The sequence below is a fragment of the Lineus longissimus genome, chromosome 15, assembly GCF_910592395.1.
Source record: "Lineus longissimus chromosome 15, tnLinLong1.2, whole genome shotgun sequence".
Taxonomy (NCBI): Eukaryota; Metazoa; Nemertea; class Pilidiophora; order Heteronemertea; family Lineidae; genus Lineus; species Lineus longissimus.
Window position 1 is genome coordinate 6,903,467 of NC_088322.1, and position 71,239 is coordinate 6,974,705.

Consider the following 71,239-nt stretch of genomic DNA (forward strand, 5'->3'; position numbering starts at 1 on the left):
TCAATGGACGTTAGGCGTGCGAAACTAGAGTATATAGATCCGTTGCGAGCTTTTGCTGCCTTGCTAGACATTTGTTACTAGCAATAGAAGCATGCTGGAGTATAGATAAAAATCCGTTGCGAGCTTTGCTGGTGGTGATAGACCTTGCGATACATTTGTTACTAGCAATAGTAGCATGCTGGGGTTTATACATGTGTACGAAAATCCGTTGCGAGCTTTGCTGGCGGTGATAGACCTTGCGAGACATTTGTTACTAGCAATAGTAGCATGCTGGGGTTTATACATACAAATCCGTTGCGAGCTTTGCTGGCGGTTACCTTGCGAGCATTTGCTGGGGTATAAAAATGCGACGACTCTATAGGAGAAGTCACACTCGATTATTTTTTGTTCCTAAACATCAGCTGTGTACTTGCTCGTTTCCCCAATCACGTTCTCGGGAGTTTCTTGCCGCACTGCATGTAAATACATGTAGGCCTCACGCCGTGATGTGTGTATGTGTGTTTTTCGCCTTTGGGGCATGTATCTTGCAAGTACATTTTGACCGAACCTCATTTGCACACTATAAAACCTTGTTTTTATGGGTACACATCCAATATTCCAGTCGATGGAATAGATCCCGCCCCCAAATCACACTATAAAAGGGCTACTAAGATCTATTCAAAGGCATGGCCAATGGGCCTACCACCGAGGCAGAATGACATCTGGCCGACTTCAGTATGGTCAATTTCAAGGTGTCCGCGGCCGATTACGACGATCGTTTCGACTGATCGGTTTTGTCACCAATTGCGCAAGAGTGGCAGACAGATATCGTGTCTTCTTTCCTATAATGTCCTCAAGGTCATCCTAGGCCTGTATAAGCGGGTATCTAGTTTCAGTTGCTCACTTTGCCAATTGTGAAGATGGATGGTCAAGAGCCATTGCGAAAACGCCGGAGAAGTTACACAGTTAGAGAGAAAATAGCCTACCTGCAGGACCTTGAGGCTGCGCTGTTGGACGGAACCGTCAACAACATGCGTGAATTTGCAGAACACTATGGAATCTCAGTCCGAACAATGCAGAAATGGAATTTGGAAGAACTAGAAGAAAAAGCTGGTGAAGGAAAAGGCAAAGTCCGACACGTAAAAGAGGGGAACGTTGGTCTTTGGCCTGATGTTGAAGAGAGACTAATCGTCTGATTTAGAGGGGTTAGAGAAAAAAGGCTGCCTGTCGCCGTCGAAGACGTCCAAGATAAAGCTATGTCAATTTTCGAAGACTGGTGGCACGCGTTACCCGCTGACGATAGACAAGATTTCATCCGGACACGACCAGTCATGCACGAATTCCACGCTTCGAACGGCTGGGTAGCGAACTTTATGGACCGGAAGAAAATTTCATTCCGGAAAGCTAACAAAAATACGACCACCCTCCCAGCTGATGCCGCCAATCGTGTGCAAGTGTTCAGAGACAACGTCACGGACACGATCGACCGATTTGAAATTCCGATGAGACTTCTCTTTAACATGGATCAAACGTTTGCCTTGTTTGAGCTACGACCAACGTACACATGCAGCATAAAGGGAACAAAGTTCGTGGACATCCGCACCTCAAGGTCCAACACCAAACTTGGATGTACAGTTACTCTTGCAATCACTGCAACCGGCGGAAAAGTGGCGGCTCACGTGACTTTCCCAAATAAAGGATTCGTCAGGCAGCTTGCAGCCTTGGCGGACCAAGAGCTACCAGAAAACGTGGTCATAACTTCATCAGCAACAGGTTGGATGAAGGAGGAGACAGCCGAACACTGGTTTGAACACGCCTTCCAACCGTATCTAACCGCAGAAGAGGCTGAACAGTTTTTGTTACTGGTAGATCGGTACCTGGTTCATCGAACGGAAAATCTCGGTGTGCAAACTATGAACCTTGGGGGAATCCTCGATTTCATTCCCGCCATTTGTACATCACTTGTCCAACCCCTGAACCTGACTGTCATGAGATCCCTCAAGAACCTTATGCGCAAGAGGTGGAAAGCATGGAAAAAGAACCACACGGATAGAGAGGGCCGATGCGAACCAATTCAGCTGATGGATGTTGTCACCATTGTAAGTGAGGCTTGGGCTGCTGTTGATGGGGCCGTGATTGAAAAATTTTTTGAGATGGCATTGCGATCGGTCCCTATTGAAGCTGGGCCATTCCCCAACCTTGAAGAGGATGAGGAAGAGGAGGAACCGGGTCTGGAATTCGTACAGGTTGAAAGGGACGAAATTAATATGGACTGAACTCTTATCATTTGGACGTTGAGCATTATGACATGTAAAACTTAAAGTTTCCGTTTAGGATTTGGTAACTACTGCAGGAGTCCTTAATTATTGTTTCAGAATTGTTCTCGTAATCTATGGATAAATAGTGGAAACAGCAATCTTAATTGTGATAAGTAAGTATTCAAGTAGAATAAATGACTATGAAAGGAGAATCTTGTTTACTTGATTTTTCGACAATTACCCTATCCAAAACCTGTGGAACTCTAGAGTAATTCTTATGTTTGGAACTGGCACCGTAAGCCTAGCATTCGCTAACGTTAAGACAGGTTTTCATGTGCATTTTTAGTGTAAAAGGTGGTGTTAACGCTAGGGATTGTGTTATCGGAGCCAGTTCTTAACCTCTCGTGAAAGCACTCTTACATGACAAGTCCATAATACAAGCGCTAACGGTAACGTTAGTCTTAGGATTTCCTAAAACTCGCATTTATCCCAGATCTCGCCCCAAACCTTCCAATCCCAATAAATCAATTCACCGATTAATTTTTTGAGCCACCCTGTATAAAACCGCGGGTTGCAATAGGTCTTCTCATCAAATGGGATCAATTTCAAATCCAGACTACATGTCGATTTCACGACCCTACAAGCGACTGAGCGAAGTTGCTTCAGACATTCATAGAGAACCCGACCTTAGCCAATCATGGTAAGGTCCCATTGTAAAGACACCATGCATGTGAAATGAGTTGGCCGGTCACGCAAGATTTTAATGAGGTGGACACTTGTACCCATAAAAACAAGGTTTTAGAGTATATAAATCGGCGTAAGTGGTATTTAGGAGCTGAACGAATGCCATTGTATTGGAATTGATCTCGCGATGTGATTTATTGCCTCGCTTTCGCTTTTCAGACAGAGACGATTTTACGCCTGGGACAGAATCCCCGTCTCTCTGCTTTTCTATTTTCTCCTTCGACAATTTTCAAGTAAGTTGTCCCATCACTCCCAATACTTCTTAGCGAGACGACAGATGTCCCCGACGATGTTTTTAAAGCCTTATATGTTAGAATGAAACTTAAATGAACTGTTCTCAAAAGCATAAAAATTCTAGTCGTCTGCTACAATATGCACATTTTCTCATAACATCTGTATTTTATGGTAAGAACAAAATAGTACTAAAACTAACCATTAACCATTAATTTGGTTAAAAATAACCATTTCGATATTTCACAGTCGGTGCAATAGGAACAGAAAGAACATACAATTATAAATAATTTAAAAAAAATTATGGTCCGTTCGTAAATGTTTTGTCCGCATCGTTAGGGGTTTTGGAGGGCAAACTACTGGCCGATTTCTTTTAGTTCGGATTTTATTGATCCCATCCTGTATAATCGGTGATTTTCAATATACTCCTCCTCTCTATATTTCATCCTCACATAATCATTGATTTTCAGTATACTCCGCCTCTCGATATTTCAAACATATACGAGGTATAGGAGTGTCAAAAACCTGTATCTCGTGATGTATTGATCGTTGCCTCAAAGCCAAACAGAATTTTAGGGGTTCAGAATTCTCAGTACAGCGAAGTTGAACGGTCGTTTTTAGGGTCACCTGGATAGGCCTTTTTTCTGGATATTTCTCTATCCCTTCGTGGCACCGGCACATGAGTATGCACAAAAAATAATAACCTGAACAGTTTCATCCAGATTGATCAAAAAATAAACTGTACATCGCGGAAAATGTCCGAATTCAATGCAGTACATATGTGCACAAATGCATACGAATATTGTTTTCGTTGCCATGATTACTAAAATTCAAAACTAATTCAAAGAAATCCGACCAGTATATCGCCCTCCAGAACCCCAAACAATGCACCGGACTTAACATTTACGAATTGACCATAGGTCTATATTTGATTTTGAGAGTCTGATCTTAACGTTACTCTTAACATGGAGGTATTACCTCCATGCTCTTAAGTATGATAGACAGCGAATAGGTTTCCTCCTGCTTTACATTACAAGTCGCCCAATATTCGCCGTCTTTATATTGAGCTACATGCACAGCAATCCTAGTTGACGCTCAGCTGCTATCAACTTGATATTTTAGAATTTCAGTAGCCAAGATGACAATTACGAGGAGACCCAGTTGCATAACTGACCACCACGCACGGGTCATGCGAACTAGTTACGCAATCCAGTCTGTTATCTCGGGTACATTATCCGGCCCGGGCTGTTATCATGGTTAGGCTGCAGCTGGTAACAAGATAGGGACCGATATAAATTGCGCCGCTCCCAATTATCATCAGATCCACGAAATTTTTGATAGAGACGGGTAAGTTTTTCAGTGATTTTACCGAATTTTAGGGATCGTGCCTTTACAAAAAAGCGCCGATAAATTTCAGAAAACGCCTGAAATCTATTAAACCCTCTGCCAGGGTCGGGTTTTGTGGGGTTTAGGGCGCCCAGCCTACTCCCAGGTTCGGGTTTTGTGGGGTTTAGGGCGCCCGGCCTGCGCGTGGTTATAATGTACAGCATTATACACATTTTATTTTTTAAATGTGCGATATCTCGATAAATCTTGACCGGTTTTCAAGTGCTTGTTTAACCAACTGAGAGAGCAGATTGGAGCGATGAAATCAACAAGGGCATGCGCAGATGCTTGTATGCGCGAACGTATTAGAAAATATACTCCCAGTAAAATTCGTAATCCAGAGTGACGGCTGACGCGGCTTGCGCAGGAGAGGCGAAGTCGATTTGACGAGCCTTGGTGTGAAGGGCGAAACTCGGCCCGAACAACTAGGAAAACGGGGACCCTTGCCTGACTCGTTTCGACTTTGCTATTTTATGCCCCATATAGACAACCAGAGGATATTTCCGATTTTGATGCGATTGGTTGGGTGTTGACGGGGCAGAAGCACTGCCACCATCGTACTGTGTTTGCATAACCAGCCATAAACACCTCCGAAGGGCTGGCTATATGGATACTCCAGTCCAACCAGTCGACCTTCAAGAGCACCGCAGAATAGCGTAATTTATTGCGGAGACGTACGATAACGTGGCCTTGGCTTTCTTAATAATAAGTAATTTTGAACCATGAATCAACCGGCCTAATAATATTTCTTCATCTTAATTTGCAGACGCGGCGAGTTCTGAACAAAAACGTGACCCTCGAAATGAAGATAATCCTCGGTTTAGTATTTGCAGCATGCTTCATCACAGGTAGGTAATCCTACCGACTGAGTTTTCAGCTGAGGCTTACATATCTAAATTTTTTCCCACAAATTATTACTTTTTCTTGTTTGCTTACAGCCGCTCACTCGGCGGTCTGTGTTGAAAGTGACATCACTCCGTTTGCGGGGAGCTGGTACAGCGGTGGAAAGAAGGCACTTGCGGTGTCGGATGAGGGTGTATTGACACTCTTTTCCTATACACGAAATGGTGTTCTTGAGATACATGTCACGTGCAGCGAAAAGAGCGGCGTCCGCGTCGGATCATTCGTAATGGCAGCGTAAGTTCGGAGATTATTACATATATAAGTCACTGAGTCCACTAAGGCTTTTCACTACGTTGCAATACCTTTTCATGTACCTCAGATACTCTGTTTTTCGCTGAGACGTGAAGCCTTAAATGGTTTATGAATAACCAAAAAGGGTTACTCCTTATTTGACCGTTAAAGGACTCCCTGGAAATGTGCTTTGATGAGTGTACCAGATGAGTGTGCTGTATAAGAGACTGAGAAGTTGTCACAAGGCCGACTTTTTGTTTCGCAATCACGATGACAGTTTCATTTCGGTAAAACATCTTTCAAAATCCTAGCGAGGGCATCGACTAAGGCCTATCTCCACTTTAGAGTAGACTATCAGGCAGCTTGTTTGGCCTTGATCACGCCATGTTGCCCACGGGCGAAAGACTTCGTAGAATACCCACTGCACGAAAGGGGCCCTGATGAGAAAAAGATGGCCGCCTTTAATGCAACTTCTTTGTTGTCGTTTTGTCATTCGCTTACTTTATTTCCAGGCAATTCGGTGGAAATGATGTGTCCTTGTGTATGGTAATTTCAAAAGGCAAAGGAAACGTACAATTATATGTCGAGATACCAAAAGCTCCAAGTGAGTATGGACATTCATGAAACTCGAGAAAAATGAATTGCTTGAAAGCTTTATATAAGTGACCCCGTCTATTTTGAGCCAGTCTACCCTATCAAGAGGAACTAAACCTAGTTCATCACCATAAAAGTATTTTCACTCTGCCCCATTAATGTTGTTACAATTAAAAGATAGTTTTTAATTTGGTGCGCGGCCTACAGCGTCGTCGTATTAATCAAGCGCCTTCATGATGACATCATGGTGAAGTTTTTTTCGCATCCACGCAACGCAATTCTCCCTTTAATTCTCCCTCTTCCTCCACAGAAACTCCACCTTATGTTGTTGGTGGATCGCAGACCGTCGACGACTATTGCAAAGATGTCACGATGGCAGCAATAACTCTCACATCTACTCCCTCTAGTGACTAATACCAACAGAACAAACTCAAAGACATCATGAGGACACAAATCGAACACTCTGCATGTACTCTCAGCCAATTTCTGTGTCGTTATCGAGCTCTATAAATGAATGAAAATGTAATCCTTATAGCCAGAATTCATGCGTTGTTTATTATTTTTAGCATAGACTTAATGTAATGTCTTCTTACTGTGACGATTTTTGTTGTTGTCATATGTTGTTTCCAAACAAAAGACAGCAAGCGATACATTTTTTTCATTTGATTAAGACTATATGGATTCAGGAAAATCTATACTTGTTAAGACAGATAGAAACATATCCCAAAAACTGAAGGGAAATTCGAAAACGGAAAATATCAAAAACGCTACACCAGTGCATCTTTACTGATCGGAATTGACGAGAAAGATGATAAGCCTTGTCCGATTACGTGACTTAGGCCTAACCGAATAGTGACTTAAAAGCCAGCCGGTAAAGTGACCCACCGAACAAGTGACCCAAAATAAACCGATTAGGTGACGCATGTCCCCACCGTTTACATGTAAGTGACACCCCACTACCGATCAAGTGTCCTCATGATATTTGTCGGCGTGTTTTCCGTCGTCTGGTAGCATGGTTAGCGGGGTATTTCGTCTTCCCGATATGAAATGGTTTCTGGCCACCAGGAAGCCATCTTGGAAATCCTGTTTTTTAAGTTGTGTTATTTTTCAAGCAAATAATTGCAGCCCAGAACGTGTAAACTTTTATGGCGGCCTTATCCAAATAGGCTGGTAAGAGATTGTTCAGCGAACTACGGATGTATCTCATATTTTCACCTCTGACTTAATGGTAAATAAATAAAGCAACTGAAGCCATCTGTCGGTGTTGTCACAACCACGGACAACAACGACGACATGAGTGTTCCGATAGTACTACGTGTAGTAATAACCATTGGGAGCAATAAATAACATAAAACTGTAAAGCACAATTTTGCTAACATCAATCGATTCAAAAACACACAGATAATAATCAAATCATCGACCTCATCGATCAGTGGAATCTGTAAAGCTTCATTGTGAAAAGAATTGAACAATTAATTTGAACATTACAATGACCACACTCTTCAATGAATATTAACAGCAGTCGTCTAGAGGATGCGCGGAGGCTGCCGAATATTGTGGGCGGTGACAGTTCAAATGTAAATGTTGAATGTTAAGAACTTCTTACTGTCTTTTTTATCAAATTCATCAAACTCCCCGCAGACGAGATTTTCATCGTATATAATCATTATCGCAGCGATGAGCGACAGTGCGATTAGGGAATGTGACTCGTTACGAAACTGAGCACTGAGACAACTCATGTTCCTCTGGCATGTCTGGATTCAGTACCAGACTGACAGTGTATTGTGACCCACAAGGATTACGGCCATCATGCCCTGCACGATTTAAGTAAAACCGTGTTTGGTGGAAACGTGCATTAAAACCGGTGTTACGTTTTTATGTGTTTCCGTATTTGTTGTTTTCCCTTATTGCTTGGAAACGCTAAAAGATAGATTGGCACGCTCCCTCCCCTGTGGTCCTATTTGGCAATCTCACTCCGCGAATGCAAGGACTCCGATGAGAGCTCAACGAAGGGCAATGTGACAGCCTCCATAGAGGCCATCGTAGGCGTTACTTCTTGTCTTGACAAACCCTATACGAATCCCGAGATCCGGGTCTATGAGTATGACTCATGACAAGCACGGGCTTCTATTAGTACAGACATATATTGGTATATATGTCCGCGTCCCAAATAAAATGGACGAACTCCTATTAATTTCGTTCCTCTACTCTATGATGTGGGTCAATCGTGTGTTCGGTGATCACCACCATTCCTTCTGCCGAACTGAAGCGCACGAGTGGATAAAAAAGAGTGCAAGTAAGGAGAGGACCATATTGGCCTGTGCGGTGCTCTGCCATTTCGACCGCGCGTGTGGATCGTTCACTTATATATTAAAGTCTACGAGGTATTGTGCCAGTTTCACACTGAACGCGATGACTTTGAAGTCTTTCTCAAATAATGCCATTCATTCGGAGTTGGACCAAGTTTTCTACTGCAAGGTAGTACATGTATTTGTGTTGCAGTATCAGCTTGTGGATGTTGGTTTTCTTCTGCTAATGTTTTGCACGTATGCTCGAAAAACATTAAGTCTGTGCCATCACCGGATACGATAATTATGTTGTGCCGTGGAGATGGATTTCTAAGCATTCGATTTGAAATTGTTGCGTGTGTTTGTGACAACGCCACTCTTTCATTGCCAAAGGACTTTTACCTCGCACTCCTCGAACTAAAGGAACTTTGATCTTTTGGCACTTGATCCCAGGTCCATTGAAAAACAGAAAGCAAAAAAGGGTCAAAATAACTTTTGAGCAAAACTTTTCTCCGTGTAAGTATGTCCTTGGCCAGGTTATTCAAAACAAATTTTGTCACTAACGCTGGCATTAACTTCACTTGGCTTTATCTCCTTCCGTTAAGTCCTTTAGACTTAACGCCAAGTTAAGTTAACGCCAGCGTTTGGGACAAAACTTGTTTTGAACAACTGAGGCCTAGTTGTCAAGTCGCGGCTGATCCATCAGTCAGTAGGGCCTACTGGAGCGAGAATGACCACAAGATGCACAGGGCTATTGCAAACTTCTTATTAGCCCGTGGTTCGGCTAGGCTCCCGATGCAGCCCTATTTCGTCATTATATTTATCTTTCTCTTCGGGGAGGGGCGAGGCCAATATCACTTCATCCGGAGGTCGAGGTTCCACCGGCCGCCAGACTTTTATTGGGCACGACAGCGAGAGTATGCTCAGGATCCAAGATTATTCACATTTCAGTAGTACATGTACATTAGAGAAAATATTCATCTGCCTATAGCTGCTGCTATAGCCCCAATATATTACCATTATTTTCAATTTCAGCAAAGCCCAGGATTGCAGAAATGTGTCTGTTCATCTGACTCAGGTAGTACAATGCATTCCGTTGATCACATCGATTGATTGGTGAGGCGAAATACATGTATCACAACTTCTCGTTTTTCATCAAGATAAATTTCTGTCGGATTAACCAATTTACAGAAAGACCAGTGGACATACGATGTACATACTGGGTGTATATACTGTAGAACTTGCAATAAGCGAGGAAATCAGAATAGACCTAGTTATTGTATATGCATTGTACCATATACAATGCATAGTTTTATCCTTAATAGTTTTCTGGATTGTAGCAATATCTCCAGGTTCTGAAAGTAGAGAGTCTAACGGAAAGAACAACAGACAAAATGATGGCAAACAGGTGAATAATACCACATCAACACCTACACTCCCAAATACTACAACTAGTCCTGTCCTGGAGAAGAGCACGCACACTTCAACATCAACGCCTGCTACTACAACTATACAAGACAAGGGTACGTACTAGTATGCTGCGATTGTTTGTGTCGAATACTATTGCAACTTAAAAAGTCGGGGGCACGTACTAGAATATAGCATGCTGTGACGTTTGTGCCAAATCCTATCACAACTACATGTATTACAAGACAGCGGGTACATGTACGTACTAGTATACTTTAACGTTTGTATCGGATTCTTTTGCAAATAAACAAGACGGAGGTACGCACTTGTATACTACGATGTTTTATAACATATCCTATTGCACCTATACGAGCAATGTAGATGTACTGCAATGAAAATGAGAGATGAAGTATCAGTCATGTTTTATTAAACTGGGGAAGACAACGCATCCCACACTGTCTTCTGGCCTAGTTTTTACAGTGATGTCGCGCGCTGGTCATCTGACGACGGCATTAGGCTTCTCGAACCAGCCATATTCGAATCACTTGTGTTATTTTTTGCAATCACCCAACCTCGCATCAGAATTGGCCGATTACCGAATGATATTTTATTGTAAGTCAATGATTTCCGTTACAGACAAACCACCACTGGAAAACGGCAAATATAAAATGTACTTTTTGCACAACTGCCCAAAACACCGGATTTCTTCAAAATCGAAACCTAATTGCATGATTCCAGTGGTGACGGTAAGCATTAAGGAAAAACGTAATCTATTGAACTTTCTTCGAAAGTTATATACGCACTTGATGTGTGCTGTTGAGAATGGTAAGGCGACGACTTATCAAATCAAACTTGAAAAAAGGGCTGGTCCAGATTCAACCTATTTCATGAGCGATTGTGAAACAATTCCAAGAAAATGCACGTATGTGTCATGGTGAAGTATGGAAAGTCGGATACACTGAGCTATAGGTAGACACTCACTAATCCAGTGCGCCCACTTTGGTGGGTTTCTGTGCGTTCTGGATGAATTGATTTCTCGCTTTTGCAGTTTCAAAACGCTGCAAAAATCAACTGTCAAGTGTGCGACAAGGCCTTCAGTTGTGGATTGTATCTTTTGATAGGTTTTGCTGATTCGTTTGGTGCATGTAGGCTACACTCTTTAAGTTAAATTGCCCCCTAGACAAATCGTCCTCTTCCAAGTGCCCACCGTTAAATTGCCCCCTAGCCAAATTGCCCCCAGTAATATTGCGCTTTCATGAGATCGTCATTTTCATAATGGATAATGTATATAGCCTCGTTTTCACCAAAGAGGTTTGGGTGAGACAACCAAAATCGCTTGGGCTGGTGCAAAATGTGGAAGCATTTCAAAAGCATTTAAAACTACATTATTCGATATTTAATTTGAGATGTTTTAGAATAGAAATTGATACCTCACTGTCAGTATTGATTGTCTCACCCAAACCGCTCGGGTTGAGCTAAAATATTCGGCTACGCCTCGGTTTTGGTCTACATTTTAGGTCCACCCTCACGGTTTGGGTGAGACAACCAATACCTCCAGTTCGATATCAGTTCCTTAAATATATTTCATGGTGGTGAAAGATCAGTTTCTCCACAATGATTTAAGGAATCTTTGAGTTTCACCGAATCCATCATAAGTTTCAAGATCTCTTGTGGTCAAAGCCATAAATAATTTTGAAAAATGGAGTTCACTACGACTGGTCGAAAGCTTCTCTTAGATGGGTTTGCATAGGACTTGGCTGGAGGGAGGGAGTCTTGGGAGTGTAAACGGAGGAAAAAGCACTTTTGTAAAGAATGAGTTCAACTCCAAAGGGGGCATTTTCACTGGGGGCAATTTAACGGGGGAGAAGGGGGCAATTTTACAGGGGGTTATTTTACTGTGGGCAATTTTCTGGTGGGAATTGTCGGGGGCCAATTGACCGGCGGGGGGGGGGGTTATTGTCCTAGAACCATTTCGGCCGTGAGAAAGTGATATGAATTTGGTGCAGTAGCGACTCTCTTGGAGCCTCACAAACAACTGATTCCTGCGATTTCCAGCGTTAAAACTCATTGGCAAAATGAACTATTTTATTGTAATATCTTTACTACCAACCCTGGAAGTTCCTATTGCACCGACTGAGAAATTAGTTGCTTTAACTGTCAAAATAGTAATTCCTAACCATTTAATGGTTATTTTTGCTTCCTAACGGTTAGTTTCACTGCTATTTTTATTAATTTCACTGTTGGTGCAATAGCAACTACCAGATTAGTTGTTTTTTACAATAAATTATAAGTGTATAATCATTGAAAAATAGTAAGGTAAATTCAACAGGTGCAGGACTATTTCAAAATTCAATTTATTTTTGTTTCGTTTTTGCAGCCATTTGAACGTTTTTGTGGAGAATTCACGTTTTGTAATGAAACCTGATGACAGGTATCCGCGTGCCTTGTTCAGGTTCCGACCGGACAGAACCATTACTGATATCCATGAAAATGTGTATTTCAAATTCATCTGCTATAGGTGTAAATCTGATGTCGCCATTGCAAACATTTTCAAGGCCTCTGGGAAACCTTTTGGAATCGACAGATTTAGAGCGGCATTTAGGAAGCCGCAGAAATTAAAGCTCTCAAAGTCGTTTCGTGGATCCAATTTATGGTTCACTCTCATTAGGCAAAAGACTCGATAGCCTTGTCAATTGCTTTATCGGGTGACGATTAAACATTATTTTGTTTTCCATCCTTACAAGCGAAAAAAAACCGCGGTTTTTCTCTAATTTTCGCCCAGAAAGGCAGAAAATACTTAAATTCGGTACAATTGGGATTCCACGGCCAGATTTTTGACGTTATTTTATCGATTTTTAACTACACTCTCAGCAATAAAGGTTTTTGAGACGGCTTTTTTCAGCATATACAAATATGCAGCCTGTTTAGTCTTTTTTTGTAAAATGAAAAACCGAAAAACCACAGAGTGCGAAAAACTTCTTTTAACGGTTTTTCACTTCGCTAAATGATATTGTGAGTTGTTCTTCATGAACTTCGTTTCCGAAGGCCATATTTCTGAATGCCTTCTTTCCGTGTCATTGGACATTATAAACCAGAGAGCATGTCACAAGAAGCAACATTACTGTGAAAAGGTTAGAGATCCGAACCTATAACCTAGTGGTCATGCGTTCGAATCTCCGCCTAACCACAGACGTTTACTCTGCAGAACGACCTGTGACTTTAAAAACTTTTCATTTTAAAGTGTTCTTTCCCTGTTTTGCCAATCTTCTCCAAAATCCTTTTCTGTGGGCTGGGAAATTGTAGCGGCTGCTTTCCATTTTCGGCAGCCATACACCTCGTCTTTGACAAATAACGTCACTCTGATCATTGATCAACAATCGCTGAAACAAAGTTGACAATGCGATTCAAGCAGGCACACTTTCGTTTTCGACAGGACGGATTTACCGACAAGGATCAACAGCAAGACGTTCATAATTGTCATTCGAGTAGTAACCGTGTCATCACTCGACAATGCCCAATCCCACGAGCAGTGCGTGCAAGTTCCGCCGACTAATACATGTATCTGTCCGCTCAATACCTACCATGAAAAACATGGCCTCAAGTGAAACCGGAGAGCAAAACTACCAAAAGTCTCCCCACGTTTATGGCTGGCGCGAGTGGACCAAATTCAGAATTATGCCACGGCATATATAGGAATTGTGGTGCACCATAAATCAATCAATCAAAACATTGGATATCGTGAATTGTGCCGCGGCAGAATTCAGAATTATGCCACGCCATAAATAGGAATTGTGCATGCCGCGGCATAATTCACGAGATCCGATGTTTTGATTGGTTGATTTATGGTGCACCACAATTCCGATTTACATGTACTTCTAGCCTCCATAAATGACATTTCCGTCCACAATTTCTATTCATGCCGCGGCATAATTCACGAGATCCGATGTTTTGATTGGTCGATTTATGGTGCACCACAATTCTGATTCATGCCGTGGCATAATTCTGAATTCTGTCCACTCGCGCCAGCCATACACGTTCTACTTTGGCGACGCATTGGAATGCTCTCGACAAGGGGACAATTATCTATATGATTTAGAGACCACGGAGAGAGCAGTATTTCAGAGCTATTCGTCCTACTTCATCAACAGTCCATCCAGTGAACACCCCGTCGACACCAGTATGATACATGTGCTACATTATGTATCGCTGATGTTGCCTGTTGCTTGGAAAGTTTTACACCAAGAACTATACAGGGTGTGTGCGAGTGTGAGTGCTTGGGAGAGATCTAGCTAGCTTGGGAGCTATACAGCTCAATTATGAAGGGGTTTAACCAGTGCGTGTTGTTCTGGAATATCAAACTGGCGTTGTTCTTCAAACGTCTCACTCCTTCCTGAAGGAGGGGACCTACAGTTTGGTGATGTTCTTCAAACGCCTCACTCCTTCCTGAAGGAGGGGACCCACAGTTTGGTGATGTTCTTCAAACGTCTCACTCCTTCCTGAAGAAGGGGACCTACAGTTGGTGATGTTCTTCAAACGTCTCACTCCTTCCTGAAGGAGGGGACCTACAGTTTGGTGATGTTCTTCAAACGTATCACTCCTTCCTGAAGGAGGGGACCTACAGTTTGGTGATGTTCTTCAAACGCCTCACTCCTTCCTGAAGGAGGGGACCTACAGTTTGGTGATTTCTTCAAACGCCTCACTCCTTCCTGAAGGAGGGGACCTACAGTTTGGTGATGTTCTTCAAACGTCTCACTCCTTCCTGAAGGAGGGGACCTACAGTTTGGTGATGTTCTTCAAACGTATCACTCCTTCCTGAAGGAGGGGACCTACAGTTTGGTGATGTTCTTCAAACGTCTCACTCCTTCCTGAAGGAGGGGACCTACAGTTTGGTGATGTTCTTCAAACGCCTCACTCCTTCCTGAAGGAGGGGACCTACAGTTTGGTGATGTTCTTCAAATGCCTCACTCCTTCCTCAAGGAGGGGACCTACAGTTTTGTGATGTTCTTCAAACGTCTCACTCCTTCCTGAAGGAGGGGACCTACAGTTTGGTGATGTTCTTCAAACGTCTCACTCCTTCCTGAAGGAGGGGACCTACAGTTCAAACGCCTCACTCCTTCCTGAAGGAGGGGACCTACAGTTTGGTGATGTTCTTCAAACGCCTCACTCCTTCCTGAAGGAGGGGACCTACAGTTTGGTGATGTTCTTCAAACGCCTCACTCCTTTCTGAAGGAGGGGACCTACAGTTTGGTGATGTTCTTTAAACGCCTCACTCCTTCCTGAAGGAGGGGACCTACAGTTTGGTGATGTTCTTCAAACGTCTCACTCCTTCCTGAAGGAGGGGACCTACAGTTTGGTGATGTTCTTCAAACGTCTCACTCCTTCCTGAAGGAGGGGACCTACAGTTTGGTGATGTTCTTCAAACGTCTCACTCCTTCCTGAAGGAGGGGACCTACAGTTTGGTGATGTTCTTCAAACGCCTCACTCCTTCCTGAAGGAGGGGACCTACAGTTGGTGATGTTCTTCAAACGTCTCACTCCTTCCTGAAGGAGGGGACCTACAGTTTGGTGATGTTCTTCAAACGTCTCACTCCTTCCTGGAGGAGGGGACCCACAGTTTTGGCGTTGTTCTTCAAACGTCTCACTCCTTCCCGACGGATCCGAGGGGACCCACAGTTTTGGACCCACAAAACACTATCGGCTCTGAGACCTGTTACTCATTCTCAAATATGCGATAAGAAGCTGACTAACAGAAAGGACAATTGATATTAACTACTAAATTTTGTAGTAAGTGATTAAAATACAAGAGGTTTATTTACGGTATACTGTACATGTACATGTATGAAAAAGTCCTGAAATATCCTTGCGTGCGCTAGATTGTGGCTGCCTTAGTCATGTTGGTTCTCCAATGTTTGCGATTGTAAAGCACTCGAGACAATACAGACAACACTTTTGGGATAATACAGTGAAAAGTGCTGTATAAGTACATTTACAATAACTGATATCATTGTGATACTTCTTTTAAATGCCTTCTTCGTTGGAATCGCATAAATCCTAAGTTACGACTAGTCGTGAGAATAGCCACTTTGAATATTATAATACTGTAATTGTAAAGTTACAACGAAAGTTCTTGCATAACAACTGCACTACGGCAATATTTTTTTCTATTTATCTGAGTCAAGATATGACAATGAACAGGGGCCTTTAAGCAAGGCATTGTTGAAACTTGACTTTTCCACCCACTTGTGCACGTGTGAATAAGCAGCCAAATGGCAGGTTTCCGCAGGACCGTCTCGAAACTTATGATTTTAGGGATTATCCATAAATATCATTGTCTCAAAATCCGAACCATAAGGATTAGGTTTGACCCTCTCCATCTCCCCTATATAATGCTCAACCACAAAACAATGACCACCTCTACACCAATCAACTGATTTTTATTACAACCATCGGTATCGGGTGCCATTTTCAAGAGGCCTCTTGAGGTGCAATATATTCCATGTATTATAATTGGCTATTTATACTCCATGAACAGTGTTATTTGGCTCAAGATCTGTAAGCCACACCAGTGGGTATTTCTGATGTCTTTGTTAGTCAATGTGCAAAGGTGGTATGGGAAGCGGCTCTTTGCAGATTGTGCATGACAAGTCACAATAAAGGTGGGACCAGGGCCTACTAAGTCCTACTGGTACCCTTTTGTGGACCTCCGAAATGTATGGTCCTACTATTATATTACAGAAAGGATATGCTACCGGTGTTCACGAGGACATCCCATATTATAAGCTCCGCATACAGGTTGTCAAATGCAATCATGTATCAAACATTTAAACAATACAGAACCTCTGGCCTCAGAAGATTGAAAATAGGTGGCAAGAATGTTAAATACTTTTACAAAACCAATCAGAGAACATGGTATTTACCCCTTAACCCCTCTCCCCAATGTGAGGTTGTCCAGACGTTGATATTTGATTGATCAATGGTTTACCTGAAAACTCATTCATTACACTGTACCTTTATTCGAAAAGACAGTAAAAGAATGAAAAATTAGGCCAAGGTGCAATCTGGAATTGAGTTTTAAAACAATAGACTGTGTATGGGGCTAGGCCTAAATTCTTTTCCCCACGTTTTTCTAACATTGTTTACTAATTGTGATTCAAATTATAGACAATCCGTTAATTTTCTTTGTTCGGCATAGTACAATCCCACTGACATGAGTCTTGCATTCGTTTTTAGTCACATTTTCTAATGTGTCAACGATACAGGCTTTCTGGAATAAACCGTTTTCAATCGGCATGAATAAATCGGCCTCTAAAGCAGTGAATGTTTTCTTTCTCACTCCTTACGCAATATTCAAAATTTTGAAAGATCGGAAGGCGAAATATATTGAAAACCACTGGTCACGAGTTTGCGATGATGGATTTCTTCTTTATAAACGTTACTACTCTACTTAGAAGGTTGTGGTAGTTGTGAAGATTGTGGATTTTCATGAACTTGTGTTCCGTGATGCATTTGTCTATTATTGTGCCATCCCAGAAGGATATGAGCCCAGCCTGGTTTAAAACATTTCTGTCACATGATGTTTTACAGCTGTTCCATCGCCACAGGGGAGTTGCGAACTGAAAAGAGAAAGAGTCACTTTTCTAAACGAGTGAAATATGCACTTCCTTCCACGAGACGGGGAGGGGGTCTATCTGCACCATTTCCCTTCTCCTAAAGATGAACTGACATCTTCAACGTTTTGTTATTTGATATCATAATAATGATAAAAATGTCAATCCGAAATTCGCATACAGGGTGGCCCAAAAAACGGACGACCACATTTCCAACAGCCAGAGACGCAAACAAGTACAGTACTAGCAGATGGAAAATCTTCCTCGAAACAACATGAAACCAAGACATCGCGATTCGGTCCAGTAGACCTGAGGAGATATTTTTGTGAAGCACAGTTGCAGTAGTTGTTCAATTCAGCACAAACAAAGTGCCACGAAAATGTAAAACAAGCGTCCCCCCCCCCCCCCCCCCCCCCCAAACAAAATCCCACCCCTCTCTAATGGTTACTGTTCATGACGACGCTACCACGCGACTGCACTCCGTAGGAACTAACTTGCTCCCACCTTCTCCCACTCACAGGCCAGAGCCCTCTATTAAAGATACTGTATACATTACGTGTTCATTGCCCGTGTGATGCTGTACATAGGTTTGTAAAAAGATACACCAAGGGCCATTCAATCTGCACCAAATTTTATGTTTGTTAAGAACCCTTTACCGATGCCATGATAAAAATTCACAACATTCCAATACCAATTGCCCAAGAAAGAATCATTTCTGTACATCAAATCGTCACTCGTGCATTGATATATATATGGGCCTATTGAAACGCAAGTTTAAAACTGGCCAGTAAGACCATTTGTCTTGAATAAATTATCATAAAGTATATTCCTGTGATGATCTGACTCTGCAGATTCAGAATCAACCACAGATTGAGGATTAATTCCACACTCATCCATACAAGCCATGTAAATGTATTTACCACAGCTTGACATTTTACTCTATTGGACTATGCCGCACTTTTGGTTGCGGATGATTACATATATCTCTGTAAATGAATAGGATGATGTTAATGGGATGCCCAGGGAGTCTACCATGCGGCTGGTACATGTACTTAACTGTTACTAATTTGGTTTTCTATGTGGTTTATTCTCGGTATCACCTCCCGCATATCGATTTGCTCTAGGACTTCCTTCAAAAAGTTGTACTGTCCGTGTTGAATGGCCATACTCCTGAAAAGATAGTTATGCATACCGTAAAGCAATGCTTGAAATGATTTACCAGTACATGGCCTATGAAGTCTGGCTATACGATCAAGACTTACATGATGTCCCTGCTTTTAGTGGCGGGTATGACCAGAACTCATCTGTAAATGAATTATGAGCTGTAAGACACGGATATAAAAATGACACAAGGCTGCCCGAAATCCTACAGTCCTACATAACAATGACCTCATGTAGGATTCATGTTGCCTGTGCCTTATTCAGGGTACAAAATCCGCCTATACAATACAGAACCATAGCGGACAGTTATTGCAGTGCATGAAAATAACCAACTGCGGTAACCATAGTGGACAGCGACTTGCTGACACTGTCCGAATCTCCCACACTGGTGATTACGAAAGGATTTAGGATCGGGGAACCCACCTAACGTTACGTAACAAGGTGCAGAAAAAATCATGGATTAGGAATGCGATATCTGGACATCCAACCCCCATCCTGACAGTGGTTTTCAATATATGCATTCCGCCTGTCGATATTTTGTGTGACGTAGGAATAAAAAAAGCCTAGTGATGGCCAGAGTCCTCTATTAAAACATGTGTACATTACGTGTACATTGTTGTGCATAAGTTTTGGTAAAAAAAGTACTCATTGGACCAATCAATCTGCACAAAATTTTATATGTGTCAAGAAGAACCCTTTGCCAATAGCATAATACAGTTTAAAAACATTCCAATACCGATTGCCTGAGAAAAAGAGATTTCCGTACACCATATCCATCAAAACGTCACTGGCGCATTGATATGGCCCTGTCAAAGTACAAGTTCTAAACTGACCAGTGAGACCACATTTTCTTAAATATATTATCAAAAAGCATATTTCTGTGATGGCCTGACTCTGTAGATTAAGAATCAACCACAGATTGAGAATTAATTCCACTTTGGTCCATCCCAGCCATGTATTTACCACAACTTGACATTTTGATAAGCTCTATTGTACCACACTTCCGGTCGTGGATGAATATATGTCTCTGCCCTGATCTCAGAATAAAGACTAGCATATGCTTTTACTTCAATTCTGTTCAGAAAGGCCTGGTGTAAAATGTACATGTAGTTTTAGATAAATGCATTTGCTAGTTTTTATTCATATTACCCACTAATCCCAGGATACATATAGATCGCTGGTTTTTTGCCGTAACTGCAGCGTGGCAATTATTGATGATATCGTTCTATCCCTGCTTGAATTGGTCGCCATTGGAGACCAAAGGCATTTCCATTATGATGAGATTTTCAATGAACACACTGACACCACGGATGTAGAGCATCGCACTACATCTATGCTGACACCGATATAATTGTCAATTGACACAATTGCGGCGTCGTTGCATCTGTGCACTTAACCAAATAAGGCCGAATGTCTCAGGGGCGAAGAAGCTGCTTTCCTTAGGATGAAAAATAGAGTAGATTCGTTTTGTACTTTCACCCCGAAGTAAGTAGGAACTTTTCCGGATCAGAATCCAAGACTGAATCTTAGTATACAATACAAGAACGATTTGAAGTGTGGACAATTTGGGCACTAAAAGTACTTTCGATGCTAAAATGGACTGTAAAACGAATACTGATATACACCCTGGTGATTACTAAAGACGGGTACATTCTCGTCACAAATTGACAGGGACACTGTATCGTAAATTGCCACATTTGCAGGTTTTTTGTTCGGCCAATTTCTTACCCAATAGACGAACGAGTCACAATGTAAATGTGCTGGCCTTAACCGGCCTGGGGAAATAGGGTTGGTTCAATACCTGGCACGCTGGCACTGGCACGCTGGCACTGGCACACTGGCACTGGCACGCTGGCACTGGCCAAATGATGCATCCCAAAACGGTCTACAGTTCTCTGAAATGCATATGAATTCAAACTGTTTGTAGGCTTGTAGCTTGGCCTATGCCTTGACCTACTTACTGCATACTGCATACTGTATGTGGGCAATGTTATTGACATGATAGAACAGACTAGGAGTGAGAGGTGCCTTTTGCGAAAATGATTGGTTGCCAAAACAATGGCCTGATTGGTTGGCTAGTCTTGTGACGTCAAACTGTTTTCACACCGAGGGGTTTTCCTGTTTTTCATCATGGCTTAAGCTTAAATGCGTTTGGGCTGGAATTCCTTGCTTTTTTCGAGCTCACACATAGGCTCGATGTACAGCGTAGCGGATCGAGGCTGAATAAATGCCAGCATTAGGTGTAGGCTGCAGCCCACTGGCTGTGGTGAGGCTATTATGTATTATTTTTATGCTTTGATTTTTAAACTTTGACTTGATTCAACTAAGTGCTGTCCATCAGACTTATTTTGAAACATTTATTTGAGTCCCTGAAAGTGAAACACTGTATTTGCATTTTCTAGAGCCAGTGCCAGTACCAGTGCCATGTATTGAACCAACCCGGGGAAATACGGATTTTTCTTTCTATACACATCATGTATACATGGACTTCCACGTTGGAGATTGAATAAGCGAGACTTCGGAGCTCATACCAATAGTATTGAAGCTAGCATGTACGGTTATATACTAGTATGTGGGAATTAAAATATCTTAGAGAAGTCATTGAACAGAATACTTACGACATAAGCTTCTCCCAAACTTTCTCAAATGTATCGCATTTTGATATATCGAAACGTGTAACTTTCCTTTTGTTCTTCACCACTTCTTTAAGCTCCTCTAACTTCTCCGGGTCGAGTTCTCCCTTGATATACGTCATAAGCTCTGCGTGGAGGTCCAGAATCAGCGAGGTCTCAGCCATTTTTCTCCTCGGGATCGGTACCAGACTACCTCAGCAGAAAACGAAACTGAAGAGAAAAGGCAAGACACCAATGAACGTGTAACACCAACGTTTTTCATGAATTTCATGCCATATATACACTCAAGGACCAGTCAACCTCAAGCCAGCCATTTCCCCGGTTTTCCCGAGGATTCTTCCCTTTTTTTACTGAACGATACACATTACCTGTTTGATTCTGACGCTGTTCAAAGCGTAATTCTGCTGATCAATACGAGCGGGGATTCCCACTTGGTTTTCATGTGGGGAATCCCCACTTGGTTTTTATGTGGGGAATCCCCTTGCGAAATAAAAATGAATGGTTAGTCTATACCATTAGGCCCCACGTGGTGGCGCGAAATCGGAAAATAATTCCTCACTATTTTATTTTGGTTATCAACGGCAGGATTTATTCCCTAAAGCATGATATATGATTTCTACCACTGTTGGCGTCCATTGTACATGTGCATTGCGGAATGCTACGAACTACTCAATGCCCTAAATTTAACTAAATATTCGAGTCTGCTGAGGTGTAACGGTAGGCCTACCATGCATGGATTAATGTACATGTATATATATAGTTGATATCATCATTGTGAGTATTTACAGTTGTTTTATTCAGTCGTCAATTAAAACTGTCGGAGGGCCACCTACCTTCAAATCATGATCGGCTGCACGATCGACCTGGATCACACGGCATTTTTTTCCACATGCAACAAAAATAGTGTGTTTATAAAAACACAAAAAGACAAAAACAAAATGAAGAGGAGATATTTTAACCAAGGATTGATCTAAACGTTGAAAGACTTTTTGGAATTTTCGAAATACAAAGGTACACAGCGTCTGGTAGTTAAGTGGGTCAGCACATTCAGATTATCCAATGGCGGCCAATTCAAGACAAGTGACAGTATAGGACCTCGTCATCACGCTTCTATCACTGCGCCAGAGCATGGCCAGGATTGTGTTATTGTACAATCTCCGCCTTTCAACAGTACTGAACAGGGTAATTTACCAAAACTGCAAATGCGCCTGACGCCCCCCCCCCCCCCCCCCCGCCCGCCTAATCGACCTGAGACAAGACCACTAATGAATATTCATAGGTTGGAGGGTCCAGGCCTATCTATTAGACGAGTGCATGGTTTTTACTCTCAAGTACATATTTGGAGAGGTATTGAAAAAATATTTGTTGTGGCAAGTCTACAGATATAAAGAAATTATTTGATGAAAAAATTAATTTCGAATTTTGCTAATTTGGTAATAGGGGGCGTGTTTTGAGTTTTTTCTGCCAGTTGGCTGAAAAGAGTGGAAATATCAAAGTCTGTCTAATTTGTCGATTAAAAAAAAATTTCCGTGGTCAATCACCATTTTATTTTTCACCATTTACTTGCCCGACTGTCCGGAATAACATAATCTAAATTTCAGATTCACAACACCACGCGTTCTTTGATGCGTCGCGGTCAAACATTGACAATTTAACTGCTAAAAGGCTTAAAAAATCAATTGTGGTCTTGTCTCTATTTACAATACATTTTGGGTCAATATAGTGAAAAATTTGAATGTGCTCAAATCACTCTAATTCATTTAGAATATTGTATTGCTGATGATTTAAGGTCAAAACAAGCTAAAATAATGAGAAAAAAACTTAATTTGACCCAAATAAGAGTCAACCTAACCCCGGTCTAAGTTCGGTTTCATTTTTACAAGTCTTGTTGTGTTGCCATTCATTTTGTAATTTCTTTGAAACTACTTAGGCCTTGATTCTGAAAGTTGTTCCCTAAGCAGCAAAGATATTCCTAAATCACATCCTAAAGTTTCAGCTCCATAGCTTGCTTATTCTAGCCAGGGCAGGTCTTTGAATTTGGTGCTGTTGGGTGCAAAATCATGACTTTTTGTCGATTTTGTCCTCTTTCGTCGCTTTGGCACAGTTGTACCACTCTTTGAAATGTCTCTCATTTCTCCAAAAATGTCCAGATATGACTTTCCTTTGTTGGAGAGTTGTGGGATGTCATGTACATTAGTTTGAAAAAAATCGCAAAATGTTAACCCCTGAAATGTACCTTCATTGAGACAAGACCACTAATGAATATTCATAGGTTGGAGGGTCCAGGCCTATCTATTAGACGAGTGCATGGTTTTTACTCTCAAGTACATATTTGGAGAGGTATTGAAAAAATATTTGTTGTGGCAAGTCTACAGATATAAAGAAATTATTTGATGAAAAAATTAATTTCGAATTTTGCTAATTTGGTAATAGGGGGCGTGTTTTGAGTTTTTTCTGCCAGTTGGCTGAAAAGAGTGGAAATATCAAAGTCTGTCTAATTTGTCGATTAAAAAAAAATTTCCGTGGTCAATCACCATTTTATTTTTCACCATTTACTTGCCCGACTGTCCGGAATAACATAATCTAAATTTCAGATTCACAACACCACGCGTTCTTTGATGCGTCGCGGTCAAACATTGACAATTTAACTGCTAAAAGGCTTAAAAAATCAATTGTGGTCTTGTCTCACCTAATCACACCCCATGACATCTGTAGAGCATCCTTGTACCTAAAAAGCGTGATGGGATGTCTTATCGGAGGACAGAGCGTGACCCGCGCGTGGCGAATAGACCCCCTTATCTCGCTCAAACCCACGCAATAAACACCCGGGAATACCGCAAATGCAACACGCCACACGCTAAAGGCCTTCAAGTAGAGACAAGACCACAATTGATTTTTTAAGCCTTTTAGCAGTTAAATTGTCAATGTTTGACCGCGACGCATCATATACTGCGTGGGGTTGTGAATCTGAAATTTAGATTATGTTATTCCGGACAGTCGGGCAAGTAAATGGTGAAAAATAAACTGGTAGTTGACCACGGAAATTTTTTGATAATCGACAAATTAGACAGACGTTGATATTTCCACTCTTTTCAGCCAACTGGCAGAAAAAACTCAAAACACGCCCCCTATTACCCAATTAGCAAAATTCGAAATTAATTTTTTCATCAAATAATTTCTTTATATCTGTAGACTTGCCACAGCAAATATTTTTTCAATACCTCTCCAAATATGTACTCGAGAGTTAAAAACATGCACTCGTCTAATTGATAGGCCTCGACCCTCCAACCTATGAATATTCATTAGTGGTCTTGTCTCAGTAGCGGACACGTGCCCGAACCACGCTCTGGGCGCCTCTCGTCTCATCACAACCACGCGATAGAGGCTCTTTCCTATCAATATTTCGAGCATCAAACTATTTCAATGAAATCGGGAAATGAGAGCGCGTGGCGCGAAGAACCTTTACTTAAGTTTCTCTTGTCAGATAACATATCCCAACTCCCCAACGTATATCTGGTGTATTTGAGGCCCATTCAGAGGAACAATGGCGCCCGACTCGCGAGGGGTGAATCGCTGCAGTTGTCCGGGAAATGAAAAGCTGGCCAGCAAAAGGGGGAGGGGATTTCATATGGCTTTGACCAGCATTGCTGGAGGGGGTCTATTGAAAAATCAGAGTACAAGGATGCTCTAGAGATGTAATGGAGAGTCCCCCCCCCCCCCCCCTGGGTGCATGTGTAGCCTATACCTGTGACGCAGGCAACACCAGTACACGAACGGCATATGCCTCTAATTATGGCGCCCAATCACTAATTGTACGGGGGCCTGTGCTTGTACATATATCCCTAAATGATCCCCCTCCCCAGCTCAGGGGTTGCCAACTAAATAACGACCTCCCCCTTTCATGGGGATTCTGTAGTGACTGTTGACATGTCACGCCGATGCCGACCTTGGACATGTCAACAGCAAGTATCGTGGACTCATCGGTGGGAGGAGACTTGTACGTATTGCGTATGGTTATGCATATGTCTACTCAGATAATACAAAGGATTTTATCAAATTCTGGACTGGATGATCCTGAGATCTGATTTCAGGCCAGTCCCAATGACCAAAATGTAAGCATCGGGCCGCCGGTTTGGCAAATTTTGCTCCAATATACATGTATTAGTTTTTGAATGTTCACTCTGCGCATAAAGGGCTTCGACTTCGAGACATGTTGGTTTCTCAAATATGTTATTAAGAAACTGAATAAACGAAGAGAGGAAAAGAGAAAACAATACATTCGTGATGAACAAAACTTTATTCACACTCCGCTACATGTTGGCCCGGTGTAAAAGAAATGCAAGTCCCCGCGGAATCTAAGTCTGTTCCTTTTGTTAAAAGTGAATAGAATTGCCGAGTTCCTTTGTTGAAGATTATGTAGCTAACCCTAACCCAACCAATAACCACATTCGTTGACAATACATAGCTATTATATGGGGTCCTGCATTCCTAGGACGTCCATTCCTTTTACACCTGCATTCTTATTAAAGGCCTCCGCCACTTGTTAAAAGTTTAAAATTTTTAATTGAATATAAGAAAATTTCTAATTGCGTAAATAGGCCTACGTTACGCTCTAGATATCAGCAACAGCAATAAGTACTGAGTGCTCACGATGTCTAAAGTCTTTCAATGACCCGCACGTCCATTTCTTTGGTGAGTGCAGCGGATTTAGTGCGAACCGCGAACAGTTTTGGGAGCGGGTGGTGGATGAGTGCTCTGTGCCCCTGAGCACTCACCTCTGGAACCTCGATAACGAAGTCTTGGCCGAAACCATCCTCGGCAAACAGTTAGTGAACTTCGATTTCGAAGAGAATATCGATCTCCTACGTATCTTAATATTTACAAGTACAGAAGAAATCTAACATTAACATTTGGGAACAGTGAATACTAGTGTACAGTAAATACAGCATACGATACAATGTAGGCCGATACCCTCGGCCAATCGGTGTTGTTCACTGTTACTTATTTAGATCACAAACCAGCATTCGGCGGAGATACGTAGGAGATCGATATTCTCTTCGAAATCGAAGTTCACTAACTGTTTGCCGATACTCTAGACTCACCAATCTCAGACCGGTTCATCAATTTAAAGCATGACCGCCCCCGGTATACTACATGTATGCATTGAACAGGCCAAGGTGCCTTTATACTGATTTCGTCAAAACTGGCGGTCCTTACAGTTTAGTTTGTTTTAAGGGTTGACCATACGTACCACCATTTTGGCTATAACTTGAAATCTTAAAGCAATTAGAACGCCTTCAAAATAAAGTAAACGCCAATGTCAAGGGTGTGAGTCAGTTCTTAGTTTACCAGACTCCCACCATTGAAATTGGCATTTACTTCATAAGGTTTCAAGTTATAGCCGAAATGGGGTGCCTATGGTCAATCCTTGAGTTGATTGCCAGTGGTTGGCATTGGGATTGAACTGATCACTTGTGAACTAACCACTATATTTCTGTCAGTGGTTATGGTTGTAGCCGATCAATTTTCCTGTCTATTAGTCCAGGTATTTATTTATTTCATTTTTTTTTATGTGAGTGTCATCTGTATAGTAAATCAGCCAGCCATGACAGACTTAAATATAGTCCGTGCCAGCCCAACGCCAGCTCCTCTGCATCATGGAGACATTGAACTGTATAAATAACAATGAAGCCAAAAGGCTAACACGCCGTAATTTTGACAAAAAAACTAAATCCTCCCCAAAACGAAAATAAATCGTTTCTGTTGACTTTACTCTACATTACATTGAGATGATTCCTTCATAAAGCATATTTTTCATCCTCATCAATTCCAATTGCGATTAATGGCGGCATCCAATGGCGGCATAATTCACGAGATCTGAGGTTTTCATTCGTCGATTTATGGTGCACCACAATTCCAATTCATGCCGTGGCATTATTTTGAATTCAGTCCACTCGCGCCAGCCATACACTTCAGTAACTTAATTGTTGTTGTTGTCTGATGACCATGCACCTGTTATGAGTTTGCACAAAACAAAGGCCCAGCTTTTGAAACCTGGACATACTGTGTATACTAACATACTAACTGATAGGGGTAGCCTAATCTTGTTACAACATATTCAAAGCAGTCTCGTCCGTTTGTTTCTCTTCCCCATTAAAGTTACAGTCCATGTATGTCTTTTTGTTTGATTTCTTCCTTCTTGGTGGCAGGTCCTCTGGTAGTGGCTTTCCCTTGGTTTCTGGCATGACCACATACATCAAGACAGAGGCCAGAATCGCAAGGAAACCGATGATTGCATAGGGAATAGAAGGATGGAAGACACCCTGAAACATAAAACGATATGTTGTCAGAACACCGTGTGCAAGAACACTGTGTACAAGCGCGTCAGAAGAAGAGCCTGCTATACCAACAGGAAAAACATTCCAATGGCCAGATTCTTTCTTGTATGGGGTGGACAAGAGCACATTTTAATGCCGACGGGGTATACCCGATTAAAAAAATACCCGATTTGTGTTGAAACGCCTTGCACAAAAAAGCATCATCCTCGAAGCTCCAGAGTCAATCGTATCCTCCTTTTCTCGCACACGTTACATAAGCTCGGTCGTGAGTGCCGAGTGTTGGCCTCAGCTTCAACGGCTGACGGAAAGCTCAGGTAGGATGGTCGGTACGTTAGTTAGTCATGACACTCGTCATAATAACGCTACTTGTTAAGGGGAAAGGTAAACTTTACACTACCTACCAGAAGGCCTATCTGTGGGGCCAGTATACCGCCTAATCTAGCTGCCATATTACCGGCACCAGTCGCGATGTTTCTGAAATTGATACAAACGCTCGTACACATAGTAAAACAAAATTTTAAACTTTCCAACAGTTCTTTTCGAGTAGCTTCTCTATTGATTAAAATAAAATAAAATTTACTGCATCTTATAGTTACATATCGTGCCATTATGCCCGTAATAATCGAACACGCCACTACAGTTTTCCCAAAATCCGAGTGGTATGTAGGTCAAGATAAGTGGTAAAAACTCAGCTCCATTTCCAACCCTTCCATTAGAGGGTTCATCCAGCACATACGACAGTTTCTCTCAAGGTCCTGTTGCATTCCTTTGTGCTCAAACTATCGTCCTTCAACGTTTAGCAAATGTTTGCTTGTTCTCTTGAAGTTTTTGAGCTTACCTGACGAGAGTTGGATATGCCTCCGAGCAGTAGAGCAGATCAACCTGCCACGAGGTAGCTATAACCCCATAGCTAGTGAGTGCTAGGAGAGTCCTCACCATCTCTCGGCCTACCATGTACCCTGTCAAGTCCATGACAAGGATAGTGAACATGGCCAGCACCGGGTAGACCATGGTCACTGGGTAGGAAATTCGGCGGCCGATTCTGAAATATAGGAAGCAAGAAAATGGTTCACTGACTGGTGTCTCTCTCTCTTTAAACGTGATATTATAGATATCAATTGTTCAAGCATGTCCGCAGCAGCTTTTCTAAAGGTAGGTACCACCTACACTTCTGCAGTTGTTTGATCTTACTCCCCGGCCAACCAGTTCTGGGCGCCACTGCAGCGGGTGTCATCCATTCGGAAAACATGTCGTATATGTACAATCGAGGCTCGGCGTCAGATGACTTTGAGATTCTTAAACCTGATTATACATGTACTAGAATCAAAGAAACTCAACGTCTTGGTTGGTTCACATGTACCTGTGTATGCCCAAGTGAAAGACACCTCTCTGCCATCTTAAACCTGTTGACAAAGTATTTATGACAGTTTTATGCACCTACCTTGTAAATACAAATGCTGCTACCGCCACTGTGACAGTGTTCAGCAGGCAAGCTATCAACACATTGAGGTAGATATTACCCACCAGGTCTGAGGAAATCTGCGATTGTATCGCGTACGTAGTGGTGTTGCTGACGAACCTGAAAAGGAAGAGTCTTGTTTTGAAGATGAATTGGAATGCTTCCGGCGACTACGAGGATCAAAGTCTTAGGCGCTTAGCGTCAGGAACGTGAAAGATGGACCAAGACATCAAACCCCTTTTGTTATAACAGGTACCCTGGATTGAAGGTGACCAAGACATTCCTTTTGTTATAACCGGAACCGAAGGAAGGAGAGCACACGATAATAAACGCGGGGCCTACCTACCAGCCAGTCATTACAGTTAGAGTCTGCGCTGCATACTTCTTGGTTCTGAACAGATCAAAGAACGTGTACCGGTATTCAGCCTCGGCCTTGCACCTTTCGCCCACTTTATGAAGTAGGGTCATATCTGGCTTTTCCTTCCTGTTAAGTCGGGCAATGGAGGTTAGCACCTTCATTGCGTCTTCGTACCTCTGCTTCTGTATGAGCCACCGAGAACTTTCAGGCATGAAACTGGAAGGGAACAAAAGCTCAGATTTAGTATTGGTGGGGACCGACTAAAACATGCCGAACTTGGCCTTGCACTCCTCGCCCACTCTGTGAAGTAAGGCCATGATCAGTGGTGCTTTTCTGTTCAGTCGAGCCACGAAGGCTACCATGCACCGGAAGCAACTCATTTGTGAAGAGGGAGATAGACTGATCATAGATGACAATTTTGGATGGCGTTGTATCCTTACAGGGGCGGATCAAGACTTTTTCGAATGGGGCGGGGGGCGTAAGTGAAGGAGAGGCCTGCACATTGCGAGCGCCGAGAGGTTGTTACACGACACGATTTGGCCCTGAACTTACAAAATTGCTAGCACCATAACAGGAAACATGATAAGTCCACTAGCTACCACCAGGTGTCGCCACGCAGGGATGAAGTAGGCTAAAAGCACAAGGATGAGGTTTCCTATTCGCCATCCGAAACGGCACGTGATGAATGGCCGCCATTTTGGACCAACGAATTCCATTGGAAGGATACCGGCAACGGTCGCGATGGAACCTATGTCACAGAATAAGAGGGAAAATAAATAGTATGTGACATAATAACCAAGACGAACAAAAGGATACATTATTAAGCTCTAAATTCCCAAAGACGAAAGAGAGGCAGGAAATTTCGTCGAAGGAAAAAAAAATTACTTTTTCGTGCTATGGCGTGATTCTGGACATTCTTTGTCTTCAGCGGGGTTTAAGAACCTCGTTTGAATGCAATTTTCTAATTAGCCTAATAATCAATAGGCCTACTAAAGGAATAATGATATCTTACACTATTTGAAGCATTTTCATGTAGTTTGTAACAAAAAGCTAACAACAACCAGCCAATATTAGCGATAGCCATTGAACAGAAGCCGATTTATCTTGCAAAAGTCCCCTCAGTGACAAATTATGGTAGCTTCATGTAGTGCGATTTAAATTGCTGTAGTATTGCTTCCAAATACTAAAAATGTTCAGTAATTCTTGATACCATGGGTTGAAATACGTACCGCAGAATATTCCCGCGAAAGTCCTGATCACAGCGTAGAGGGGCCAGGTGTGAGCCAAAGCGCCAAAGGAGTGGGTGGCCATCAGGAGAATCCAGGAGGCTATGAGAGTCCACTTCCTCCCGTACATGTCCGCCAGCTGACCGCCGACCAGCGCCCCTATAAGGAGCCCCACAAACATCAAACTGATGATGAGCCGCGGCACATAACGCTCTGTGCACACCAGACCCCACTGGAAAGAAGAAAGTCATCATTATATCAGAAAATAACGAGTCTCGACCAGATTTTCATAAATAAAAAGAAAACAAGATCAACAGCGATAGTCTGCAGCATCACGCTAACCATTCTCCTCGCGCTGTAATAGTAGTGTGATAAGGCGCCTTCCTGCTGTCATTGCTTGAATTGGCCGCCATTGCAATCTGAATGTGGTGAAATGCCTCATCCACGAAACCACTAGACCTTTTGTGGCTTTTTATTCCAAAAATTCAAAAAAGGTTGTCATATTGCATTTCACATCTTTGCCCGAAATAAATCCTCCTTAAACAAAGTGATTTTGAGGGGTTTTATGCACACTATTTTGGTAGCGTATGGAAAATTGCTGTGTGATCAGGTTTGTTCGTGCAGACGATGATTTGAAGCGAGATGAGTTTTGGCCCTGAAACAATTTTGATCGGCTCAAAATGGGAATAAATATTCACTTTAGTAATATCAAACAGAGTAACCTTTCAGCAGACTCAAAGATCTTTAGTTAATCGCCACATTTACGGCACTTTGTTCGGGCATTCTTGCCGCTAAGATTGTGTACATTATACATGCAATACACGGGCAATGGAAGCCAATTCTGGCAGAGATAACATGCTTGATATTATCGCTGCTTTGGAGAATGCACGCTAACCTGTTACCATTTTGTGTGTACAGCGATGCCATAGCCGATCAACCTCATTTGGAAATAGATTACATTCACATGCATGCTGTCTTCTTCGTCACGATTGGGGGGATACTACCCACGAGGCATCAACCTTTATTAATCCGCCGCGCGTGCTGTCCCATACCGACTATACTGTATCGCCATCTACAGTATAGAATATTAACTAAACCACGATTGCAACTGGCTGGCTATTCGATGTAGCCAAAGCCGCAGTGTCCGTCGTCGTCTGTCGTCGTCGTCGTCGTAGTCGTCATTAGTGAGGTTTCGCAACCACCCGGTTGGGCCCTACGACGACGTTTATGTATTGTGTGAGTTCATCCGAACAATAGATAAACGTCGTCGAAGGGCCTAACCGAGTGGTTGCGAATTGTCGTCTGTATCCTGTTTCAAAAACAGAGGCACGTTTCTTAACCGCTAGGGCTATGAACTTGAACTTTGTACACAGGACCCCCTGTGACCTCTGACACTGAATTTCGGTCCGATCTGATACTTGACTTGGCCACCAGGGGGTCAAAAGTGGAAACCGAAAAAAGGGCGATATTTCTCTTATAAGTGACTCGTTTTCGATAAAATTTTTTGGTGGGTTCTCCTAGCAAGAATACATCACAAATCATACTGGTTTTTGATTTGACCTAATTTTTCATGTCACCGAGGTCAAATGGCGTAATTTGGCCGTTTGAGTGTAACTATGACACGTTTCTTAACCGCTAAAGCTATGAACTTGAAATTTGGTATACATGACCCTCTATATGAGATAACCTCCGACACCGAATTTCTGTCCTACATGATTCACGAATTGGCCACAAGAGAGCCAAAACTGAAAAGGAAACAATTGCAATATCTCACTTATTGGTGACTTGTTTTCAATAATAACTCACACAACAGGTGTGAGTCGATCTAATTAAAAACATACATATATTCACACTTAAAACGCTTCAGAATTGCCGTATTCAAAACACTTCCTAAACCGTTTTTGAAGTCGATTCAGCTAGATCGCATTGGCTGAATCGCTTTGTATTAGTGTGTGAATACTCGAAGCGATTTATCCAGATTGCATCACCTAAACGCATGCGCATTATCTACTTCCTGTTTTAGCACTGGAGAAAACACGCGGGAGTATCTGTCATTTCATGATCTCTCATCCACACGAATTGCCCTTCTCATTCTCGTGTCCTGTCTCTCAATACGATGCCACAGCCTGTCGCACAAATACATAAACAGTTCCCGAGACATACGAAGATTTTCAAGCCAGTGTGAATCTTCTCGCCATAGAAATCCGTCCATCACACTGTCCCAATATATTCGAAGCCGAGATTCACACCACATACGCCGTTCCATGCGGAGACGAGGCCTGTTCACCTCCTGCATCCCGGCAATGAACAATAACATGAATGCGAATGCCCTTTTGTCGCATGATGAAAGTTCGCATCATTTGAGCCCTCCTAGCATGTCTCCGACGCAAAAATGCAGCATACTGGTGTTGTCTGCGGCAGACAAAAATACCATTCATCAGGACGAACATTGCCATGAACATCCGTAGCCTTGCTTGTTGCTTATTAGGCCCATTCCCATTATTATTCTCGAGACAAGACCACAATTGATTTTTTAAGCCTTTTAGCAGTTAAATTGTCAATGTTTGACCGCGACGCATCAAAGAACGCGTGGTGTTGTGAATCTGAAATTTAGATTATGTTATTCCGGACAGTCGGGCAAGTAAATGGTGAAAAATAAAATGGTGATTGACCACGGAAATTTTTTTTTAATCGACAAATTAGACAGACTTTGATATTTCCACTCTTTTCAGCCAACTGGCAGAAAAAACTCAAAACACGCCCCCTATTACCCAATTAGCAAAATTCGAAATTAATTTTTTCATCAAATAATTTCTTTATATCTGTAGACTTGCCACAACAAATATTTTTTCAATACCTCTCCAAATATGTACTTGAGAGTAAAAAACATGCCCTCGTCTAATAGATAGGCCTGGACCCTCCAACCTATGAATATTCATTAGTGGTCTTGTCTCTCTCCTCGGCATCATTTTGGGCGCATCCATCTTTGATCTGCTGACCTTGAACTTTGACGTAGTTTTGCGATTCAACAACAGGTGGCACTTGGATTTGAATCGCATTGAGCGAGAATAGCTCAAAACGCAATCAAATCGATTCAGAAGTGCTGTGTGAATGGTTACTTCTAAAACGATTCAAGGTAAATCGTTTTCCGCAGGGCGATTTGGGGAAAGCGGTCTAGAAGTGATTTATGTGAGAACGCGGCTATATATAATATTATACTATACAGGTAGAATGTTTCTTAACCAGCATGAATTCCTTACCACCAAATACGTCTTCAAAGAGCACAAAGGCCCCTGGCCTTTTCCTTACTATATTTATGGCTGACAGGGACCAGGACCATTTGCTCTTTTTGTATATAGACTCCCATAGTAATCTGTCTTTCAATAAATCTGTTGATGCATGTAGTCTGGCTTGGAACGAGTTCAGCGCAATCTCACGCACGCCGAATGGGTTACGACATGCCCGACACTCTGCGAGGATTAGCATCATTCCGACTCCCACCCCGTCTGAAACTCATCAGTGGCTAGCGTCCATCAAATAATTAATTCACGAGTCAGTATCCATAGGCGGCTACTATTCGCTCTCGGAGTTTCTGTCGGAGTGGGAGTCCGAATTGTGCTAATCTACCGTATTCTAGTTGTTTTTACATAATCATCATAGGCTACTTGGAACTTTTCTGTCCCAATTGGCGAGTATGTATACTCTAATTACGTCTATACCCCTTCGTCAAAGAGACAGAGACGTAGTCAATCCGAGGAATAACTTGGCATTAAAAGTGCGTTAAAAAAGTCACTGAGGTTTTTTTTAAATCAGACATAAAATGTTAATGTGGTTGACACCTGTAACTTTTTGTCCATGCCCACTGTGTAAGACATTAAAAATGATTTTATGGTGCTGCAGTTCTTTATATATAATAATAATCATCATCATTAGACTTATATAGCGCTTAATCTTACAGGTTTCAGTCTCTCAAAGCGCTTCACATTATTACCCCTAGTTATTGGCCTGCACATTCCGGTTTCAAGCTCTACTCTCTTGGAGTATCACAGGTCCGAGCTGCAGCTATAAAACGCTCAGGACTAACATTCATAGTTTGCCATCTCTGCCAGCCAGACGCAAGGGCCCAAAGCGCCGCGTAGCGGCAAAAAATCGAAGCTGGCGAAACATTTATAACGGGTCACCGTCACTTATTATTGGACTTATAGCGCATTTACGGGGTTGCAACTATTTTGCTTTATAGTGTCACCAGGAAAGAAAAGCATGCGACCTAACGCCGATCTATTTGTATAAAGTGATAATTGGAAGGTATATAGTAGGACATATCAATAAAATAATCATTCCATGTCGTCTTTTGAGGGCATTTTTGATTGTAGAAAATATATGTGTACGTCACCGGAGTCTCTGCAATGATAATTTTATCACAGCAGTCTCGCGCAAGTAGAAGTTCTTTTCCTATTAGTTCTTCACGTATTAGTCTGAATGTCTGGCGCAAAGCCAGACGTTTTCCATTACGATTTCACTACGATGTTTGACAAGAAGGAGCAGTGCGCGAGATATGCTAATGAGCAGACTTCTCTCGCTTGAGTTTCGGAAGAATGTTCCATATCGCGCTAAGCTGACCACTGTCGACCATGACAGGCGTGCATTGGACTGGTACAGGTTGGAACTGAACATTGTATATGCTGGTGGTGACGCTTTCTGATGAGAAGTTGGTCGTGACTGATGCAGTATCCTTGAACTTGTCCACAGCATCGTTCAATCATTGCTCTCTGAGCTGGCTTGATTCTGTACTTACCCAAATACTGAGACCAAATGCCTGTTGACTGTGCTTTAAGAGAGACTGGCGCCATGCCTAGTCTCTCTTAAAGCACAGTCAACAGACACCAACCCCCTCAGACTCAGAAACCACAAATGCCCAACCCTTCCTGCTACTTTAATACTTCCGGGTGCCAATTTACTCCTTGGTGGAGAGGAACAGAATGTATCACCATGATACACTCAGAAAATTAGGCATTATTCGATTATGCGGACTTTTGAAAGCCGACTAAGGTATATTTATTAGTTCAAATTTACCGGATAACTCCTCCGCCGAAGTAAATCTGAGAGCATCAGCTTGGCCAATTACGAAAGAAAGCTTACCCTCATACTAGGCGGAGGAAGCCACTGCTGGCCACAACACACAAGCGGCAAACAAAAGACCATGTGGTCGCATAACACATGTTCTTTTGTTCGTTGTGCCTATATTTAAGTTTGTTTTGGCCCACAATGACTTCATCCGCCTGGTGTGTAAGTGACTATAGAAAGCTTACCTCTGTTACAGCTGATGTGTATGCATCCGAGAAGGTAATATTCTCACAGACCCCCTGCTTCGGGCACTTGTTCAGTGTCTCATTGGCCAGGAGGGGCAAGGATGACGAGGGAAGGACCGCATAAGTATCATTAGGAAGCACCACCGTCGTTGCAGCATCAAATTCAACTGTCATTGGCGCCGTAGTAAAAAAGTCGGAAGATCCAATGTTGGAGCATTGGAATCCAGGGTTTCCCCCCTCGAACATGAAATAGTAGACGACCAGGCCAGCGGTAGCCTCCAACGCAATCGCGAAGAACAGAATAATGGCCTGGGCGCGGCCGAAATTGCCCACGATATCCAAGATATCTTCGAAAGTTTTGCCATGTTTAACTATCAATGTGCCATCCATCTCGCACAGCGATCAATTGTCAATAGTGAGCTTTCGTACCGGAAGGGTTATCAAAACATGTCAAGGCTGATGGCTGTGTTGTACTATACAGATGACACTCAAATTAACAATGAATGATAATGATAAACCTAAACAAAATCGCTGTGAGAACGACAACTCACTGGTTACATGCAAGACTGAAAAATACTCTTGCTGTTGCTTTACTATGCGTTTTTTGCATACGCGCACGGAGCTACTTTCAGATAGATTATCCGAAAAACGTGTGTGTACACGTCACTAGAGCGCAAATTCTGATGACCTAAATGTGGTGTCGTATTTTTATTATTTTTATTATTATACAGAATATAGCTCCCTAATCAGAAAATCCGCTCTAGGGCGCTTTACAGAGATAAAACATTCATTGCACACAAATATTGAAAAAGATAAGATATTGATAATACCTGTAAAAACTCGTAAAAATTTAGACATTGTAATAGCTTTTAAAAAATAAGGTCTTTACTGACTTCTTATATACATCGAGACTGGAAGATTGTCTTACGGCCAAGGGCAGTGCATTCCACAGGCCAGGTGCCACCTGTTTGAAAGATCGAATTCCATGTCGTACCGTCCTGGTTCTCGGTAACGACAGAAGGCACTGGTCTGCGGAACGCAACGCTTGAGTTGGCGCGTGTCTCTTTACTAAATCCTCAATGTATATTGGCGCTGTTCCATTCAGTGCCTTGTAGGCATACAGTAGAATCTTATACTGTACCCTACAATGCACCGGAAGCCAGTGAAGCTGAAAGAGAACCGGAGTTATATGGTCTCGCCGTTTTGTCCCTGTTATTATTCGAGCTGTGGTGTTCTGCACTTTTTGAAGTTTCGACATCGGTTGGTCAGTTATTCCATACAGAAGGCCATTGGCATAATCGAGTCTGGAAACTACGGTGGCTTGTACAAGCGATTTACATGCATGGTCATTTAGATAGGGTTTGATTCTGCTGATGTTTCTCAAGTGAAAGTGACAAATGCGCGATACATTATTAACATGTTTTTCCATTGTTAAAGAGGAGTCCATGAAAGCCCCAATATTTTTTACACAGTCAGCAGGCTTGATCGAACAACCACCAACTCTAAGACATAACTCCTTGCAGAAATGCTCCATGTGTTTAGGATAAAATGCAATAAACTCTGTCTTATCGTCATTTTGCTTCAGTCCATTTGTCCTCAACCAGGGTTTTAAGTCCTGGACACAGGCTTCTATTGAAGCAATAGCACATTTTATGTTATCTGGAGATGGTTTAATGGCCAAATAGTCCTGTGCATCATCGGCGTAAAGATGGTATGGCAGACAATGTTTTTTTCAGGAGGTTGCCAATTGGCTTGGTGTACATACAATACAATTTGGGGCCAAGCACTAACCCTTGTGGGATACCGTATTTCAGACACCTGTCATCCGATACATGATCCCTAACTGCGACAGACTGCACCCTTTCTGAAAGATATGACTCAATCCAAGCCAGAGCCTTTTCATTTATACCAAAGGAATGCTTAAGGCGTTTCAACAGGATTGCATGATCAATTGTGTCAAACGCTGAAAACGACATATCTAACATTAATAGCAGTACAATCTCACCATTATCAAGGGCATCTGCAATGTCTGATTGGACCTTAATCAAGGCAGTTTCAGTGGAATGACAAGCTTACAAGACACTAAAGAAATACAAGCCTATCGGCGTCACGTTCACAATGGGATTGGTTAGGCCACAGGCCACTGAAACTATAAGGTAATATCGAGGGCCACAGTGAGGTCAAAAGGGCAACGCAACAGAGCAACTCCCTTCTTAAACCCAAATGTCATGAAGTTTTCAGAAAAATGTGTTTTAAGGTGTACTTATTTCGTTTATGGGTACTTAAAGAGTAAGTAGATTAGATCCACACTGCTTTTTATTACTGTAGTCACAGCGAGCATTTAAAACGACCCAGAAACCTCTGGGCATTTCAGGTTGTATCTGACTTCTACGGGTCCATTAACGATTGGCTGGCAATTCCCGCCAAAAAACCGCTCTGGTCCATGGAGGCCACCATTTACATCGTTTTAAAAGACGTCACAAAACTTGATGTTACGTCAAATCGACCAATCTCCCGGCCTTCGGTCCGTAATGTCGAAAATTACACACACCGTTGAATTTCTTACATAGTCCCTCTGCCACAGTTTGATCGTCCACACACTGATTCAGTGTGTATAGTGCGCTGCTTGTAACATGGATTGAAAAGCCTTCTTGTTATGTTTCGATTAAGGTCGTGATAGTTTTATTTCATAACACTGTGAAGTGTATTTGTGTCAAACAGATGCTTATCAAAGATACATATACATGTACGTATAAATTTTAACGATGAATTCTTTGAAATTTTAACAATGAAGATCGAGTGAGACTTGGAAACGAAGATCACCATTGACGACGCTTGGAGAATGCAAATCGACCTCCATTGCGCCGAGGTGCGTAGATTTCGCAAGTAGGCCTACCCGACCCGTCGGCAACACGAGGACGTCCTTCTTGGATTTTACATGGTTGGCCGACGTCTGCTTCTGGCGCCAAGATATTTGCCCCTTGAACGGCCGATTTAAATCTCCGGTATAGGTTATGTGGCAATATTTCGGCACAGAGATTTGGTAAGTTATCGAGTTAGGGTCTCACGGGTATATTGCATCTCGAGCGGCTTTAAATGCTTTCTACTTACTCTTTAAAAATTTTAAACCTCATAACTGCAACCCGGCTTGAAACTTGTGTCAGGCAGTGGCCTTTACCTTGCACTACGCATACGAAAATCCACAGGAGAACCCTTTCGTAACAGGGGAGTGAACTCAAGTTCAATGTTGGTGCCAAATTCAGCTAGGCCATGAACAATGATAAAACCTGTAGTGATAGATTTCAGGGAGAAAATCGACGGAAAATACAAATTTAGTGACCGAAATAAGGATCACATTGTGAGCCAATAATTATAGTCCGTGCCAGCCCAACTCTAACATGACAGCGCGTACATGCCAGCATCATGTACATTTACACAATGCAATGGCGACACCATCTTGACCCGCAATGTTTTGAGATCGCTAAATCTCTCACCCAAACCCTTGACATTTTCCGCCTCAGAAGCTGTTGTTTGGCACAGGCAAGTAGGCTCGATATTGGACCAATCAGAACAACGATCTCTGCAACTGCAGTAGTATCCGATTCTGAGCGACAATACGATTTGAAATATTCACGACAACACGATTTAAAATTGTGATAATTCATGTTTTGCCATGGTGCAGGGGAAACAGGTAAAAGAAAATACCTTAGCATTTGTGGTGTTAAAGCTAGTTTTTGTCTTGGCTATCCCAGGAGAACGAATTTCTGCCTACAACCCTGTGCCCATGAACCGGATTCCAAAAATACACTAACAATTGCATTAGTTTGACCGTTGTCAAAACAGGCGACGAGGTCGGACAACGTGCGATCGGTGTTGACCTTTACCCTTTTTAAGTTTTCATATCAGTGCTGTGATTGGGGCACGCGCTGAGAGCGTGCCGAGCAAACAGAAAAATCGATGAAATCCGTCATGTGTTTGTGGAGCTCTATAGTGGTGATGCAAACGCATGAGAGTCAGGATGTGGCGACACAGTCCTTAACACACCGGCTTTCGAGCCGTCAACATTAATACACAGTGGACAATCGTGTGACAACTAGACTGTGACACTCATTATCCAAACGACTGTCCACTGTGTATACAAAACAAGTACTGTTAGGTCTGGCAGGACCCACCAACGCTCCAATTAGCGAGGTCGCTACCTTGGTGAAACTATCATAGGGGAGCACTGGTGGCCCCAGGCAGGCCCCACGGTGTCAGAAATCTGATGGTAGAGCGGAAAGAAGGCCGCAGCCACCACCCCAGTGCTCCGTCTATCCAGAGTCTTTCAAATAAATTTATTTGAAGGACTCCACGACCTAAATCATTATACAAGTCCAACTTATCCACACTTTTGAAAATTGTTCTAACACTTTTACACCAGGTGGGATTCCCCCTTCCGCTCAATCTGTAGTCCCATCTAAAGATGCGCTTTACAAATCGGTCTTCTGGGGTTGCCGTCAATCGGAACCAGAGTCGCAGCATTTCCACTTGATGACGATTATTTACTGGTGCCAGTGCTTTAATTATTTTTGATTCTGCTCAACTTTTTTTTCAAAATGTGGACCTTTGATTATTACGCGTGTTTGCCCAATATCTGACCGGGGGTCTTCTCTGCACTACAAGAATGTTTGAAAAAACAAACGGATTCGTTACCGCGCAAATTAGACCAACTCTTTAATTATGAACGGATCTTTTCATAAGGGAAAGTTGTGACATAAGCTGTCGAATACATGCCCCACGCGATGCCCTAATTGGCGCTGATCGATTATAAACTGCCTCGCCAGTTGATGCTCGAATTCGAAGCAGCGCTTAATAGACTATAGCCTAATTTCGTGCTTAGAACTCAGGGCAATATCACACACTATACTCCATTGGTGCCACCGTGAGGCAGGAATACTTGCATATTGCAAGTATATTGTAATTAAAACGGCTATCTAAAACAAATAACGATGCACAAAACCCCACGAATATGTTGTTTTCATGAATTAAGTTGGTTCAGTCTCATTACTTTCTATTGCTATAGCCATTTTATAATTGGTGCGCTATTTTGAGGATCTATTTGATACATCCTTACCACGGCCATTGTGATCCGGTTTAACAGTGCGAACTATGTGTAGAGGAGTTGTTTGGAAAACTATCACAGTCGGGAGGGCCAAACATCATCGACAATAAACCTCGTCCGCAGACTGCGATAATGCAATGATAATACTAATACACTACTGCTGATAACGATGTCCCCTTTAGGGCAGAGACATGTATTCATCCACAGGCGGATAGTCCGTACTGAACTGTGAAGCTGTGGTAAATACATGACTGTGATGGGTGAAAGTGGATTTATTCTTCAATCTTTGGTGGATTCTTAATCTACATAGCCAGGACATAGCGGGGATATACTTTTTGATAATTAATTTAAAGAAATATTGTCTCACTGGCCAGTTTAGAACTTGTATTCGAATAGGCCCATATCAGTCCGCGAGTGATGATTTGATGGCAATGCTGTACACAAATCAATTTTTCTCAGGCATGATTGCAATCGGTATTGGAATGTTTTGAATTTTTACCATTATTTCGATAAAAGCCTCTTCAAAACACATATAAAATTTGGTGGGAATTAATGCACCCTTGGTGTACTTTTTTCACCAACCTATATTCATTAAAATGTACACAGAATGTACACGCTGGCTAATAGAGGTCTCTGGCCTTTACAGTGCGCAAGAACTTGTTTTGTATTTTCATCATCCTCGAAACCAGGACAACTGATGAACTTAGTCATTGCGTACACGCTGCATAAATGATTAGCACTGAAGCACGAGGATACTGAAGGAATTACATGTTACCAGCACTTCACCGTTTGAATGTCAACGGTGATGCAATTTTGATAATGCTTTTATAATTGCCGAAACATTGATTAAATATTCATGTGGTTACCTGGGGGGATATTTTGTTCCTTTCAAACAAACCAAAAGTAATTGCCGCCCAACAGGACCTCAGTTTGTAAGGTGTGTTCGTCGTCACATGATGCCGATAAGGGTTCTGTGAGAGTAGCTTTTGGATATTTGGACATTTAATACGTTAACGTCCACCTCAGAAGCGATGTGGGTGTGCGCCCTGGTCCTGGGGGCCCTGCTCGGCCTCACAGGAGCCGCCTCCCCGACTACCATCAAAATCGGTAAGTTCGATGACATTTAAATTTTCGAGGATTGCGCTCATTCATCATTATACATTATACATGACTTACAGGAAAAATTTAATTTGAATTGTATTTTAGGTATGATATATAATAAATAATTTATAAAGCATAAATTTTCTGCTGCTAACCACTTTGTATCATCCTCGAAAATCTAAGTTAGGAAAGGTATCAAAAACTATTTGGGGTTTACAGCCAATTGAAGTCGTTGCTTAAATGAGGGTACATCAAATTTCACAAACTTTCGAACTAAATACATTGTACAGCGGAAATTAGAACGCTAAGCCGAACGAAATCATGAAATTCAAGGAAATTGGGAAACAGATTTACGCAAAAGGAGCTGAAATTGCTCATATATACATGTGTACATACCATGCTTTTTAGCCAATCAAGAACAATAATATCCATCCACCAGCAACGTGTCGACACCTGTCGTCAGTATAAACAGATTTGAAACGTTGGTTGTGATCGGCTGATTGATGTCCTAAAAAAATCCTGGTCAGTCTCGAACAATATTCCTGTTCTCTTCTTGTCCATGGAGTGTATAAAACTCTCCCTGGATTGGCCGAATTATGGTCGAGAACGTAAATGAATTACGACACAGAGAACACAATCGGCATTTATGTCCACTCCGGCTTACGAGCAGTCGTCAGCCTCTCGAAGATAAGGCCGCCCAAATGGTTACCGAATGAATCCCTCTCTTCTTCAAACAGGTCTGATACTGGACGACGTCTCCATGATAAATGCCACCGAAATGACTGCCGCTGTGGCCGCTGTGAATGGTGATTCCGCTCTACTGGACAATGTGACTGTGGCCATGAACGTGGCCAAACAATCATCAAGCCAGTACTTCCACAAACAACGTAAGTAATTCCACCTTTGCTATGGATGTGGCCCTACTTTCATCGAGCTCGGGCTTGTACATGTACTCCCCATAGACAGCGTATGAGATGAGAAGGGCGTCAAATTTGTCTTGAATGTGGCTATACTTTTACCAGACCAGTACTCTCATAAACAGCGTCGGTGTTAAAAGTGATAAAGCAATGCCCCAAAGGCACTTTCGGTAGGCGTGCACTCTCTAAAACAGTGTAAATAACGCACGCCTTGCCGAGAGTGCAACACTTTTGGTATGCCTGTGCTTCCCATAAACAGTGTAAGTAACACCCCCGTTGCTGTAAGAACAATACTCTATCCCGAAACGCCAAGGTGAACGCCTATCACATTGTTCACCCTCCTGATCAACGAAGTCGAACAACGGGATAGGCGTTCAAGTTCACGTTTTGGGGGTCTTTGCGAAAAACTCCATACTTTTGGTAAGCCTGTACTTCACATAAACAGTGTAGGTAACGCCACCGTTGCCGTTAGAGCAACACTTTTGGTAAGCCTGTACTTCCAATAACCAGTGTACGTAGGTAACGTCACCCTGCCGTTAGAGCAACACTTTTGGTATACCTGTGCTACCCATTAACGGTGTAGGTAACGTCGCCGTGAAAAAATCAGCGCCTCAGTATCACAAACGAGATAACCACGTGGGTACCATATCCTTGCTCGTGCCGCCTTTCGTGCAACGAGAGCTGGCGACTCAGTCTCTCTGATAACGTAGGTTTCTTCGGGTTCTCCGGTTTTCTCCTACATTCACACTCAAATTGCCCAATATTTGCTCACAGAGCTAATGATGTCCACTCGACGTCGCGTCGATCTCACCTCCATTTTTATCTCATCAGTATGTGACATTGCCTCAAGTGGCGTCACGACCGCCATCTCGGTGACACGCTGCAGGAACCTGCCAACCGTCAAATCGAGCTTCAATAATTTCAACATCCCTGTGATCAACATCGGACCGGAACCATGTGACATCGCAGACGACGCAGTGTTTGTTAATGCCGAGTCGCAGCTTTCAGACATAGCTGTCTTTGTCAAGGATCTCGCGATCAAGGCTGAGTGGACAAGGACCAATATTTTCTACGACTCAACCTTCAGTAAGTGAAATAATGGTCTTAGATACCATCCCTCTCACTACCCTTAACTTCAAAGGGTACGCCGTTTGTTAACATAAATTTACTCTCGGTCCAACTATATCTAGTTTCTACTTCTAACACCAGGCAACGCCAATAGTCAGTCATAATGCATGCTACATGCTTGCGCGTTATCAGTATATTAACAGGTGCTTGCCAATATGAAATCTCCCAAATCTAATTGCTCGACTTTGATATAAGTGCACAGTGTAAGACCATGTTAAATCTCTTTGTTTTACAATACAATTACATGTACATGTAATACTGTCATAAAACACGTGATATTTTCTTGGAAGTGACTATTTGGCAAGCCCGGCTTACCAAACAGCGAGTTTTTCTTGTCCTGAATGGAGAGCCGAACTCATTAATATTTGAGTAAAGTCTCCAGCTCGCCAAACAGGGTAGATTTTTTACCTGTTTGGCAAGCCCGGCTGGCCGAACAGGGTGGCTTTTTAGTGCTGTTTGGCAAGCGGCTCTCCAAACAGGACAAAAAAGATGCCTGTTCGGCGAGCGGCTTGCCAAATAGACCCGGCCTATTTTCTTTTTAACCCAACTGCAATTTTTCGTTCAGGCTCCACAACTCTAAACAAAGTACAGGGCTTGTTAACAACAGCTGGTGTATATGTTTCTCTCATCAACCTCGACACCACTACCAACCTCGAGGCAACCATGAGCAGTATATACAACATCTATGAGAAGTCGTACTGGAAGTACATGATCGCGGCAAGCCCTGCGAATACGCTCAATGTGCTCGACAAGGTAGGTTTCCCGCCATACGGCCAACAGCGTTTGCAGGTTTCGCGTCATACGGCCTGCAGCGTTTGCAGGTTTCCCGCCATACGGCCTGCAGCTTTTGCAGGTTTCGCGTCATACGGCCTGCAGCGTTTGCGCAAACTTCTGACTCCCTCTACAACTTCATCGCCAAGGTTGAATTACGGTATTATTAGCATTATTACCTAGAGATAAATACATTAATTTGCGAACTTTTTCATATTGATATTCTTCCTGTATCTTTACAATGATATTTAACAAATTGGGCCAGAGCATAAGATGGATATAACAAGGTCGTCGTTCAAATTGAAGGTCATTACCACGATTTAATGAAATACGACTTCGTTATGCTGCTTTGTACATATTGCGAACCAAAATTTAAGATTAACATAGTTCAGCGTCCGGTTGTTCAAAGCATCCAATTGTTAAGCCCATTAGTGTTTTAAGAAAATTAGTTCTGCGTGAGTGACTAACCGAACTCTGACATTGGCAATGCCTGTTCTAGAGGGTACATTGAGTAGGTGGCAGCACTTTCACCGCCAACAAAAATTGCCAGGGGATAACATCATTTTTTTCACCCTCCAGGCCAAGAAAAAAGCCCTGCGAGATAAGGACAAGGCTTGGATGATTATCAACCCAGACGTCTCCTACACAAACATCGAACCTCTCCTGGATGTTCTCGATAATATTGCCATAATCCGCAGAGTCAACCGCCAGGAATCATGGATGTGTGATACTGGCACTCCAGAGGTAAAGAGCTTCCTCCCCCGCTCCTTGTTTATGCCGCCAAATTGCCCGCGCTGGAAGATAGTAGAAGAAACTAAACTCACGGCTCTGGGCAGGAGCTTACCTCCTCCAACCTTTGCTCCACTTCATTAGTCAGCGTTCTACAATTCAAATCTAAAAAATGATGCCATGAACAAATTGAGGTCATTCGGAGCCAATGACGACCAAGACAAGCACGAACGGGCAATGACGGAACGACGTCGAGTTTCGGTCCAGCGTAAGGAGAATGGTATATTGGAAAATGCCTGATGGGTTATTTTGCACCTTTTTTGTGACCCCAATTTGAAAGTTGTCGGTTGTAGTTGTAGTTGCTGCGGGTGAAATTCACCATACTCACATACAGAAAAAAATTGCTAAGCGTTGATTACATTAAACTATTTGACCAATGGTTCCTCGCGAAGGACATCAGAAATTTAAAGTGTTGCCTGTGCATCACTGCCAAAATATTTTGATAGACTATGTGCTTACCAATTTCCATAAACAGATACCTGTATTAAGTAAATTTTCTTCCAGACGGCTTTGAAAGCCTTGGTAAAGACCGTGGCGGAGGGACACGAGGACCTCATCGCTTCCGGAAGCTGGACGGACCAGACGGTGTCTAACTGTGCTGGCACCTGGTCCATGGGAGATGAACTAATGGCTTTCACGAAGGTAAGGTCCTTAAGGGTATTACAAAGCTGCCGGCTGCCCGGTAATCTTCCACTATTCAGTAGTAGTAGTTGCACAATCGAATTCCACATTCAATGAAAAAAAAAATCAAAATGTTACTGAATTATCACGCTATTCCGATTTTTTAATCAAAACGGGAACCTCCGTGCTGCTATCAGCGCTTTGTGCGGGTCAATGTAAAAAATATCATCCCAGACCAAATTTTTGTGAGATTATAAATTTTCATTTTTTTTTAAACTCCCATCTAGGGCATAATCATCGAATTCTTCTTTTAAAGCAATTAGATGCGAGACCAAATTTAGGTGACCACAATGAAGGTGGTCTGTCCTTATTCAACTTATATAATCAAACCAAAACGTTTTTTTAAGTTCATGTGAAAGAAATTGTGCCTTAGATTACTGTTTGAAATAATTCCATCAATTTACAGAGGTGCTAATAGGTTGTCGCGCATGCGCGATCCGCTGCGAGAGATTGTTACCCAGTTCCTCGACGCGGACCCTATTAGTGTTTTATGACACTAGAACAAAGCATCGCCCCTTTTCTTTTTCAGGCAAAGATCGCAGCAGTGGCATCGGATTGCGCCAACTACACCCAGTACGAGGCGAGATCGACCATCATGGGCGAATCTGTCATGACGTTCAAACGATCGGCCAAATGGAATAGCGTCCAAGGGATGACAATGACAGAGAAACTAGTTTTCCCAAACAAGTACAACGGGTTTAACCGCAAATTGTTTAAAGTGTCAACTTTACCGGTATGTCATATTATTTTGGAGTTATAATCCATGCCATCATCAGATGCGAGAACAATCTTAACGGGCACCTGCTGGCTCAGCTTCTTACAACTTTACTCGTGGGAGAAATGATTGGAGGAAGATACCACAGGCCGCCACCATGTGCCGCTTCATGTACCATCACTTTGATAATCTTTCTTCGAAATAAAAAAATCGTGAGAGAGTTTGAATGGCAGTTTTGAACATGGCTTGCAAAGTCCAGGAGGCCTATGTGTATACATTTTGTTTATTGCAATTTGATGCTTGTTAATTATCCTCTTCAGAGTATTCACGACCCTGCTGGATGCCATTTTAGTACAAAAATTTGACACACATTGTATCTCGCGCCATAGAGAGGTACATTTATGTACTCTGTTTCCTCACGTATACCGTCTTTGGGCGCCATATTTAAGAGGCCCGAAGGGATGAATACCTCGCATACCTAATACAAAGGTTAGGCCCAGTGGATTGGACTGATTGGCTCGGATCGTGGCGCAGACCAATGACCAGAGACACACACTACTTGCAGTCCACTACCATTGGTCGATGGGATTTTAAATGAATTGAATGGGTTGTATTACCCGACAATCGTGTTTGGGCTTTATTCATGGCGTGACCGAGGCGGAATAAATGAAAAATGCCCATTCATCACGTGGGCAAATAAAAACCGCTCCGCATGTGGTAAACCCTATTGCGTACCCCATCCAATGTATGGACACTGTTATTTTGTATTAGGAAGACGGTATACGTGAGGAAGCAAATTATATGCCTTTTCCGGGATGTATCAACGCCGGGTTTTTAATCACTGAAATCTGTGCTTGATTTTTACAATATCTCAACCGTAAACCAAGCCCGAGTTTTAAAAGGTTTAACACTGAGCTCTGCCGGACAGAATCGTAAAAAACACCTAAGCCGTTTTCCTGAAGCAAGTTTTACATAAACATATTTAAGGGCCGAGTTTACATAGAGCTACACGGTATACGGACACGCCGGTGTAACATCTGTGGTTGTTCCCCATGTTTCAGTGTTTCCAAACAATAGGCAGCTAGAGAGACCATGACTTTTCAATAGGGGGGATACACAGAAAAACTCGTCAATCTATTTTTGAGCGTTCCCAAACAATGAGGGGAAACACTCAAAAACAGAAACACTCAAAAACATTACAGCGGTGTAGAAGTTTAAAATGTCCCAGGATAAAATGTCCGGGAACAAAGGATTCTATTATGCGCTTCAATCTCTGAGCTATTGACTGTCAGGGTCTCTATAGAACCATATTGCAGAATACAATAGGGCCGGACACTTTTTCCAGGGGGGACACTTTTTAGTTTTACACCGGCGAACAAAGGCTTCATGACAATCCTGTTGAAATCGTACAACATTCTCAATACAATCGGTTTAGAATCTTTACATACAGATTGAACTGCGGTAGTCAAGTGACATCCCGCAGCCAAAATCAGTCCCGCGCATAATTAGAATAGAATAGAATAAGGTTTTTAGCTCAACAAAATTACATTGCGTAGAGCACAAAACTACCTATATACAATAGAAATACGAATATACATGCGAAGGTTTTTAACATCAACAAAAGAATACGAATTTGCTTACAATATGATTAGAGTAGTTGGAGAGACTTATGCAAGTATCAATTCGTTTCTTGTACCCCCCCCCCCTCCTCAAGGGTAGTTAAGCTATCACCACTAATCTTTGCCGATGCTTGAGTAGTATTTATTTTTCCTTTAGTGAAAATTTGGCGAAGCTGGAAAGAATGAGGATGCTAATGTGTCGATGTCTTGTCGAACATACAGCCTTACCCAGTAAAATGAGTTCGGTTACTTTATATGACGGTGATAACCGATAGTTCGGTTACTTTATATGACGATGATGTCTTGACGAAAGAAAAAGTAGCATTGGTGAAAAAAGGGTGATGCTTGAGCCTTAAGATGTCGTTATAGGGTGATAAGGTGTCGTACCCTTGAGGAGGGGGGGGGGGGGTACAAGACACGAATTGATACTTGCATTAGTGACAGGTCTTTTTCCTTCTTTTCCAGTATTCATTCTTTATGCAGAAGACAGTTCATGAGAATGGGACGGTCGAATACTGGGGTTTGAACCACGACATCTTGGTCATCATGGCCAAAAACCTCAATTTCACGTAAGTTGTATAATCCAGAATAATTGGTCTCCTAAACTCTATGCGTAACCAGAGAGAATCAGGAAAGGAGCCCCACAGGGCAAGGACCATTGGTATTATTAAGGGCATTATCAACAAGCTGTCGGCTGCCCAGTCAACATCCATTCTACAGTCGCAGTTTCCATGATTAAGTCAAGGTAACACTGACTGAATTTTAACACACTTTCCCAATTTTGGTTCCGACTGGACCCGAGCTAGGCCTCCGTGCATACTTTCTGTGCGGGTCGATGCACGGTGAACGAAAATTTAGACCACGACGCCACGCTGATTACCCTCGATTACCCCGCTACTGCGACAATAATGAAAATGACGTTTCATCGTTAAATAGCGGGGTGACGTAAACTCCGATCTCGGCGTGCACTCATCACGTGACGGGAAATGTTTTTCGCGCCAGTATTAAAAATAAGGAAAAACGCGTTTTCTACTATCGAAGAGCTGAAACAAATTGGAAAAGCAGCAAACACGTTCAGAAAAATAGTTTACTGATGAACCAGAAAATGAACAAACATAATAAAGTAAAAAGCCGCTCCTTCCTTTTGCTACCTTAAACGATCTCGGCCCACCTAGTATTCGCCAGCCATGCCTAACGCCGCCTCGAACACTCGCCAAAATCATGATTAGAGATTTGCACCAGAGTGACACCACAGATGGCGAAGCATGATGGGGTACTATCCCTCTGACCACCTAATTCTTACGCCCAAGTTGCCCTTAAAGGCCACGCCGTTCTTGACAAATTTGTTATTTTGTGATTGAATTTGAAAATTTCCGATTGCGTAAATGTCAATTTTAGCCTGACCATTGTGGAAAGATATATAAATACTAGAAACACCGAGTTTCAGCAAATTCGTCTGCATGGTAACTTAACTGCACCATTGTGTATAACATGACTGGATTTCTATTTCCTGGATCACCAGTAATTATAAACAGCGTACCCTTTTAAAAATATCAAAAAGTGTGTTTTAAATGTGTTTTTATTTCTGATTTGATGTATTTCTTTTGTGTAACTACCATGCTGTATATATCTCGTAATTTGCTTCACTACAAGGTTCACGTACTCAGAACCCGCGGACCAGTACTGGGGTGCCCCCGACACCAATGGTGAATGGAATGGAATTATTCGAGAACTCATTGATAAGGTAAACCTGTAAAGGCTTTGTGTTCCCTAGAAGTGGTCGTGTTTTATTCAGCGATAAATAAAAAGTATTCCTGTTACAAGTGGGACTAGTTTTAATGTTCTGTGAGATTGCAGTGGCCCCTATAGGCGACTTTTTGTAACTTAATCTGGCCTCCCTGGCTCCAACCTATAGCCTCCCATTAATGTTACTTTACGATAGTTCACATAGCCGCCGCTCCTCACAGCACAGTAGTTGCCAAGGGTCGGCTGGTTGACTTTGCCCGACGACGCAAGAACCCAGGTCAACCTCTATTTCCAGGGGCAAATGCGCTCCCCACTTCCGCTGGTCCTCTTATTAACCCCTGGACAGATCCAAAAATAAAAGTTCTGTGATTAGTTACTGACAATTTACATAAATATCGACGACATCACTCGCTATCACATGTGGAAACTGTAGTGACACGTAACGGCCAACTAGACGGGTCAGAGGTCAGACATGCTACGTCACTCCCAGATTCTGGCAGTGACGCAGCATGTGACGTATGGGTGTTACCAGGGGTTACGGTGCAGCCATTTTGAAATGTTAATCAAGTAGTAGGCCTACCAGGTGAAATATCGGTGACTTCGTGTGACTTAAAATCTGACCAACCTGGCTCCTGTCTATAGTGCCCCTATTTTATGTTGTTTTTGCAGAGTGTTGACCTAGCCGCGGCAACTCACAGCATCACCGCAAGCCGGGCTCTGGTGGTCGACTTTGCTGATGCCTACTACTTTGAGCCTTCCGTCATTATGGTAAAAAACCCCGGCGCTGGCAGCAGGCTGACAGTCTACATCGAACCACTACACAAATGGGTGAGTCACTGGGCTCACAACCAGCCCACACTCCTGACGCATTGGTTTGTCCCTCTCCACAGGGAGACCGGCGATTCGGATGACGAATAGAACAAGTAGAATAAACAAATAGAATAAACAAACATTCACGAGTCATCTCATTGGCCAGTCCTGACCGTAAAGGCCAAAATGCTTTGGGAAATTGGCGAATGCCTGACTGCCAAGAGATTTCATCAGAATTCCGGACAGTGCATACTTTTAACTAAATGTGTTTCGAACTGTGGTCTTTCCGTTGCAGGTGTGGCTGTGCATGTTCGCCAGTATTCCCATCCTATCATTCATAATGTGGCTCTTGATGAAGTACTCGCCATTCTACACGAACCAGGACCAAGAGGAGTATATGGAGAGCGTCAACCTAATGCGACCCGGACCGTGCTTCTGGTACATCTTTGGCGCCCTTTGGCAGCAAGGTACGTACACTGTACATGTATACCTCTGGGTGCACTCTTAGAAAGAAAGGGGCTAGCTGATGGTTTGACACTCCAAGAGACACACTAGGTGCTCATTGGAACTCTCTGAAAAGGATCCGTAAACTATCGTAATGCAGAAATATCCCAGAAAACATACATTTGGAAACGTTTTATTTATTGGGGAAAATGCCTATCCCACAGAAAATGTCTATCAAAAGTTAAGGGGCGCAACAAAACCACTCTTCCAGAGGGGTATATAACAGCGACACCACGAAGCACCCCTGTTGGCGCTGTGGGATTAACCGTCTGGATCAACCCTTCGTTGCACCCAATAAATTTACGTATTTTCACTATTATTGAACTAGTGGATTTGCATTGAAACACACAACTGAGGGTGCAGCGATCAAAGAGCATGTCGAATCATATTGCAATCCTCAATTCTCGCGTCTTTCTTTCAGGTGGTGTTGACATGCCTAAGGCCATGAGCACCCGATTCATTCTGCTCGTTTGGTGGCTCTTTGTCGTTGTCATCCTGGCCACCTACAGCGGGAACCTAATCGCCTTCTTGACTGTCACAAAGGTATGATAATGATCTAATAAAAACTTTTAGGCCTACATTGTACTAGAGCTTTTAATATCTGAAGCCCCAGTCGTGGCTATAAAAGCAGGTTCGGTCGTCTCTATCATGAGAGATCAAGGTTGATATCTGATAGGCACGTGTATCCAGGTTGCTCAATCAGCGTTAGAGACGAAGGCCAGCGTTAGCTCACCTAAGCTGTATCAAGTTCTCCATCAAGTTTCATTTACAAGCAGCATCTTCCTCATGAAGTTTCAATTACAATTGGAGTTCCGTTAGGACTTAACGCCAACGTTACTACCAACGCCATTTTCACAATGACGAACAGCCCGTGTAGTCATGTACACACTCTCAGTCCAAACAGCGTCTCCACCTATTGTTAGACTTGGGCTAACGGAGGAGCCACTGTCAACGAAATAGGCTTTGATCCACTGCTCCTGTAGTGGGGTGTGCCAGCGCCTGTCTACTGGGCGCACAGGAGCTGGCACGGTGCCAATGTGCAGATCATCAGCCCATACATTCGAAATTAATGGAGATATAATTTAATTAACGAAGGAATGAAGGTATATAATTCCTGTCACAGAGGGTGACATTCATTACAGTTGATGAGCATAGCTATAGAATCCGATGCGGTTCTTGTCAGGTAAAATAAAGTGTCTCAAATTAACGCTGATCTCTGTTCACAGGTCACCTTGCCTTTCACTTCCCTCAGCGACGTGGCCGCATCAACAAGCATGAAGTTTGGCACAATCAAAGGCTCGGCCCTATGGAATCTCTTTGAGACGTCTAAAACAGGCGCGCCCCAGAGGTTCTGGACGGGAATGGACAAGTCGGTACAGCCGAACTCATATGGTGAAGGCAAAGACATGGTGTTGACAGGTGCGATGCAATCCTTATTCTTTTTTCTTTTTCCTTCTTCTCACGTATTATTTCGGCCTACGCGTAGTTCCACTCTAACGCCAGTGTAACATCTGTGGTTGTTCCCCATGTTTCAGTGTTTCCAAACAATAGGCAGCTAGAGAGACCATGACTTTTCAATAGGGGGGATACACAGAAATACTCGTCAATCTATTTTTGAGCGTTCCCAAACAATGAGGGGAAACACTCAAAAACAGAAACACTCAAAAACATTACACCGGGCCTAGTCAGTGAACCGGTGTAATGTTTTTGAGTGTTTCTATTTTTGATTGTTTCCCCTCATTGTTTGGGAACGCTAAAAGATAGATTGACAAGTTTTTCTGTGTTTCCCCCTATTGAAAAGTCATGGTCTCTCTAGCTGCCTATTCTTTGGAAACACTGACACATGGGAAACAACCACAGATGTTACACCGGCCTCGTTCCTCCACCCAACCAATGGGATTGGTGGTGAGCTTTCTGGAGGTTTGTACCAACGACCACAATGAAATTTGGAATCTGGCGGCAGCCATCCATAGTGCGGTACCGTTAGTTGACTAACTGGCTATAGAAGGGGTGCAGCAGCCAGCATCATTTTCAAAATTTATCAGTTAATAGGGCCGTTTAGACGACATGAAAAAAGCCACGATCCGATTGAATCCGAATGTGGTCTAAATTGTGAGCCGTCACAGAAAACCCAGGCGCATGTCGCTACGAGCTTGGCAGGTTGAAACGGACTGTGTGTTCATTTCTCTATAAAGTGGGAAGAGGTTGATTTTAAAGATATGTTGTACATAAGCTGGCATTGTGTATTGCAGGTGATTTTGCATTAGTCTGCGAACGTTCCTACTACGAGAGCGCTTCCGAAAATGATTGCGACCTGGCCATGGTGCCCAAGGAAGAGTTCTTCTACTCCAGTTATGGCTATGCCGTACAAAAGGACAACCCTTTGAAGGTTTTGTTATCTGAACAGTACGTATATCCAACCTTCGTATCGCATGATTGATTAGTGTTCCATATTCAATATACGACAATGAAAGGTGGTTTTTCACGCCAGGATTTTTGCTAAAAATAACGCACAATTAATGAGTTTTTCTACCATTTGAGAGTTGAAACAAAACTGGTAGAACTCCCAAACATTTTCAGCGAAATAGTTTGCTATTGAAACAGAAGAAGAAGAAACATACTGAAATAAAAAGCCGTTCATTCCAGTTAAGCCATTATTCTGCAACGTTTCAACGGCCTGTACGACCTAGAATAGTCCATTTAACCCGTGACTCAAGTTGCTAAATAGCCCTGCGGTTCTTGGTCTACTAGTCCATGGAACCTGACAGGCGGGAACCTCCACAGTCGTTACATGTATTTATTTACGCTGAGGAAACAATCATTTATTGCTTTTTTCAGAATCAATGCGTTGTCCGAGTCCGGTGTGCTGGAAAAACTGCGTAAGGACTGGACGCCCGCCCAGCGGTGCAACGGCCTCACATTCACCCAATCCAAGCCAGCCGGCCTCGATGACACGCAGGGAGGTTTCATCGTTCTCGGCTTTGGTGTGGGAATCAGCATCATCGCAATGATTACAGAAGTCATTTGGTTTTATTGCATCCGCAAGAAAGTCGAGGGGAAGAAATTCGGTCCGATCACATTTGGCAGTAGAATCAGCATGCGAAGCGATAATAAGGTTAGACCTATGACTGACTAGATAACACCTCTGGATCTCATCGGACCTAGATTTTATAGACTCCTGCGCAGTCGCATAACTCAATCTTTATGTAACTGCCAACACAGGCCGCCATTTTGCATCCGCCACTCCACCAATGCCCCGGGCGTCTACTCTGGGATTCGTCGAGTATTTAGAGAGACACAGGCGCTTGAGGATACCAGAATCAAAGCGATCGAACAGTCCAGAATTAACGTAATGTCGACTCTTTCCTGTCTACCATATAGATTGTTGCGTGTTTTCTGTAGGGTTTGTGGCGACTGATCGATTGCTTATTGATCTGTTGATTCTACCCTCACGTGCCTGTGTCACATCCGGGACCTCCGGACGTAATGGATTTCTTTGTTGGCAGAGAGAATAAGGCCTTGAATATCGATCTGCCGGGGAAGTAGAATGAGTTTTATTCTGTGAACCAGGAAATTTTCTCCGCCACGTTATTCGCGAAAAAAGCATTTGGAATTGCATGTCAGTTGCCACAGTTTAATGAATTGCTTGATGCCAAACCATTAGATGTGCAGTGTGACCGATAATTCAACGCGAAAATAAGAACGGTCTTCGCGAAAATTACTTGGTTTACGATTTTTACCAGTCACTTTTGATAGGCCAATTTATCATATTAAAGATACACAAAAGAAATGCATGTTGCGATATCTAATATACAACCGGTACCTTGGAAAATGACCAGCTGGAATTCACGGACTATGACTTTGGAACAGCCTCATCGAAGATGCACTCAAATATGTCAAAAGGTAGGGCGGAGAGCCAGTCTTCGGCCTGCATACGTCAGCGAATCTGAGATAAGAGGGGCTGAGTTTGTTACCGAGTGCTGCTAATTGTTTTGTTACGCATAATCACGTGTAAATTCACTACTTTCTTTAATATTATGGAGATTTATTTTTGAAGAATTGTGATTGCTTTGGAGCGCCATATAGAATTCCAGATAGCGACACTTGTCATTGAACCAACAGTGGTGTCGTCTTTACTAGCAAGTCACGACGACTCCTGGACGATTTCGTAGCAAATGATCAGGGTTCTTCCTCATTTGAACCACAAGCCGCGTGTAGAACGCTGCGTATACGGTGCCATCAATATTTAAGATATTGTTATTTTTATACAAATTAAACTGAGACTGCGACAATTTTCAGCAGTGTGACTACGTCTGGCTGTGGTTCATTTGATGACAGGGTCTCTTTACCTATCAGTAATGAACTAACTGAAAAAGAACCTAAGAATCGTAAAGTCAATACCAGTGAATACAGTTTATGCCCATGTGTGCTGATTAAAGTGTTTCTTAAATGCAACTTTATTGATTGTTCTTATCCTTTTTTATTATCATCTCATGAGCTATATACAAATCGTTGGTTGATTGATCGAATGATGAATGATGTACAACACACCCCTGAGGCCCGGTGCTGGAATATGATGCTGCTGAGCTGTATTATGAAGTCCTGACATCCAAAAGGATATGGCTCCATTCTCGAGAAGATCAGGAGAAACGCAGCCCGCTTTGCGAAAAAAACTCTCCTAAAATTCCTGAAGTTGGACTCCCTCGAGAAAAGAAGAAACCAGACATCCATCATAGCATTTTTTGGAATACAGTATAGACAACGACAAAGTTGTTATCCCCCATAAACCCTCACAGCAAACGACTCGAGAACTATAGAGGGACAACGACATATCCTTCACACCATCCAAGAGGGGCAGTAGCTTTGAGCTAAAAGCGCTATCTCCACTCGACAGTATTTACTGTTGGAAGTTAATTGCTGTCGCAGAGAAAAGCATGTTGGGTAGATTTCTCCCTATTTTACAAGATGGCAAGCAGTAGTGGCACTAGTGGTAATATCTTTTGCGACAAACTTCCGAAAGTTTTTCTGCTCTCGGAAGTAACTGTCGTTTCGTGATCACAAGAGATATCTCTACGACAGCAATTTCCAACAGTAGAACTGTCGTGGAGTCGCGCTTTTCAAACACGAAATTTATTGAAATTTATTCAAGTATTGGATTTAATCTGCTGAGTGCATAATTAAGATTAAGTTTGCGTAGTTTATGAATGGGACGGACAACTCATGACATGTTAGGCTGCCTTGAACTGATCAGGTTATTCCAAAGTGAAGATCGTGCCAAGACAAAGTCCCAGCAGTGGGCGATAATGCGCCACCTTGTAGGATTATATTAGGCCAGTGACATGAGAAACACGACATCGTCACAATGTGAATCGTATGTGAACCCGACCGCAAATGTCGCAATGGTCGACGAGGATGTTCAATCTCAAATGAAAATTGTCTCCATTGTCAAATGTTGTCATGGATCATGATCCGGGCCTTATGATAAAATGTACAAACAACAACCTCATTTGTGAAACTTTCCATTCTTTATATGATATGTTCAGGTCAAATTCAAATGTTCATCTTACTGACAAAATGGTGTCTTGATCTGTCGATATACAAACATTATTGAGAGATGTTCTACAAAAGATTGTTCAGCAGGCTCTAACTCCGGTGACAGCTGGCTCTTGTACCGGTGTAGCATTTTTGAATGCTCATCTGGAAAAAGTGTCCTTCCTAATTCATTGTTGTCAGGCTAAGGTATGGGTCTACTGAGACTCTTGACCTTCAAGAGCAAATCAATCATTCTTTCCCGGAACACTCTATCCTAGGGCATTTAAAACTGTTACACGTATTCATCCTGATATGTGAGTGCCCTTGATCCACAGTTAACTTTCGTCTCCATAGCGGCCTCGTCCCGTGGGTTGGAGAAGTAGGACAGGGGACTTGTTACATCGATGGAAAGATGCCGCGTGTCAGTCGCGGGGAATGCAATTGGTCATTCTGCACACTGACAGATTAAGGATAATAAAAACTATGGTGCAATCTTCATTTACCATCTGTTTGCCTTCAAGACCTGCATCCATCTAGTTTGATGCGTGCCGCCATGATAGCACTATTGGATCAGAGCCCATCATTACGTTACACAGTGCATCATTTGGAAGTTACTTTTGCTTGCATTGGGATATGCAAATGGATCTACGCTATATTTCTCATTCAAATGAAGTGGGTATCTAAGTATGAAAATTTTGTACGCAATTTTGTCGTATTCCTAGCGGTTCAAACTTAGCACTGCATCCTCGTCCTTGTGCAGACTGACACCAACCATTCTCGCCACCACATCTCATAGGCCGGCCTCATGGTACATCACGCTGAAATGACGAGACAAATAAAGGTTGACAAACTTTAGACTAAAAGCATCTCCAACCACCTCAGCGTCTTTCCTCAGTCAAGTTATTAGTTACCATCCAATGCCTTAGAGAGGGCAGAATGGAATTGTGTTAACAAGAAGTCTTTCCGACAGCCACAAGTATCTCTTCGAAAACATCTCAGCAACACGTTCGACCCAAATAATCTGTCAGCTGGCTGACGAGTAGGGTTGGGAATTGTGTGTGATCAGTTCTCTCAAAAACACCCGAGACACGGATTAAAATCTTGTGTTTAACTTTATAGGCTAACAAATGCAAACACTTCCAATGAACCCCCAACAAGAGACGAGTACTCTTTGACACCCTACTACGAACATATCAATAGATCAGCCAGCGGTCCTTGGTGTCGCCGTGTGGGATACGCCCAGTGGAATTGTTTGCAAAAGTCAGGGAACCACGATCTGACATACATAACCAGCGTATTCCCTATTCATGCCAGGTATGGTCGGGTGCTACACTGCTGTCGGAATCGTGGAGCCAAGTGAATAATTGTTTAGATTTGAAATACATTATTCTAAAATGATATGACATACAAGGTACAACGGTCGCAAGACACATCAATCACACAAATAAACATGTCCCGCCTTATCAAAAATAACACCGGGAAAATTATATCAGCACTTCGAGACCATCAACATCATCGTTGATGTTGTCTCTGTGACCAAGACTTGGGTCTTTAATTTGTGAGGGCAAATGGTAATGAATTATTTAGATGGCAATTGATATCGCAAGTGAGCATGTACAGTATATGAAATACAATGATGCACATGATCCGTGAAGTAAGCCTTTGTCTGGTTTTTCTGCGAAACCATTGTTTTCAACCTGCAATCTTTCCGCAGTCAAGTTATTAGTTACCATCGTATGCCTTAGAGGGGGCAGATGGAACTGTCTAAACAAGAGGTCTCTCCAACAGCCACAAGTATCTCTTCAAAAACATCTCAGCAACACGTTCGACCCAAATAATCTGTCAGCTAGCTGACGATTAAGTTGGGAATTGTGTGTGATCAGTTCTCTCAAAGACACCCAAGACAAGGATTAAAATCTTGTGTTTAATTTAATAGGCTAACAAATGCAAACACTTCCAATGAACCCCCTACAAGAGACGAGTGGCTCTTCGCCTCTCCGACTTTGACACCCTACTACGAACATATCAATAGATCAGCCAGCGGTCCTTGGTGTCGCTGCGTGGGATACGCCCAGTGGAATTGTTTGCAAAAGTCAGGGAACCACGATCTGACATCCATAACCAGCGTATTCCCTATTCATGCCAGTTATAGTCGGGTGCTACACCGCAGTCGGGATCGTGGAGCCAAGTGAATAATTGTTTAGATTTGAAATACATTATTCTAAAATGATATGACATACAAGGTACAACGGTCGCAAGACACATCAAGCACAAATAACACCGGGAAAATTATATCAGCACTTCGAGACCATCAATATCGTCGTAGATGTTGTCTCTGTGACCAAGACTTGGGTCCTTAATTTGTGAGGGCAAATGGTAATTGATTAGGGATGGCAATTGATATCGCCAGCGAGCATGTACATGAAATACAACGATGCACATGATCCGTGAAGTAAGCCTTTGTCTCGCTTGCGACTGGAGTTTCTTACTGCGCAGTTCAGTCTCTGCCCGACTGCACGTCTTTTACTAAAATAAAAACCTATTAAAACCAATCAAGACCAATACGAAGCATAGATACCTCGCCCTACCTTCTGCTGCAGCAGTTTTGACGTGATTACCGAAATATCGAAGGCATTTTATGTTTGAAATCGGAGAAAGTGTTCCGGTGATCTTCTACGCAGGTCACACTCCAACTGACTGGCGTTCAAATCAACCGCGACCGATCATGACCGAAGACAATACATTTCGCGTCACATCATCCAGGCATTACCCCGCTACCAGGCTTAGGGTTCACTTGAACATTTGGTTTCATGAGCTAACGAGAGTCTTTTATTCTGTCAAAGGATCAAATAACTGGTATTGTCAAAAATGTGGGATTGGCCTAGCATACATACATGTGTATGCGTACAGAGCTGTGGTCACGGAAAGACATTAGGCAGGTTTCACGAACCAAACGAAGAGGTACAAACGGCGAAGTTTGCGTCATGTAAATGCATTTGATCGACGAATGTTTAACATTTCTCCGATTGCTTTTCCTACCAAATATAACAGTTCCGTTGGTCGTCGTTCGCCCGGCTAGCGAGACCTGCCGAATGTCACCATCGTACGACATATGATTTTCAGGTTTGATGCTATCAGTGGACTAGACTCATATGCAGTCCATATCGTCATCCTGGTTCTCCTGTGTCTATCGTTGGACAAGACGAGGCCGGCCCATTGCGTCCAGAGTGTATCAGTAGAAATGCAGCGATTTTGATATTAGAATACTAGCATTGTGACATGGAACTTGAACTACTAGCATTATATTCTGCAGCAAGTTTTTTAATGATTCTGTAATTCATTCTTCATTTTGCCACAGCTAGTCTTCAAAGTGCTTGCCCCTACTCACATACGACCCCGGGCGATTCCTGACGTCCGAGGACATTGTTTCCTGCGGATCAGAAGAATCGCCTGTAGAGGTACTGTGGCAGGACTTTCCTTGTCCAAGCGGCAAGGCTTTGGAATGAGCTCGGTGTTGACATTCAATTCAGAATGCTAAGACTGTTACCATTTTCAGGCGTGGGCAACAATGCACATGGCAGGGTCTATTCTACAGACCAATGACTTTACAGACCTCGTTTTTTGGCTCTCACTTTTTTATTAGTGGAGATTTTCATAAAATCTAAAGTGATATTAGACAAGAAACGGTTTCCGCATATGCTCAGAAGAAATTTTGGAAAAAAATTAAATTTTAGTACCTTGATTTTGAAGAAATAAAAGTCTGTAATTCTCAGAATTCTAAATAAGAAAAAACAGACCAACTTCAAAGGCAAATTAAGATATTTTAAAAACATTTAAAAAAGAAGATTAAGTTTGTTATGTGAAGGGTGATACAAAGATTATGAATATGTCAATAAACAATCGATAATTTTAATAGTTAAAGGAATATCACGAATTTTCTGAACACCTCTCAAAACGTCAACAACAAAAAACATGGCCGCTGGAAGGGAATTTTTGGGAGGTTTATTATTAACGCTTTCGATATTCATCAAAATTACAAGTTGTCATTCGGTAAAAGTAGCCTAAAAATGGACTTTGAAAGCAAGCAAAATTTCGCAAAAATTTCAGACAGAGTACGCCTAGTAAAGGGTTATGGACTTGGTACACTATGTAGCAACACTGTCATGGTGCGCTATGAAGGGGGAGGGCACATCCAGAAGACATGGGGCACCACCTAGAACCTGACACAATTGGGGACAAGGCGCACCAAGTAGCGAAAAGGAACATCCATAAGAGGGAAGGGCCAGGCCGGTCTACTGTCTCATTGGCAAAAGTCATTTCTGAAGAACATGGTTCTCCCCAGCAGATAAACAACATAGAGCCACGGTAAATCCATGTGTCATATCTTTACAAGTCTTCGTAACTGTCAGGTACCGCCATCTAAGCTAAGAAACTGGAACTAGGCATTTGCGTAAAATTTAAAATATCGCCCGTTTTTAGGGCGGGGGACTTACCTGGCAATTGGCAATGGCAATGTGCCAAATGTATATCTAATATGGAAGTTGGATAAGCTGCAGGCCAAAAGTTTCGAGACATGTTTCAGGACACTTCAGATAATATCACTGTTGAAGATAGATTGATGTGCTCTATATAAATGAGATGGTAGTGATGTGGAACACCGAACAGCCGCTCCTGTGGAACCAGAAAATATGGAGCGGCTCCTGTGCTTGTAGTAAATCGGGGTAGCCTCAGCGAACGTTTTTCACTTTTCCCTAAAAGTGCTGCCATGCACCAGTTGTAAAGTGGCGATTCCTTCCTCTGTAATGAAATACATGTAAGATACATGTAAGATACATGTACATGAAAAGCAGAGGGTCTTAGGCCTAGGTCTACTGCCACTTCTTGATTTCCCCAGGATGCTGGAGATGCGGAACAGCTCCCGAGGGACTCGACAGTATTTTTCATCCTTCTCCGGCTTGAGGGAAGTAGATTCCCGAGGCAGCCCATCGCGTCAGCCTAATTTTTTCTCCTTATGGCGAGGAACGAGGCGGGTGCACGGCGTCCGGGTGTAGTGGGAAGCGGCTCTCATGAGACCTTAACAGTTTAAAGAACAGTGGATGCTGTTTAACTGAATAGCCTTGTATTGTTGGTATGGGGCAGCTCCATGCATAATGACTCATAAGTATCTTACGCGGACTCCAAGCATCAAGGTAGAGCTACATGTGGAGGACAGGATAGTCCAATAATTATGGAGGGAATAATGATGAATTATTACAATCAATTAAACCTGTTTTATAGCATTTGATATAGGCCTACCTTTGGCACATTGACATTGCCAAATCCAAATTAAAAAAAACATTGATTTCTTGGTCCTCAGAGTATGTCAGTGTTGATTTAGCAGTTGTTTTGGCAAAGATATGTTATTTTGAGTTTCTGAAACCTGGAGCGCTACTCAATAGGCGGCTGACAAGAAACTACGCATTTTACTGTTCTTGCCGACGTATGTGCACACTGAATTTGGGATGTGCGTCGGCCCGTGTTGAAATGCCGTCCAGTGTCAATTGGTGCATGAGTTTTTCGCTGATTCGTGCAAAACTAAACACATCTCAAAAGTTCAATGGTTGACCCTCGATTTGTTTTGATTTTTTGTTGTGCAAGCAACTGTCTTCCACGGGAGAATGGTTACTCAAAGAATTATGATTATCCAGGAAAAAATGTATAATATTTGGGGTTTTCCGTGATTATCCGGCCCAATTGGCAATATTGCGACGCTTATGATTTATTGAAAGAAATAAAATGCCAGATTTAACATCCTGCAGAATCAGGGGAACCAGGCCTTTCCAGTGATATACGACACAAATGGGTCCAATCGCATTGGAAACGCAATTTTAATAAAATAGATGTTACGTCTTGTTAACGGGGCACGTCATCATCGCGTACATTCGGGAAAAACTCCCTAACGAGACCTAACCGCGTGGCGGCGCACGGGCGTCGATTCGTAGGCAGTGTAAGAAAATATTTCTACATATATAAGAGATCAGGCTTCAAAATAAGGATGCATATGATTAAAATAATTGCCCAAAGACAAGTGCACAATATTTTGTTTTATCAGGCTATTGATTTGCAATTGTTTTTTAGTTATTTATAAACTACAAATCTGTTACAAGTAGGCCTATACAGAGCTGGCAGACACTTCCGTATTTCTTGGATTTGTTGGTGAGCTCGTATTTTTATGGCGCTACAAAATCACATTTTTACCAGAAAAAAAGCGAAGGGACAGGTGTGATTCCGCTTCGAGGCGTGAGTTGAAACAGCCAGGGTTCGGAGCAACTGCAGAACAGCCGGGACACTCTGTGCTAAATGATAGGAATTATGTACAGCGGAGCAAACAGGCACTTCCGTTTGGGTTTACTTTTTACTGTCTCGGCTACTTTGGCCTACGAGGACACCTGTATAGGTCTCACTAGCCGGTGCGGAAGCCAGGCCTACCTGCCTCCTAAAATGACATGGGGGAGCCCCCCTCCCCCCCTTCCAACCCCCATCCTTCTGACATATTTAGCCAGTACATTGGCCCATTGGGGGGAACGAGTTTACAATCCCCGATCACAGTTCACACCCCAAAAAAAGGTCATCGGTTGACTAACCAAGCACCACTGTTCAATGGATTTACAGTTGAATGCGATCAAACTACGTCATTTCCGATCGGGGATTCTAAACTTTAGCCCATTGGGGGATGAGTCCCCCAAACCCCATCCCCTGTTCGCTGAAAGTGACAGTTTTTAGCCAGTACATTGGGGGAAGACCCATTGGACTCTAAAAATAGAATTCCTTTGAGTCACTGAACCATTAGGCCCCATAAAGAAATAGTCCCCGCCCGCCCCGGTAGCTGTCTCATAACTGCTGACAGAAGCAGCTCTTTGTGGTGAAATAATAATTGAATTTTCCACCTTCTAGCCTAGATATTTGTGTATGTTTCTTCACCAGTTAGTTAATAATGAATTTTTGTAGCTTATATATTGTGAATTGTTTTAAACTCGTTTTTTGGATTCATTTGGCGCCAAAATCAAGAATGGCAAATTTACAATCTTGACACTAGAGGCGCTGATGTCGTTCCGGCACGGTAGATGCTAAATCGGATAGCCAAGCGGTACGGGAACTCCTGCACCTTGACCACGTGACCAACATCAGGGAATTCCTCTATTTCTCAAAGTTCCGGCACTGGGTCGAGTTTGGCAGAGTTACTATAGATTCATGCACTTGATTGGGAACAACAACGTTTACGAAGACGTCGCGTCACGTCACGCTACAGTAATGACCGAGTTACAATGCATCGTGACGTGACGACAGCCAACACTATGTAAACGTTGTTCCTAATCAAGTGCATGAATCTATAGAAATCACGTGAAGGCCCCCCCCCCCAATAATTGCGTCCCGAGGAAGGAAACAATGGGATTCACGTCCGACGTCGTAACTGTGGGTGCTGTGCGTCATGAGTGCAGGATCGGCCAACGTGCGGCCCATTATGGAATGCGACAAAACTCTACCGGAACCAGAATTTTCATTGGTCTGCACAAATTTTTTCAGATTCGATGGACATGATGGATATATGCATTTTGTTTACACTTTACATACAGTGTATACGTAACCATTACACTCGCTACGTTGTGTGAGTTACTACTCTCACACAAACCTTTACATTTCTGAATAGCTTGTCACTTCTAGAATACATCTGGCAAAGTTTCAGAGTCATCTAGACATACAGTCATGCATAGACTGATGCAGCACAATGCATGAGACATCCTGTATGTTAACGCAAATTTGAAAAATTTCACCTTTATGCCTTATAACTTACAAGGATGGTGAAAACTAATTTTCAAACACATCTACTCATCACCTTGAGAAAGCCAACTGACAACTATTTCAATATTTTATATAAAGATAGGTTGTCGTTGCGGCTTTTGTTTGAGTTTTTTGCCCTCAAAATTTTACCTTGAGAACATGTGCAATCCCACAGGAACCGGTCTATGTCAACATCCTGTTGCAGTGCCTGCCATGAGAAAAATCCACGGGCACCATCAGTCACTCCCGCAACCTTTTCCAGGGGCACTATTTTTTTCACTCCCGCCCGCTGGACAGCGGGCGGGCCATGCCAGGCCATGCGGGCGCGGGCGGGCCATGCCAGTTAACGGGCGCGATCATGCCCGCGCCCGTGATCACGCCTGTGCCCACAAACTTCTGCCAGGAAACGGGCGCGATCACGCCTGCGCCGCATTAGACACCCGTTGGCTTCGACCTTTTTTACATGCTTGGCACATAATTTACACCAAACAGTGTCTAGAGTCTCACCATCGTCTTTGAGTTTATACCCAATGGTTTTGTGGTCAATCGACCATCCTAACATTGTCTTTAGTTTCATCTTGAAGGATTATCAGGCCTAACAACAGGACAATGAACGAAATCGAAATGAAATGCTGCCGTTGCCAGGCGCGTGTCAAAACATGTGCTTAGTACCGCGCACTGCAGCAACCGCCAACTATAGCAAAGTGTACAGCCTGGCGTGTACCCAGCGCTAAACGGCATAATTACCGCGTTGAGTGAGGCTCTAGATTTCCGCGAAATGGAACTCTGGATACCGGGAAATGAATCACGATCGTGCTGGGAATCGGTGGGCGTTATCGTGCTGGTGTTTTTTTATGACGGGCGGCACGCGCCTCTTAAGTGTCCGGCGTGCGTTATGGATAGCGCTCGTGCGGAGTAGTTTGCGGGCGCGGGCGTGATCGCGCCGTTTCCTGGCATGGACTGCTGTTGAGCTATAAATAGCATGCGGGGCCTGCTCACCGCGTAAGTGCACAGAGAAACTGGTATTTTCCTCAAATAATCGTCAGAGTACCCCTTCACCAAGTACCTGAGAGTGAGACATTTACATTTGAACAAGTAGCAATAGGGATAGTGTAGGCCCATCTGTATTCATGGTAATCACTCGAGATTGAAGAACTAGTTTTTTGGGAGGGTACAATCCGGACCTGATAATAATTAGAATTTCAGCGATTTTAGGCATTAAACTGAGGTCGAGGATAAGGGGAACAAAGATTAGTGTTAAGGAAGGGTTGATTTTCAACAAATGTGAAGGTAAAGAAGTGTTGTAACTCTCTGCCTCCTTTCAGGTGTGCTTCGAAAACTTTTGATTAAAAAAATGGCAGAGGCCCCTATCAACTCCAACTCCATCGACCCTACACGCCATGAAGAAATCCAACACTTGCTGAGAGAGAAGTTGAACAGAGAGAAGGTGAAGTTGTGGTTGCCTCCGTACACACATGACACTACAGGATCTAGAGAAAAAGGGCAGATACCAACTGTAAGTATTGAACTCGTGTTTTGGTTCGTGAGTTGTCCAAGTTGAAGAGCCATTTTGCCCATTGGTTAATGCCACTGGCTACTACTATGCACTGGTCTGGGTTCGACTTCGATTGAGGGGACAACCCGGGATTGTATTTCTGGATGAACCTGCTATGCTTTCAGACAAGTTAAAACCAAGGTTTCTTTTATATCTTATGTCTATGCCACCCCAATCAAATAACCCGATCAAGTGAGAAACATGAGTATTCTGTACAGCTCGTGATGGACTCAACTTCTGGCCAAAGACAAGAGTCATGCATTCAACCAAATTGGTGCCTTACCATAGCAGCCTATAAGAAAATGCTGTTTCAGCCTAGCGCCTTGGAGAAGGAATAATCTGTGGAGAATGACACCTCCATAGCAGAAGAAGAAGGTTGTCAGATACCCTCATGTATCAGACATCATTTAAAGATAACTTCGTGCAGAATATTAAGCAAGTACCATTAACTCATTTTCAAGAATTTTACCCAACAGCCTCATTTTGCCAGAGTGGGTCACATGTTTCTTGTATAGCACTTAGATGAAAGAATGAATCCATGTTCAAATTTTATACCTGACAGTCGTAATTTCTGTCACATATAGGATCTGATCGATCGCTATTCAAAAGAGTCTGGTCTGACGCCACAGGTTGTTGGTGAGGAGCTTGAATCACTCAGACTCCATGCTCTGGAGAAACTCGATGCGAGGAAGAAATTTGAGGCCTCTGGTGTGGCTACTCTCAGGGTGAAACTTGCTGGAAAATTGCCCTCCAAGGTGAGATTGTTTTCGACTTTATTTTGCAGAATCAGTGCAAGGCCTCCTTAGAATTTATATTTTCCAAAAAATATTCATACAGTGCAATTAGATACCCGCCAATACAAGAGCAGGAAAAAAGTTGATGCTGCTATAATTTTTAGTTCTACATAACGGTGTGTTGAATTCAGTTGGCTAACTGACTAGAATTTTTGAAAGATCCAAGAATATTGAGTAGGGGCCTTATTTATTAGGATATACATGTCTTCAGTATTCTCTGCAGGGTCTGTGAATGGTCTGGCGGATCTACGAAATTTGACGAAATCTTTCGCGTGCGTGCGGGGGGGAAAAAAATCGAGATTTTTCTTCGAAGTTCTTTTTTAGTTACATCTCTTGACTTTTATGAACTTTTAAAGTATTTTTCATATCTTTAGAGGCGTAATCATGGAACTTATGGAAGTGGACTAGAGGTGTCCCTGGGTCAGGCGGCCCATGTGTAAGCGGCCTCCCTAAATCGTCAGACGGCCCGCTAGACCATTGAGGCTAGTGGAGAACCCTGGTCTTGAAATACAATATCAACATATCTTTTTCCTCGATCCAGCTTAGCACACAGAAGCGGACCATTACGCTTGAAGTACTGCTAGGGCTCAAAGGTCATGAACTGAAGCGGCAGGTTGCTGAGGTTTGTGGGATTGAGGCCTGTCATTTGAAGCTGATCACCTGCGGACACGTGATTGACGACGGCAAGTCATTGATTGACCAACACGTGAAGGTGGGTAATTTACATCCAGGTGGTGACAATCAATCAAGAAACTCACTCCCGTCGTGGGCCTACCAAAATGAACACATACACTGGCTTACTGCAGTGGTCGTGAGGCGTGCGAAAGGGTACGCTGTGGTGGATCAGGAAAATGGAATGCAGTTGTACATGCATGATGCCATTGTGCAGTTATCATGCATGCAAACTTGCTGAAACTTGGCATTTATACAGTATTTGTTTATATGTATCTGTCTACACAACGGCACTGTTGAAAATGAAATCTACATTGTATATTCAGTAATTTAAGTCCGATTCGAAATCTTCCTTTCCTTTCCTTCTACTCTAGATAACAGTTTACTGAATGTTCTGTGATCTGTGTTTCAGAATAATTCCCAGGTGATGGCAATTTTTTTGAGTGAAAGTGAGGCAGAGGCAAGGAGGAGAGAAGGTGAAGTCTCGCAGCTGAGTAAAACTAGAGCAGCGGCGGAGCTACTGTCTAAGAAGGAAAAAGAGCAAGGTGAGATGCTTACCATGGTTATGTAATGTTTAATGAAGCATGGAAAGAACAAACATAATAAATGGAAAATATTAAGTCTCCTTTTTAAAAAGAGGTAGGCCATTTGTAGTTACTGGTGGCCCAGGAAAGTAGAATGTAGTTATATACACAATGCCGTTTGCTGTTATAATGCATACAATTATCCAAATTTGCTATTTTTAGTTTGGTATTTAAGGATTTGTATCTTTCCACACAATAGCAATGGTGAAATTTGTGTTTAGTAGCGGGACATTATATATTGGAAATTTTCGAATTCAATTGCAATTTTCAAATTTTTAACGAATGGCGTGGGCCATGCCGTCGTTAAATATCAATTTCAACATTGCCATTGGGTAGACATACATGTACAGTGGAACCTCCCTTAGCGGACACCTCTCTATAAAGGACAACCTCTCTATCAAGGACACTAGTTTTAGTCCCAAATTGGTACTTACCATTCAATTTGACCTCTCTAATCAGGACACCTCTCTATTAAGGACAGCATTTGTCAGTCCCGATGGTGTCCTTGATAGAGAGGTTCTACTGTATATGCAAATACTAAAAGTAGCATTCTCTTTTTCTGGACCACAAGTAATTACGAACGGCATACCTCTTTACCTTAAGACAAAGAATTCTGTCATTTCAGGTGATCCGTACATGCAGATTGCAGACCAGTCGGGAAAGACTTTGAACCTGCCTGATGAAGAACGCAAAGTGAGTCAGTCAATAGGGAAGCGTGGTTCTCCACTAGGCTTTTTGTCCAGGTATCATGAATACGAATTGGCTGAAACTTGGTATTCATGGTATCTGCCTGTCGTCTACACGACGGCCTGGTCGAAATTCATATTCAGTACATAGTTACCCAATTCAAATTCTCAAATTCAGTTGCAATTTTCAAATTTTTACCAAACGACGTAGGCCCTAGTAATAGCATCCTCTCCTCATGTCTCTTGCAGGCCTTGACCATGGCTATGACGTTAAACGAGAAAGGACGTGCCTCCCTTAAGCGGAGAGAATATGGCTTGGCACTGCTTCTCTTGCTTGAAGCAGACAAGGAATTTAGGTACACTGTCTTGTCTCATTGTATTAATGTGATATTACATTTTGAATACATTAAATATGGTGCATACCACGACTAAATCAAGAGCAATGGATATTTTTTTTGTAGTCCACTTACTTTTGTTGTTTACAACCGATGATTTCAACTTTCCATCCATTTTGATTTTAGTTGCCTGCGTGGGCATACCAAAAAGAGGCCCTGCTTGATGCAAACCCTAGCGCCACAAGTTTTAAATTCAGCATTGTTTCTGGGACACCCTGTGCTGTAGAGGTGACGAGTTCTTTGTCGGCAGTACATGCTATGGGTTCTAACCTTATGTGCAATAGACACCCTGCGAAAATAAACTTCGGCCATTTTGAAACGACCCTCTTCACAATCACAGGCAACGTTTGTTTACCATGGCTTAAAGTAAAAATAAACATTGAAGTGAACTGCTTGATTACTTCAAGTTGTCTATGCCTTTCAATGTTCATGATATTTTGAATGCTTTTGGTGATGATTTGATTCAAAACATGACTTTTATGTCAATGGTAAACTTACGCTGCCTGTGAAAAGATGGCCGAAATTAATTTTCACATACAATCTATAACTCTTCCTTTGACTTTCAGGAAGTGCCGTGCCGACATCCTTGATGCTGTGGACAACTACGCCATTCTGTGTCTTGACATCGTCTGGTGCTATCTTTGTTTGAAAAATGTGAACGATCTGCCAGATGCAGCGTCGCGTCTCGACACGTGTGAAGACTGCTTTCGAAAAAGCTACGGCACCAACCTTGAGCGACTGATGACTTTAAAGGTCAGTGAAGTTTTTTTACACTGTGAGACCCAGTTGACCTCTCTTCCTGATTCCTCACTTTCACACTAGACAGACTGACAGAGCTGAGAGTTTTTTCAGTAATATCGTTTTGACTCGCGAACAAAGTCACACCACTGCAGTGTGTATGGCGATGCCATGTTTAGTGGGGAGAGTATCTAGAAACTCGTTTTTATTTCAGGGTCAATCAGGCCATGTGTTGGCACTTTACGTCAGGTTGCACCTCCTCCAGGGGGTGCTGGCCTACTATCAGCATCGTCGATCAGACGCCATCAGATATCTGGAACAGTCCGAGAGAGAACTCCGATCACTGCAGGTTGACGATGAAAAAATGACGCAAGGTAAGTCATGTTTCCTTTATCATCATTGTCGTAGAGCCCTGTTATCTTCCAAGAATGTGACACATATTGCCAATGCTTTTTCGGGCCTGAGATTCCTT

The 71,239-nt window shown here is 42.7% G+C and overlaps 6 protein-coding genes across 7 annotated transcripts in view; 4 read left to right on the forward strand and 2 right to left on the reverse strand.

Moving 5' to 3' along the window:
* Window positions 1-4,536: 4,536 nt before the first annotated feature.
* LOC135499284 (uncharacterized) lies at window positions 4,537-6,822 on the forward strand. Its single transcript, XM_064789967.1, has 5 exons — window positions 4,537-4,559; window positions 5,365-5,446; window positions 5,537-5,735; window positions 6,245-6,336; window positions 6,637-6,822. Exons 2-5 carry the CDS (start codon window positions 5,401-5,403, stop codon window positions 6,738-6,740), a joined length of 441 nt encoding a protein of 146 aa, XP_064646037.1. The 5' UTR covers window positions 4,537-4,559; window positions 5,365-5,400; the 3' UTR covers window positions 6,741-6,822.
* An 8,981-nt stretch (window positions 6,823-15,803) lies between these two features.
* LOC135499770 (uncharacterized) lies at window positions 15,804-22,375 on the reverse strand. Of its 2 annotated transcripts, none has more exons than XM_064790722.1 (4): window positions 22,255-22,375; window positions 21,407-21,631; window positions 18,685-18,797; window positions 15,804-17,633 (listed from the first exon to the last, which is right to left on the reverse strand). In XM_064790722.1, the coding sequence occupies exons 2-4, from the start codon at window positions 21,583-21,585 to the stop codon at window positions 17,599-17,601; spliced, it is 327 nt and encodes a 108-aa protein (XP_064646792.1). In that variant the 5' UTR covers window positions 21,586-21,631; window positions 22,255-22,375; the 3' UTR covers window positions 15,804-17,598. The 2 variants fall into 2 exon arrangements, with proteins under 2 accessions (XP_064646792.1, XP_064646791.1); XM_064790721.1 differs by lacking the exon at window positions 22,255-22,375 and adding an exon at window positions 21,790-21,858.
* Window positions 22,376-25,729: 3,354 nt separating this feature from the next.
* On the reverse strand, window positions 25,730-36,652 carry LOC135499597 (solute carrier family 22 member 15-like). The gene is made up of 8 exons (XM_064790462.1): window positions 36,112-36,652; window positions 30,806-31,034; window positions 30,129-30,324; window positions 29,565-29,792; window positions 29,201-29,338; window positions 28,598-28,801; window positions 28,161-28,233; window positions 25,730-27,744 (listed from the first exon to the last, which is right to left on the reverse strand). Exons 1-8 carry the CDS (start codon window positions 36,499-36,501, stop codon window positions 27,529-27,531), a joined length of 1,674 nt encoding a protein of 557 aa, XP_064646532.1. The 5' UTR covers window positions 36,502-36,652; the 3' UTR covers window positions 25,730-27,528.
* Window positions 36,653-42,243: 5,591 nt separating this feature from the next.
* LOC135499397 (glutamate receptor ionotropic, delta-1-like) lies at window positions 42,244-52,542 on the forward strand. Its single transcript, XM_064790141.1, has 12 exons — window positions 42,244-42,319; window positions 43,051-43,200; window positions 44,062-44,316; window positions 44,924-45,111; window positions 45,709-45,873; window positions 46,423-46,560; window positions 47,129-47,332; window positions 49,399-49,502; window positions 50,587-50,677; window positions 51,349-51,507; window positions 51,785-51,956; window positions 52,415-52,542. Exons 1-12 carry the CDS (start codon window positions 42,244-42,246, stop codon window positions 52,540-52,542), a joined length of 1,830 nt encoding a protein of 609 aa, XP_064646211.1.
* Window positions 52,543-53,391: 849 nt separating this feature from the next.
* LOC135499782 (uncharacterized) lies at window positions 53,392-56,441 on the forward strand. Its single transcript, XM_064790735.1, has 3 exons — window positions 53,392-53,412; window positions 54,246-54,399; window positions 54,832-56,441. The coding sequence occupies exons 1-3, from the start codon at window positions 53,400-53,402 to the stop codon at window positions 55,127-55,129; spliced, it is 465 nt and encodes a 154-aa protein (XP_064646805.1). The 5' UTR covers window positions 53,392-53,399; the 3' UTR covers window positions 55,130-56,441.
* A 7,274-nt stretch (window positions 56,442-63,715) lies between these two features.
* The window catches only part of LOC135499690 (NEDD8 ultimate buster 1-like), an 11,772-nt gene continuing 4,248 nt past the window's right edge, over window positions 63,716-71,239 (forward strand). Inside the window, exons 1-9 of the mRNA XM_064790613.1 lie at window positions 63,716-63,804; window positions 66,669-66,859; window positions 67,483-67,653; window positions 68,234-68,404; window positions 68,777-68,909; window positions 69,574-69,641; window positions 69,884-69,990; window positions 70,596-70,782; window positions 70,982-71,141. Of these exons, the coding sequence (XP_064646683.1) occupies window positions 66,698-66,859; window positions 67,483-67,653; window positions 68,234-68,404; window positions 68,777-68,909; window positions 69,574-69,641; window positions 69,884-69,990; window positions 70,596-70,782; window positions 70,982-71,141 (1,159 nt within the window). The 5' untranslated portion in view covers window positions 63,716-63,804; window positions 66,669-66,697. The remainder of the gene's footprint in view (window positions 63,805-66,668; window positions 66,860-67,482; window positions 67,654-68,233; window positions 68,405-68,776; window positions 68,910-69,573; window positions 69,642-69,883; window positions 69,991-70,595; window positions 70,783-70,981; window positions 71,142-71,239) is intronic.

Bases quoted from the DNA above. Each gene is read 5' to 3' on its own strand.
- LOC135499397 (XM_064790141.1), top strand. From the start codon at position 42,244: ATGTGGGTGTGCGCCCTGGTCCTGGGGGCCCTGCTCGGCCTCACAGGA. The intron at 42,320-43,050 runs GTAAGTTCGATG...TTCTTCAAACAG, and splicing joins CCCGACTACCATCAAAATCG to GTCTGATACTGGACGACGTC. The intron at 47,333-49,398 runs GTATGTCATATT...CTTCTTTTCCAG, and splicing joins TTAAAGTGTCAACTTTACCG to TATTCATTCTTTATGCAGAA.
- LOC135499782 (XM_064790735.1), top strand. The intron at 54,400-54,831 runs GTACGTATATCC...TGCTTTTTTCAG, and splicing joins AAGGTTTTGTTATCTGAACA to AATCAATGCGTTGTCCGAGT.
- LOC135499597 (XM_064790462.1), bottom strand. From the start codon at position 36,501: ATGGATGGCACATTGATAGTTAAACATGGCAAAACTTTCGAAGATATC. The intron at 28,802-29,200 runs GTAGGTGCATAA...CCTATATTTCAG, and splicing joins GCAGCATTTGTATTTACAAG to AATCGGCCGCCGAATTTCCT. The intron at 28,234-28,597 runs GTAAGCTCAAAA...TATCAATTTCAG, and splicing joins GCATATCCAACTCTCGTCAG to AAACATCGCGACTGGTGCCG.
- LOC135499770 (XM_064790722.1), bottom strand. From the start codon at position 21,585: ATGGCTGAGACCTCGCTGATTCTGGACCTCCACGCAGAGCTTATGACG. The intron at 18,798-21,406 runs GTAAGTATTCTG...CTATCTTTTCAG, and splicing joins GTTTGGGAGAAGCTTATGTC to GAGTATGGCCATTCAACACG. The intron at 17,634-18,684 runs GTTAAGTACATG...TTCTCTTTTCAG, and splicing joins AGAAAACCAAATTAGTAACA to TTCGCAACTCCCCTGTGGCG.
- LOC135499284 (XM_064789967.1), top strand. From the start codon at position 5,401: ATGAAGATAATCCTCGGTTTAGTATTTGCAGCATGCTTCATCACAG. The intron at 5,447-5,536 runs GTAGGTAATCCT...GTTTGCTTACAG, and splicing joins TGCAGCATGCTTCATCACAG to CCGCTCACTCGGCGGTCTGT. The intron at 5,736-6,244 runs GTAAGTTCGGAG...CTTTATTTCCAG, and splicing joins GGATCATTCGTAATGGCAGC to GCAATTCGGTGGAAATGATG.